Source organism: Salvia hispanica, chromosome 5, assembly GCF_029641045.1.
Source record: "Salvia hispanica isolate PSC_SH4W2 chromosome 5, Shi_PSC_v1, whole genome shotgun sequence".
NCBI lineage: Eukaryota > Viridiplantae > Streptophyta > Magnoliopsida > Lamiales > Lamiaceae > Salvia > Salvia hispanica.
Genome location: NC_142696.1, coordinates 25580785 through 25641732, shown reverse-complemented (window position 1 = coordinate 25641732; position 60948 = coordinate 25580785). Strand labels below are relative to the sequence as shown.

General features: G+C 38.1%; 9 protein-coding genes and 1 pseudogene across 14 annotated transcripts; 5 read left to right on the top strand and 5 right to left on the bottom strand.

Moving 5' to 3' along the window:
- The first annotated feature begins 8723 nt into the window (after positions 1 to 8723).
- On the top strand, positions 8724 to 11521 carry LOC125186662 (protein-L-isoaspartate O-methyltransferase 1-like). Its single transcript, XM_048083078.2, has 4 exons — positions 8724 to 8884; positions 9767 to 10037; positions 10677 to 10841; positions 11125 to 11521. The coding sequence occupies exons 1-4, from the start codon at positions 8879 to 8881 to the stop codon at positions 11373 to 11375; spliced, it is 693 nt and encodes a 230-aa protein (XP_047939035.1). The 5' UTR covers positions 8724 to 8878; the 3' UTR covers positions 11376 to 11521.
- Positions 11522 to 11907: 386 nt separating this feature from the next.
- On the top strand, positions 11908 to 13988 carry LOC125189209 (large ribosomal subunit protein uL18c-like). The gene is made up of 3 exons (XM_048086489.2): positions 11908 to 12140; positions 12812 to 12973; positions 13643 to 13988. Exons 1-3 carry the CDS (start codon positions 11955 to 11957, stop codon positions 13790 to 13792), a joined length of 498 nt encoding a protein of 165 aa, XP_047942446.1. The 5' UTR covers positions 11908 to 11954; the 3' UTR covers positions 13793 to 13988.
- A 258-nt stretch (positions 13989 to 14246) lies between these two features.
- LOC125189208 (31 kDa ribonucleoprotein, chloroplastic-like) lies at positions 14247 to 16246 on the bottom strand. The gene is made up of 4 exons (XM_048086488.2): positions 15758 to 16246; positions 15276 to 15377; positions 14563 to 14838; positions 14247 to 14430 (listed from the first exon to the last, which is right to left on the bottom strand). Exons 1-4 carry the CDS (start codon positions 16115 to 16117, stop codon positions 14365 to 14367), a joined length of 804 nt encoding a protein of 267 aa, XP_047942445.2. The 5' UTR covers positions 16118 to 16246; the 3' UTR covers positions 14247 to 14364.
- A 1623-nt stretch (positions 16247 to 17869) lies between these two features.
- Positions 17870 to 22298, bottom strand: LOC125188580 (phosphomethylpyrimidine synthase, chloroplastic). 3 transcript variants are annotated; one of them, XR_007170757.2, is made up of 7 exons: positions 22063 to 22141; positions 21084 to 21402; positions 20865 to 20992; positions 19861 to 20687; positions 19060 to 19742; positions 18471 to 18598; positions 17870 to 18289 (listed from the first exon to the last, which is right to left on the bottom strand). XR_007170757.2 is itself a non-coding variant. In XM_048085517.2 (6 exons), the coding sequence occupies exons 2-5, from the start codon at positions 21389 to 21391 to the stop codon at positions 19062 to 19064; spliced, it is 1944 nt and encodes a 647-aa protein (XP_047941474.1). In that variant the 5' UTR covers positions 21392 to 21402; positions 22155 to 22298; the 3' UTR covers positions 18358 to 18598; positions 19060 to 19061. The 3 variants fall into 3 exon arrangements, 2 of the variants coding, with proteins under 2 accessions (XP_047941474.1, XP_047941472.1); XM_048085517.2 differs by lacking the exons at positions 17870 to 18289; positions 22063 to 22141 and adding an exon at positions 22155 to 22298 and having other exon boundaries at positions 18358 to 18598; XM_048085515.2 differs by lacking the exon at positions 17870 to 18289 and having other exon boundaries at positions 18358 to 18598.
- Positions 22299 to 26828: 4530 nt separating this feature from the next.
- On the top strand, positions 26829 to 30339 carry LOC125190892 (putative galactinol--sucrose galactosyltransferase 2). Its single transcript, XM_048088310.2, has 12 exons — positions 26829 to 26974; positions 27123 to 27351; positions 27427 to 27689; positions 27769 to 27859; positions 27941 to 27989; positions 28078 to 28169; positions 28261 to 28368; positions 28444 to 28563; positions 28642 to 29194; positions 29286 to 29353; positions 29435 to 29873; positions 29974 to 30339. Exons 2-12 carry the CDS (start codon positions 27173 to 27175, stop codon positions 30238 to 30240), a joined length of 2229 nt encoding a protein of 742 aa, XP_047944267.1. The 5' UTR covers positions 26829 to 26974; positions 27123 to 27172; the 3' UTR covers positions 30241 to 30339.
- Positions 30340 to 30454: 115 nt separating this feature from the next.
- Positions 30455 to 33707, bottom strand: LOC125190893 (indole-3-glycerol phosphate synthase, chloroplastic-like; annotated as a pseudogene). Its single transcript, XR_016130823.1, has 10 exons — positions 33404 to 33707; positions 32679 to 32945; positions 32410 to 32586; positions 32119 to 32193; positions 31977 to 32021; positions 31723 to 31885; positions 31500 to 31578; positions 31300 to 31382; positions 31134 to 31202; positions 30455 to 30779 (listed from the first exon to the last, which is right to left on the bottom strand). The product of XR_016130823.1 is annotated as an indole-3-glycerol phosphate synthase, chloroplastic-like (transcript).
- A 1067-nt stretch (positions 33708 to 34774) lies between these two features.
- LOC125186345 (E3 ubiquitin-protein ligase RGLG2-like) lies at positions 34775 to 38925 on the bottom strand. 3 transcript variants are annotated; one of them, XM_048082696.2, is made up of 11 exons: positions 38786 to 38925; positions 37436 to 37672; positions 37003 to 37087; positions 36792 to 36932; positions 36493 to 36704; positions 36288 to 36367; positions 36065 to 36170; positions 35839 to 35966; positions 35561 to 35744; positions 35167 to 35223; positions 34775 to 35073 (listed from the first exon to the last, which is right to left on the bottom strand). In XM_048082696.2, the coding sequence occupies exons 2-11, from the start codon at positions 37658 to 37660 to the stop codon at positions 34993 to 34995; spliced, it is 1299 nt and encodes a 432-aa protein (XP_047938653.1). In that variant the 5' UTR covers positions 37661 to 37672; positions 38786 to 38925; the 3' UTR covers positions 34775 to 34992. The 3 variants fall into 3 exon arrangements, with proteins under 3 accessions (XP_047938653.1, XP_047938652.1, XP_047938654.1); XM_048082695.2 differs by lacking the exon at positions 38786 to 38925 and adding an exon at positions 38531 to 38686; XM_048082697.2 differs by lacking the exon at positions 38786 to 38925 and adding an exon at positions 38359 to 38489.
- Positions 38926 to 44272: 5347 nt separating this feature from the next.
- Positions 44273 to 46055, top strand: LOC125190944 (cytochrome P450 736A117-like). The gene is made up of 2 exons (XM_048088369.2): positions 44273 to 45230; positions 45339 to 46055. Exons 1-2 carry the CDS (start codon positions 44352 to 44354, stop codon positions 45948 to 45950), a joined length of 1491 nt encoding a protein of 496 aa, XP_047944326.1. The 5' UTR covers positions 44273 to 44351; the 3' UTR covers positions 45951 to 46055.
- Positions 46056 to 47089: 1034 nt separating this feature from the next.
- On the top strand, positions 47090 to 48971 carry LOC125186228 (cytochrome P450 736A117-like). Its single transcript, XM_048082580.2, has 2 exons — positions 47090 to 48006; positions 48363 to 48971. The coding sequence occupies exons 1-2, from the start codon at positions 47131 to 47133 to the stop codon at positions 48969 to 48971; spliced, it is 1485 nt and encodes a 494-aa protein (XP_047938537.2). The 5' UTR covers positions 47090 to 47130.
- Positions 48972 to 49801: 830 nt separating this feature from the next.
- Positions 49802 to 50815, bottom strand: LOC148926537 (epi-neemfruitin B 7-O-acetyltransferse L7AT-like). The gene has a single exon (XM_089059160.1). The coding sequence runs from the start codon at positions 50813 to 50815 to the stop codon at positions 49802 to 49804; it is 1014 nt and encodes a 337-aa protein (XP_088915286.1).
- Between the last annotated feature and the right edge of the window lie 10133 nt (positions 50816 to 60948).

The following is a 60948-nucleotide window of genomic DNA, read 5'->3' as shown; positions in this document are numbered from 1 at the left end:
TGTTATGAGTAAACAACGTAATACAAAAAATATTATTTTATGTTTTAAAAAGCATGATCATAGTGAAAGTATAAATATGGTCATCTATTAATAAAGATATACTAAGAGTAGCTACTAAGAGCATCCACTAGAGGTGAATACACTTTTAGTGGACAATTTTTTTTTTTCTATAGTCACTTTTTATTTGTCCACAGCCACAAAAAAAAGTGTCCGCAGCAATAGTGGACATTTTTTTTTAGCCACATTTCACTTTATTTTATTTGTTGTATATTTTAATTCAATTACAATTAAAATTATCGGACTAAAAATAATTAGAGAAAAACGGCTCCGACATGGTCTCGTGAGATTGTCCGACAATGACGAATCTCACGAGGGATCGCCGCCGCCGCCGCCTCGTCGGCCTCCCTCTGCACCTCTTGAATCAAAGAATATCATGCTTGATTCCACAAATCATCCATAATTGAAAAGTTTTTAGAGATAGAAAATTTGGATAGAAAGTGAAATGGGTGTGAAGATGTGTGTGGAGAGAAATGAAAATGGGAGGAATATTTATAAAAAAACCATTACAAATTCGAAATTTAAAAAAAAAAAAAAAAATTTAAACCGGCGACCGCCGCGCCGGTTTCACCGCACAATAGATAGGCGCGGCGGCCGCCGCGCGTCTCTCTCCTCCGGCCCGTCCTCGTCGCAATCGCGGCGAATGCCCGTCCGCCTCCGGGGCGGACGCCTCCTCCGCTATAGCCCGCCGCGGCTAAGCCGCAAACGGGGCGGCCGGCGCGCCGCCCCTATAGTGGATGCCCTAACTATACTAATTTGCTTACAAGATAATTACGGCCATTTTTATTCAAACCATTATGTTGTGAAGTACTCCCTCCGTTCCACATTAGTAGAATCATTTCATTTTCTGCACTCATTTTGAAAAAATAATAATAAATAGTTAAAGTGGAGAAAAAGTAAAGTAAAAGAGAGAATAATATAGAGAAGAGTCTTATCAACAATATTCTCTTTTACTTTACTTTTTCTCCACTTTATCTATTTATAATTATTTTTTTAAAATGAATACGTAAAATGAAATGACTCTACTACTATGGAACGAAGGGGAAGTAGTATTCAAGTGGATGAATAACTAAGATTGAATAATTTTATGAATGTTGTTCGATTTTGTGTATAGTATAGTGCATAGGAGTATTTGATACTTGGTCTAATATAAATACTACTATCATATAGTGTTAGTTCTACCTTATTAATCTGATTCCTTCGTAACAAAATATGAAAATTTCAGACAACACACCCATATAATGATATAAACAATAGTAAGCGCAAATCTCAAGATGGACCTACTTGAAACCATCCTTTTAAATATAGAGATAAAATAAAGGGGTATATATGGGAAGAAATAAAGATAGTTGGAAAAATCGAATCTAGGGAAGACTAAGAAATTTCGGGTCAGCTTCCTTGAGGAAAATATGAATAGGAAAAATAAATAAAAATGAGATAACAAACGAAAGACTTGACTTTGATATTTGATTTAAATAAGTAATAAATTTAATTTAATAACGTTTTCCACACTCCCTATTGAACCACAAATTGGACTTAGACAAGAATAGATTATTCAATTCAGATCGCCGGCTACATGAATGCCATGCTAATTAGATTTGACGTAGATAATTTGATAACATTTTGAAATACCTAGTATATTTTTATTTTAGCTCAAGTTTGGTATTAAATTAGTACTAAGTGGTAGCTTGTTTTGTTCTCTATCCGGGTTAAATTTTATTGAAGAATAATTGTAATAGGATTATATAATACTCTTTCGGTCTCACAGAATAGTCAACACGTATAGTTTTAATAAATTAAACACTCGCATGATGTATTTTGTGAGCGAAAAAAGAGCTTTGGTTTATTATATTTTTATGTTAGTTAATATAGATATTGTTTTTAAAAATAAATATAATGCTTCATTTGTTTTATAATACAATACATTTATATTTATCGTAGATTGTAGATACCACCGGCGGTGATGATATGTGATTCATATGATTATGAGATTTTGGCGAAGTATATCCAAAACTAACTCGATCTGAAATAATAATGAAAAATCAGTATTTGGTTCGGCTTTTTGTAATATTTTTATTGGATTCAGTTGTCTCACACCCCAAATATCACACTCCAGTCTGAAAATTAAATAAGAGTACTATAGTCCACAAATAAAAAATACTAATAAAAGCTTTTCTATTTCTTCAGTCAACTGAGTCATCTACTGCAATTTTATCCCTTTGGTGAGAAAAAACGCAATAAATAAACTTATTAAAAATTAATTATTTTACCAACTTCATGAGATGATGAGATATCATCTTTGTTTGCGTCACTGTGTTACCAAGGATTAGGATATATTTGGCACAAAAAACTCCACATGTACGTGACGGCACATTGATTCCTCTATCACAACATACTCCAATATGTTACTTTAATTGTTTTGAAATAAATATTTGCATATATGAGATTGTATATGATGATCAACATTGTTCTTACGTCATTGTTAAATTCAAACTTAGGAAAAATCGTCTGAGTACCATATTTTTGGCCTCCTATAAAAACGAGTAATTTACCATACAACACTTCTGATGGAGAACGATAAGCAAATATACTTTTTCTATTTTTGAAAATGTATAATGTCCATAAATTCATTTTTACATATTTTTTTTTTCTTAAAATCGACTTCAGAACAACGGAATATTAAACTTTTCTTTAAAAGATTAATTTATCAATCCGAAAGGTTAAGGTGGAACTACTACCGTGAGATTGGTAATATATATGGAGTTTTGCGACCTTCATGAACCTGTGTTCAGATGGTTGAACCCCAACTCCACCTCGCTCCGTATTGCGTGTGCTATTATTGTTAATCCATAATGTAAATGCTTTAATCTTTTTTACATGGAACTAAAGCTATATATATATCCACTACCCAGAAATTCTTGGCAGTTTCACTTTGGAAAAAGACGATTATTGTCCCATCATGCGTCCCAAACTTTACTCCAGAAAATGAAATGTCGATTGTTCATTTCCCCCCCACTACATTATTGCTGCAACGACCAATTCAAAATTTTAGTATATGCTAATTATTTTTCAAACTAATTTTAGTGTAGATAGCCACCCAACTAATTTTAGTGCAGATCGTCACTGATCGGTGCACTAGAATTACTTGTTCACGCTCATGGTGCAATAGGTAACTCAAATTTGTCTATATTCACTTAATGAAACATCTTACCAATTAAATTATGTTTCGTCGTTATTTTTCTTAATACTCTATCGACTTTCACCTTGGACTTTCATTATTTTGTATGTTTATATCATATTACTATGGGCGTGCATTCTCTTTTAAGGAAAATTTGTAAAAAAAATATATTTTCATATAAGGCCAATTGCATAAAATATTATTAACTTGAAACTTTTAAAATAATCAAATACTATATCATAACTTTGATATTTTTCTCAATTACATATGTTTGGAAGAAATTGTGTAAAACGTTGGAAGCAAATTCATAATTTGTATGCAAAGTTATATATCACTCACAAAAGCCATTAATATTAGTATTAAAAAAATAGTATGATAAGATTAGGCTAAATATTTTGGATTTCAAATCATACTTATTTTTCTCCACATCTATTTCACTGTCATAATTGAGAAAAATGACAAAATTATATGATTGGCTATTTTTGAAGTGTGCCATTAATCACAATCTAACCATACTTCATAAATTTTATACTTCTTCCGTCCCTAAATATTTGTTTTTTCCATAAAAATTAATCTCTTTCTTCTTTTTAATAAATCACAATTTTTTCTCTGTATATCATTGATTCAACTTCAGTTAAAAATACTTTAATATTTTTTTCTTATATATACTATTTTCATTTTAATATTAATGTTGTTAATTGTAAAACTATTAATAAAAGACAATGTAGTACTCCAAGAGCCAATCCAAACAGAAGGCCCAAGTTAAGATATTGGGCCAGATATAAGTAAAGAAACGTCCAACCCAATATATATTGGTAATCAAATTGAAATTGATATCATGAATTTTAAGTGATTTTTATAATTGAGTAAAGGCCAAAATAGTTACTGAACACCATTTAATGATTTTGGTCTTTATCATTGTCTTTTGAATTTTTTGGTCCTGTACATATAAGAATTTGATCATTTTGGTCATCCGTCAACATTTTCGTTAGAAACTAAAGGTCAACGGATTTAAACCCGATTTTGACCAAAATTAACATTTTAATTCTGATTTTCTCTTTAATTAATTCACTAACTATTATTATAAATATTCTTTTACAATTAGAAAATTATAATTAAATATTATGAAGAAACTTGGGGGATTGTTGAGAAGGTCAGCACCGTCGCCGGAGAAGTGCTGGAGCTCCGGGTGGTGGTGGTCGGCGATGCTGAACAGTGGCGAGGCAACGGCGGAGGTGTAGGGGTTCGCCGGCAGGTGCATTTGCGCTCACCTCTGCTTCGACTCCGGTGAAGTCAATTTGGACGGCTCTGGCGTCTGGTCCAAGAAGGAGTGGGTCTTCCCCGGCATCGACAACTCCGACATCGGCTCCGGCGTCTGGTCCAAGAAGGAGTGGGTCCTCCCCGGCATCGACAACTCCGACATCGTCTCCGCCTTCGAAGGCAACTCCAACCTCTTCTGGGCTGAGCGCTTCTGCAAACAATTCCTCCACATGAACGACCTCTGGGTCAAGCACAGCGGCATCTCCCACACCGGCAGCTTCAAGGATTTAGGCATGACCGTTTTGGTAAGCCAGGTCAATGCGCCTCCACCGGCGACACCTCCGCCGCCCTCTCCGCCTACAGCGCCTCCGCCGGGATCCCCTCCATCGTCTTCCTCCCCACCAACAAGATCTACATGGCGCAGCTCGTCCAGCCAATCGCAAACGGCGCCTTCGTCCTCAGCATCGACACCGATTTCGACGGCTGCATGAAATTGATCAAGCAAATCACGGCGGAGCTTCCGATCTATCTAGCCAATTCGCTGAATAGCCTCCGATTGGAAGGGCAGAAGACGGCGGCGATCGAAATTCTGCAGCAAATCGACTGGGAGGTCCCCGATTGGGTGATGGTCTCGGGCGGGAATTTGGGGAATATTTACGCATTCTACAAAGGATTCAAATCGCCGCTGCCGTCCAAATTGACTTCACCGGAGTCGAAGCAGAGGTGAGCGCAAATGCACCTGCCGGCGAACCCCTACACCTCTGCCGTCGCCTTGCCGCTGTTCAGCATCGCCGACCACCACCACCCGAAGCTCCAGCACTTCTCCGGCGGCGGTGCTGGACCTTCTCAACAATCCCCCAAGTTTTTTCATAATATTTAATTCTAATTTTCTAATTTTAAAAGAATATTTATAATAATAGTTAGTGAATTAATTAAGGAGAAAATCAGAATTAAAATGTTAATTTTGGTCAAAATCGGGTTTAAACCCGTTGACCGTTAGTTTCTAACGGAAATATTGACGGATGACCAAAATGATCAAATTCTCATATATACAGGATCAAAAAATTCAAAAGATAATGTTTAGGACCAAAATCGTTAAATGGTCATATGTTCAGGACCTATTTTGGCCTTTACTCTTTATAATTTCATCTTAGATTTTTAGGCGGATCCAAAGGGAATACTTTTATAATTTCATTTTAGATCAAAAGCAAGAACTAGTTGAACTGATATTACTACATACAAATAGTGAGTGGAGGAAAGTCTATGCACATAGATAGTGTAGGAAAGTGTATTGTATCTTAAATAAAGGCTGAAGGCAGACTGCAAAACCATTCTTCAAATCAGTTTAGTCGGATTCCAAATCATTCTTTAATTTATTTGAGAAGAGAATCTAGTGAGTCACCACTTTACCTCTAAAAAATGTGAATAATTGTTTGACAATAATTCTCACAAGATGAATATGATCTTGTTTTTCAATGATTTTGCATTCTTCATTTTGCACTTTTAATTAAGAGCCGAATATGATCATTTTCTAGTATTACAAATAAACACCTTCTTCTTCTTTCAAGTCGAGCTTCTTCCTAGAAAATAAGCTCTTCTTCATAGTTAATAGAGTAACAACATTAAAGGCACGAATAGTGTTTTCCCAATTATTTCCTTTTTCTAAAGGGTTATAAAACATGAAAGTTTTACAGGGAAAAATATGATAGAATAATTAGGGTGATTGAGCATCTTGTATAATGTTATCAGAATTAGGCCAGTCAAAATGGATATAGGAGTATTGGGTATCCGATATCCAAACCCGAAAAAGTTGGGTAATTGGATACCCGATAGGGTTTCGATATCCGATCGGGTATACCCGAATTACCCGATTTTTTTATTTATTTTATACATATTTTTTTATAATTTTATAAATTATCTATTCAATTAAAACACTAATGAATGAGGGTCCGCAGTTCCAATTCTCCAAACTCAAACTGACTTACACAATGCGCCTCTCACCTCTGTTCTTCCTCCGTCTCGGCTCTCCCTCTCCCTCTACCTCTACCTCTCGGCGCTCTATCCGCCGCCGTCCACCGCCGCTATCGCCCATTGCAGCGTAGAAGTTCCCGCCCCACCCTCTCCCTCTCAGCCCGATTGTGTGAATATGGACAGTTTGGGATCCTTATTCTTTAGATGAATTTATTTTTTTTCTCCGTTCCTCATGATTTAGGCACGTTTATGAGCATAGTGAGACTCAAGTTGGGAGAGAACTTCAATGACAGCATTCCTAATACCTTAATCTACCCGCCTCAACTTAACTTTCTTGAGCTGCAAAACAATATGCTCTCTAGTAATTTGTCGGAGAACACCGACTCCTCATCCAAGAATCAAACTAAACTTGGACAGATGAATATCTCAAACAGTCAGCAATCCTAGTACATTAAAATCAGGACTGGATACCCGAGTCGGGTATCCAGGTACCCAGGATCGGGTATCAGGTATGTGATTTTGGGGTTTTCAGGGTCGGGTATCCAAAATTTTCGAATCGGATATCCACGGATACTCGAATTGACAGCCCTAATCAGAATGGTGACTTTCCCCAGTATCCTCTCTCTAGTGCTAAAATAAATGTACTTGTATTTGTACAGGATCAAAATAGGAGGTATGAAAACAAGAACTAAATGACTTTATAAAATACTAATCCATATGAATTATTACAAACAATGACTGGAGGAAAGTCTCAGTACATGAGAATGATAATGTAGGAAAGTCTAGACCATTCTTCAAAACAATTTAGCCGGATTCCAAACCATTCTCAATTTAATTGAGAAGATAATCAGGCGAGTGACCACTTTATCTTCTTAAAGCATTAGCAATGGAAGGGTCTTCCCATAGGGCCCTCCCATTCCACATCAGCATTTAGCCAAATGGCCTATCTTTCCACAATGGAAGGGCCCTCCCATAGGGCCTTCCCATTCCATTTCATTTCCACATCATCACTATTTTATTTTAATTTTTTATTAGAAAAAAAAATATTAATACGAAATTTTCGTTGGTTTGCTTCTTCACGACGTCGTGCTGCCCCGGCAAGCACGCGCTACACCGCTCGATTTATGACTTCGTCGTCGGAATCGCTACCGGAAGACATTTAATAACGCACTAGAGAGAGAAAGTGTATTGAGATAAAATGAGAGAAGATAAGATGTTGGTGTGAGAAATGTAAATAATTGGATATGGTATTTTTTATAGTAGAAAATATGGAATAAAAAAATATTAAAAAAAAAGGAGGGCCGTCGAGAGGCCCTTGCTCCACAATGGAGGGCCGATCGACGAGCCCTCGTCGACGGCCAAGGCCGATACATCGGCCCATTTGGAGAGAGAGAGGGGAGCCGTCGAAAGGCCCTTCCGCCGCAATGGTGGGGCTATGGAGGCCGATGGGGAAGGCTCTCCCATCGGCCCTCCATTGCTAATGCTCTTAAAAGATAAATATTGTCTGGCAATATTTCCTTACAAGAATAACTCATGCAACCATAATAAGTGTGAGGTACCTGCATTCTTCTTTTGCGCTTTGCGCTTTTAATTCAAAACAAACAAAAGTGAATATGTTCTTTTTCTAGTGTTACAGATAAACATCTGTTTCTTTCAAGTCGAGTTTCTTCCTAGTAAATAAGTTTTTTTTCATAGTTAGTAATAAAATAATTAAGGGCACGAATATCGTTTCCCTAATTAACTTTTTCCTTTTATTTAAAGGATTACTAAACATGAAAATTTTATGGGAAAACCAATAGAATAATAAGGTGATTGGACATGTTGCATAATGTATTAATGTAATCAGAATGATGATTTTGATGCATAGGAGGTGTGGTGGGTGTTCCTCTCCACTATGGAGCCTAAGATAAGTGAGAAAAAATATGAATAAAGTAAAAACAATTCATTTCTAATATGAAACTAATTTTAATGAAAGATCGAAAATGGAATATTAAGAAAAAAAAAATTTATACACAGAGAGAATGGAGTATTAATTATGTGTACTATCTAAATTTTTTTATATAAATAGTCGAAGATGATTATTTGTATATAAAAATTTAATTTTAGTTTTAGAATAATTATTTAAAATGATTGATCAAATACAAATTTAAAGTATTGGGATAAAATAAGTAATTTCAAAAACCAAAATTTCAAAATATGTAGTATAAAAATTGATAAGGATGAGATGATTATTTATAGATTAACCATTCAACGCTTTATGTCGATATCATACGCTCAAGGCGTAGTTTTTCAGCTACCGTGCGCCTCCAGTTTGATCCTTGATCACTTCACTCCTCGCAGCCACCGCCACCGTGAAACGATCATACCTTCTCTCTTCGGCGCTGGAGCATCCTCAGCCTTCTTTTCTACCGCATGGAGGTATCCTTACTCTATTTCATTACCACTCGCGATCATAAGCTCACGCACGCAGACGCAGTCTGTGTGCATTTGCATTGTGAAACGAGATTGAAATCTGGAAGTATTGGAGTCTCTTTACTCAAAGATTGTTTATTTCACGTTTTGATTAGTATTTGAATCTGAGAGCTCGTTGTTGGAATTTGTCAGTAACGATTCTGTCGAGCTGAATTTGCAATCATAGATTTGTTGTTTTTGTGTGGATTAGGAGTACTAATTACAGCTTTTGACTGAGGGAAATTAATTAATGCTAGATATCGACCTGATTGAGTCTAATTGAAGCTAAATACTAATCTGATTAGGGCTTTTCTGTTTAATTGGAGCTTGATTTAGGCTTTTTCTAAGATTATGTCTGGAAATTCTTAGTATGTCCAGTGTTTTCCTTTAAATTTAGCTATTATAAATGGCAAAGATAAATGAATCCATCGATTTAGTTCACATAAAAACAGAACTACTAGAATTGCAGAATGAAGAAGGCAGAATGCTAGTACTATTTTGTGATGAGTGATTTATAAGATCTGACGCGTTCTTTGCTTATGTTGGATACCTAAGTTAACCCACAGTAGGAGCTGGATGTGATAGTCTGATAGAGATGATTAGGTAGAGCCTTTTATTTTATAAAATGCAGTAAATGACATTATTTGTTGTTTGGGAAGAAATTGTTTTAGCCTTTTTTCCTTAGTAAAAATGTGTTTGAGTGGTGAGTTGTTTGTATTTATTGTTATTTCATAGGCCTATGTGGATATATGATCTTATCATGTGGCTTTCCTGGTGTCTATACTAACTGATCATGAGAGGAACTTTACATCGCATCCAATCTCAAGTTCGTTTTCTCTTCCGTAACAGCAATACTGGAGAGGTAGCAGTATCAATAAGAATGAGGGAATGGTGCAGCACTTGCAGAGTTTTGGGATCATAAAATCAAAGAGAGTTGCAGAAGTGATGCAAACAATTGACAGGGGTTTGTTTGTTCCAGAGGGTACAACCCCATATGTTGATAGTCCTATGCAGATCGGATACAATGCTACTATCTCTGCACCTCACATGCATGCCATGTGCCTCGAGTTGTTGGAGAGCCATCTTAAACCTGGCATGCATGCTTTGGATGTCGGCTCTGGTAAAGATTTACAGTGCATACTTTCTGTTCTGATTTTGTTCTTTAGATGGTTGGTCCATTTTGAGGAACATAATATAGTTGTGCCCAAGATTTTGTAAAACGATTTTACAAATATAACTTCATATGTTGATTATTGTTGTTTATGTGGGACACTGTAAATTTGAGCTTCCGTTCCTGCAAAATTCTTTGCAATTTGAGCTTTTGGGTAAATTATTCTTCTAGGAACAGATTATCTGACTGCTTCCTTTGCTGTTATGGTCGGAGCACAAGTTCTAATACCATTTTGCAAATACTCCTTCCATCCCCAAAAAAATAGTCTTTTTGCCATTTTGGCCTGTCCGTTAAATTAGGTGACTTCTATTTGTAGAAACCTTTTTCACCACACATTACACTAGTAATGATATGAGTCCTACTATCCACTAACACTACTTCAACTACTTTATCTCTTTCTCTCCTACTTTACCAATTTCGCATTAAAACTCGTGCCTCCCCAAAATGTCTATTTTTAGGGGGCGGAGGGAGTATGACTTAGTGCATATGTTGATTAGTGTTGGTTATTTAATTTGGGACACTGTAACCTTAGCTTCCATTCCTGGATAATTCATTACAGTTTGAGCTTTTGTTAAATTTTTTTTGTAGGAACCGGTTATCTGACTGCCTGCTTTGCTGTTATGGTTGGAGCACAAGGCCGAACTGTTGGTGTCGAGCATATTCCTGAATTGGCTGAATTCTCGATCAAGAACATAGAGAAGAGTGCTGCAGCTTCGCTTCTGAAAGAAGGATCATTCTCAATCCATGTTGCTGGTATCTCATACTCATAATTTATCGCATTGCTAGTATCGTTTATGGGGCATTTGTTTTGGGCGATATGATGGACCCTAAAATATAATATTGAGTATTTGAAGAATAAGATGGTCAAACTAGCTCAAAATCAATCAATCACATCAATTAAAATGGTAGATTAGTTTGGATATCACTAGAAGCAAACACCTTTAATCACTTCAATTTATATATTTCTTGTCAGTTTATAAATGTGCTGAAGCTGTCATTTTCCATTCCTTAAATCATCTATGCTGTGTTATTGTAGATGGTAGGCAGGGATGGCCGGAGTTTGCGCCCTACGATGCCATCCACGTCGGTGCTGCTGCACCAGAAATACCCCCAGCCCTCATCGAACAACTGAAACCTGGTGGCAGATTGGTGATCCCCGTTGGGACAATCTCACAGGAACTGAAGGTTGTCGACAAGAACGCAGATGGCACGGTCAACATCCAGAGTGAGACGGGTGTTCGTTACGTGCCACTGACTAGCCGAGAGGCGCAACTCCGGGACCGCTAATTTTACGAGCATGTCTTGTATATATTTATGATAAGGCAACACAGTGTATAACTCTGCGCTGCGTTCATGAAATAAAGCAACTCCGTGCATATGTATTAACTCCGATAATTTACCTTCATATATTGTTTCTTTGCTTTCTAAATTAAGTCACGAGTCATAGTGTTGAATATTGTTTCTTTTTTCCATATTTATTGTTTCATTTTCCCAAATATATTAATCTTGTTCTTTTATATACTACTTGATTTTTTGGAATATGGGAGTAAACATGATTCTTTATATTGGAATAGATTTTGTTGGAATACTTTATAGCATCAGTATCACCATAATTTCTAAATCCAATTTTATTTAATAATAACAATATCTACATCTGAAATGTATTATCACCTTAATTTTAACAATTATAAAATCAACCCTAAATATTTATGAAAAGCCGAACACAATCAACCCAATTCTACATAAAAGCCCAATATATTGGCCCAATTTTCCTATCCTTCTCTCTCCTTATCCTCATGCTTGCATTCTAGCTAGCTGCTTCATCAACAGAGTTACACAGAGAGAGACTCAGTGAGAGAGAGAGAGATGTGGTGCAATTCCACTTCCATTTCGCTATCGTTTCTTCAGACAACAATCCAACACGGCCAGCTCTCTAATGGAGTTTGCCCCAATTCCGTGCAAATAGCTCCCCACCGCCGCCTCGTCGTCGAAGCCGCCGCCACCACCCGGAGAGAGGACCGAACTGCTCGTCACATTCGCATTCGCAAGAAGGTAACTGTTAATTTCAAGTTTAAGACGCATAGAAGAACATCAATCACCAAGTGCTAATTTTAATAAAAATAAAAATAAATCAACCAATCGGGTGACCTTCTAGCAGAAACATGGACTCACTCCGTGTATGTATAAGAATAATCAATCAAAAATAAGAAACATTTTATTGTTGCTTGCTAATCACATTGTGTTTCATAAGACGATCATTCAGTTACTTAGTAGTATAATTTTCTTGTTCCTTGAGTAATTCTATTATTTGTATCAATTGTTGAGTTATATATAACCTATTTATTGCATTGAATACATACAAATTATTCTAGTATTATTGATAAATCTGTAGCGTGTTTTATTCATAGTCTCATAGCTATGAATCTTTTTGAACTATTTAACAATGTAGCTTTATTTTGAGTAAAAGATGACTTGATATTGGTGAGATTATCATAAATATGTACTGTTTGATAGTAAAACTCATTCATGGTCATGTTTGTTCATCTTCATTTTTATGACAAGGTAGATGGATTAAGCTATGAGATTGAGTGCTAAAAATTTGCTATTTCTGAGCTTAGCATTGTTGTCCTGTTTTTCTACTATCTTCGGCTGTATCTCTCTCTCATAGTTACTTTTTTGCAAGACCTATAACGTACACGGTTAGTTAATCCGAGTATTCTCAGGTTGAAGGGACGCCCGAGAGGCCAAGATTGTGTGTTTTCCGCTCCAACAAGCACATCTATGCTCAAGTAATTGATGATACAAAGATGCACACTCTTGCTTCAGCCTCAACGATGCAAAAACCTATCTCAGAGGAGTTTGACTACAGCTCTGGCCCAACTATTGTAAGCTCAACGACGTTTTCACCATCTTCTTTTATGTAGAGGGGCATAATACGCTTGCATTTTTTCTCGCAGATGAATTAAAAAAATTATTGACCTTTAAAAGCTTATGCCCAATAAGTTATCCTTCCTGAATGTAATGGTAGTGAATGAAATCATTAGGAGTATGTAGGAATGAACTAAGGGGTATTTGGCTAAGCGCTTACATAGAGAGATTATAAGCTCTGACAATTCCTTAAAGGGTTTCACAGCCTATGAAACATAATGTCTCAAAAGCTTATAAGTTGTCGGAGTGTTTGAATAAAGGTTATAAGATTATGAAAGAAAGTTAGGATTTAGAAACTTATTTTTGGGAGCTTTGGAACTTAATTTTACAACTTAGAAGTTGTTCAGGAGTTTTTCTTGCCAAACAATTTTCAAGAGCCTCTTAATTAGAAAAATGATGGATTTCTTGCTGAATTGTTAAATGAAAGAGTGATATTAAGTTAAAGAAATGTAATTATTTGGTTTTTGGAAGTTGGCATATCACTAAGAGGCAGGCCTTGTCTAAGATTCCTTATTGCACCTTTTTTTTTCGATGCATAAAAAAGGCTCTAACCAACCTTATTGCTTCTTTATAATTCATAACATTGTTATTAATATTGTCGGAACAAAATTTTTTCTTGCGGATAGGATGTTGCCAAGAGAGTGGGTGAAGCCATAGCTAAAGCTTGTCTGGAGAAAGGGATCGAGAAGGTGGCCTTCGACCGGGGTGGTTACCCCTACCATGGCCGGATCGAGGCATTAGCCAATGCTGCAAGGGAGCATGGCCTGCAGTTTTGAAGTCGAGACAGTTAGGTTACGCATCAAGTTAATGTTGTTCTGCAAATTATTGTTTGTCAAATAGTCATGAAAATATCATTTGGGATTCTCGAAAACTTGTCTTCTTGTCCAATCTGTAATTTCTTGTAACAAAAACTTTAACCACGGCAAGAATTCCTTTGCTCCATCTATTTGAACAAGAAGTTTGTAATGTTAATTGAGTATCCACATCTTCAATAGATTGGCCTACATAAATATGTATGGAGGCTCACATGTGCACCATTCCATCGTGGGACAGTCGCGAATTTTTTAAAAAATCATAATTTGTGATGATACAAATCAAATTTTGACCAAACTTCTGGATCTTCATGAGTTTACAGGCAATCAACCCTAGTTTTTATGATTATGAAATTTAAAAAATAAAACCATTGTATAACTCTATCCAGCATGCATGAAATCTATATAACAAGTCCAGTAAAAACATTGGCATCAAAAGATTAATGAAAACAAAACTGTCACAATAGCACATCGATGGTAATCTACCACAAAAGAATAAAATCTGTCACAATAGCCTGAGACTCATGTTGCACAGCTCAGAGACTGTCTCTTGGTGGTTTATCTGCAGCCACATTCACCCTTATTGTTCTACCCTCCAAATTCTGCACAAAGTCCACAATAGAAGAACATTATTACAATCTAAATATTTTTAGTTTCTACGAATCTTGAATCTGTCACACACGGACACACACACACATATATATAGAGTGAGAGATATGCTCGAGCAGATTTACCGCTCCATTGAGGTTGGCAATGGCATCGTTCATTTGAGCTTCACTTGACATCACTACAAAGCCAAAACCACGAGATTTTCCACTATCTCTATCCGTGATGACACGAGCACTCACAACTGTACCGTACTCACTAAAAATCTGCTCAAGGCTTTCGTCATCCACACTCCAAGGCATGTTACCTACATATATCCTGTAACGAGGTGTAAACACTCGAGCAGGGGGTTTTGTTCCTCTTTTAGCCGCCTTACTAACAGTCAACAATCGGCCATTGAGATCCTGTTCAAACGGATTTGGGGGGATATGAAGCATGCTTTTAAACAAAAGGTCGACAAACAACACACTTTTTACATGAAATGGGATTTTTCTTCACATGAACTAGAATGTAATACTCCTAATATAGCTCCTCCCCACGCATAAAGTTTCGATTTTAAAGAACAAAATCACGGATGCGAGGTTCTTTTTAGTCATCACATCAAGACACCTTCGCAAACCTTATTATATAGCAAGTCCTTGAAGCGATGTTGCTTCCCTCAGAAAAATGATACTATGAAAATACATGTGTCATAGTATTACATTACACCCCTCTTCAAATACTCTTACATAGAAAAACAAACAACAATTTTCACCATATCAATAATTCATCATCATCAACCAAAAAACCAGACAATATAATTATGTAAATATGAACCTCAGCAATTACCAATCAAACTTACATAGCGATTGAACATTTCCACAGCTTTCTCAGCTTCTTCCACACTACTCATCGTCACGAATCCAAACCCTCTACTCTCGTTAGATTCCCTATTGACAATAATCTGCAAATCAACATCAGCCCACAAATCAAAACTCCAAATAAATGCAGCCCATTATACAAAAATTTAACCTTGAACTCAAATATTGACACCCCACTATATTAATTCAAATGCAACTACTACATAAAAATCCAATCTTGAACTCATAAATTGACACCCAAATGGAGTACTCAAACGCATTAAAGTAATTGAAAGATCCTTACATCGATCATCTGCAAATCAACACTAGACCACAAATTGAAACACCAAATAATTGCCCAACCAATGCAACCCACTATATCAAAACTCACTGCTATCTAAAAATTCAATCTTGAAGTCATCAATTGACACCCAAATAAGTAGTAAGTTAATCAAATACATTAAAGTAATTGAAAGGTCCATACATCGACTACTTGGACAGTACCAGCCTCCTCGAAAATCAGAGCCAAATCCCCACCTTCGACGTCGTAGGGCAAATTTCCCACATACAATTTGGCTTCCTCGACGAAGCCATCAGCCTCTCCGTCGAAGAGAACAGGGTTGTCCTCTTCTTGCTGAGCGGCGATGACAGAAACTCTCAGAAGAGGCTCTTTCCTGTTGAGAGAGAGTGGAATTGTGGAAGCGTTGGAGCAAGAAATTTGTAGTTTAATGGATTTGAAAGGGATTGAGAGAGATGGGTGTGAGAGTGAAGCTTTAGAAGGAGGATTGAAGAGTGATTTAACTGAAGCTAGGCAACCATTAGTAGGTTTTGCAGCAAAAGCCATTTTTGAAGAGATTTGTCTCTGTAGGTACTTTAAAGAGTGAGTTTGAACTTTGAAGAGTCTGGAGAAGGGAGACAGAGAGATGCAGCGGCGGACAGAGCGAAGATAGCTAAGTTTGATGAGAATTTGTAATGCTTATTTCTTGGAAAAATTATTATAGTAATATTTGTATTACCCTATTTTTTATGAGGGTGAATAAAGTGCAAACATTACTAATTTCTTAAATAAAGATTATTTCCTTTCACAAAATCAAAAATTGCTTTTAATTTTAGTACATATTGTTAAGAGAATACATTAAAAATTTTAAGGTATGATTACCGTACTATATTATTTACCAATTCAGAATATATTGCTTTATTAAACTTTCTTACTTGGTTAGATTGTAAATTTTAAGAATATTAGATTTGGTTACATTGAATTATACATTTAATATCATTATTTTACTAAGTTATTTAGTCGTTCAAAATACACACTAGATTAATAATTTTCCTACTTGGTTGGATTGTTCATATTAAGAAAATTAAATTGGGTTACTTTGAAGATGAAACTTCGGTTCACATATTCAATTTTTAACATGTTAAAAGGTATGTAGATTTTATAACTACATTTTGAGTTAAAAAATATTTTTCTTGCCAAAACTAAAAAATTGAAGAATCGATCTAATTTTTCAAGAAATATTTGGTTGAAGTGTAATTGGTGATAATACGAAGATGTTGTGAATGCATGAATGGCTCATTTTGCAATAGTCGGATCGATCAAAATGTTCAACTCCGGAGGTGCAATGGAGGTCTTGAGTTTTAGCCACAACGATCCCTCGGTGGGGATATAGTGCGGCCGTTCTGAGACGTACGCTAATGAGAAACCCCACCCATGGAATCACAATATATAGTCTCAATGTAAATAACAAGGCTAAGGAAACAATGATATGTTTGAAGAAAGTCGAGCAACTAAAATTAAACACGAGACCAAAATATACTAACAATACTTCTATTTTGACATTTACCAAAACATTCAAACGAGCGGCCAAACCTAACCTAATGAGGTAAGACTAATTTTAATGTTTCATTTTTAAATAATCATCCAACCCCGTTTTCACGGTTTAGGCTGCTCCCGTTTCACTCGCCGCTACTACGGGAATCGCTCTTGCTTTCTTTTCCTCTAGCTACCAAGATGTTTCAGCTGGCCGCTACTACAGGAATCGCCTAACCTAATGAGGTAAGACTAAGAGCATCTACAAACCATACCCAAACGCAAACCTCTCCGAACAACTCCTATAACCTCTCAGACCTTCACATAGCTCTACCCAAACAACTCTAATTTTAATGTTTCATTTTTAAATAATCATCCACTTTACAAAATTAAATAACACTATGAATAAAAAAAATACTTTATAAAAAATCATAAAAATATGAAATGTGTTGGTATTTTTAGAATTTGAAAATTATGATTACCAAAACATTGCATATTTAAATTTTCTAAAAAATTACACAATTTAAATTTCTAAAAAAAATTATTTTTTTTTATTAAAATAAATAATTTCTTATACATTGTATTTTAAATTAAAAAGTTTTTTTAAAAGAATTGAAATGTCCTGGCTCCTGTGCCGCACCTCTCTTCCCCTCCAGCAAGGCGGGGTGCCAGAGACTGCACGCCTCTGAGCCACCGACAACCCTCCCCTTCCCCGTTACCAATGCCCTAAGCAACTTCTAAAGTTCAACGGCAGATTCAGGAAAAAAGGATTCGTGGGACTGGACATAGTAAAGAAGGTTGTCACCTTACGACACCGACAAAGAACAAAAGTTGAACCTTAACACTGAAGGGTTGGGAGAGTTGCTGTACCACGGGATCAGTGGCAGCTCCAAAAACAAAATTTAGTGGAGTTTACGGGCCCTGATGGGCTGGCAGTGGGTCAGTCGACCCCTTGACCTACCTAGATCTGCCATTGTCTAAGTTTCTAAACCAAAACACACACCACAGGTCATGTTGAAATGCTTGACTCATACAAGCATACATATGAAGGTGCAGGATGGCTGAAACGGGGCAGTCGATCTTCATTCCATCTGCAAACACAAAACACAAAAAAAGCACACTCCCTACGCAGGCATTATCCTGTTCAGGTGCAAAGGGACTTTCTCAGCCCGATCGGGTCCAAGCCCCGAGCCTCAACGGCTGCAACTGGACCCGATACAGACACCCCCGGTGCATTTTCACATCATTCAATGGACTAAAGGAGACATTTAACATCAAAAGAAAAAAAAAAACGTTTTTATTGCAATCCATATAAGCACATGGTGATTGAGATTTTAAAAGGGCGTTCTTCGACACACTTCATAGCTCAAGCTACTATTGTACTCACCTAATGCATCAAGAGGTTTCTCAAACCTCATCATTCTTGAATCTTGACTTAGCTAATCCATGCATCATAGCTCCAAGACTCGGTTCTCGATCGTGCCTAGTTTATTGTGTCTTCTGTGAAAGAAGCCCCTGCAATAGATGTTGGTCAAAAAGACTCCAATTTAAAATGGTAGGATACATAACACTTTTCCTAGTATATGGGTTAATTATAGTTTATAGCTTAAACTTTGATATTAGTTTTTCTTTAGCTCGAACTTCTAGAAAAGTTTAACAAGATTCGTATGGTTGATGTATGGACTTTGTCAGTTATGTCAAGACGAATATTTTCACATAATACTAGGTACTCAACCAAAATTGTCGAGTAATATGCCAAAATCTGTCTTAACATGACCAAAAGCCAATGCATTAATCGAACAAATTTTTGTCATATAACGATCAGAAGCCACTAGCAAACTTACGATTGTTGTTGTTGCTTCCTATAACTAAACAGTTTCTCAAAGTTCATGCTATAATTGAAACTCTTCTCAAATGTGAAGCTATAAACTATAATTAACTTAAGTATTAGTTTCTTGAAGAGGAAAATAAGTTACCTTCAAACTGTCTTAGATTTGACATACTCCACTGGTAAGTAAATTTCACCTCCAACCTCGCCATGTTGCTCTCCACTCACAGTCTTCTTGGCAGCTAAGAACTCCGCACTCATGGCTTCCATGCCGTGCAATACAGCCTCCTCCGCGTCTCCATAGCCGTGCTCCTCTGCATATTTCCTGACGTCCTCGGTTATCTTCATCGAGCAGAACTTAGGCCCGCACATCGAGCAGAAGTGTGCCACTTTAGCACCATCAGCCGGCAGCGTTTCATCGTGGAATGACAAGGCAGTGGTCGGGTCCAATGACAGAGAAAACTGATCCATCCAGCGGAACTCGAATCTCGCCTTGCTCAGTGCATCATCCCAAGCTTGAGCGTGAGGATGCTGCTTTGCCAGATCAGCGGCATGTGCAGCTATCTTGTACGCTATGACTCCGGCTTTCACATCGTCGCGATTAGGCAACCCAAGATGCTCTTTAGGGGTCACGTAGCAGAGTAACGCCGTTCCAAGAGCCCCGATGTTGGCAGCTCCAATGGCAGATGTGATGTGATCGTATCCGGGAGCGATATCGGTTGTTAAAGGGCCAAGTGTGTAGAAAGGTGCTTCATTGCACCATTCCAATTGCTTCTGCATATTCTCCGGGATCTTGTGCATCGGAATGTGTCCAGGCCCTTCGTTCATCACCTGATTGGGTTATGCAGAATGATCACGAAAAGATAATGCTTCAATCTAGATAAGTAATGTCGAACAACTCAACTTGGTAAATGGCCTTAAAAGTAGGAAATTGTGTAGTACTAATTACCTGCACATCCTTCTCCCAAGCTCTACGTGTCAATTCACCTTGAGTCAAGAGCTCAGCAAACTGAGCAGTATCATTGGCATCGTAAATCGATCCAGGCCTCAATCCATCACCAATCGACAAGGCTATGTCGTACTGGTTACAGATGTCTAGTATATCATCCCAGTGTTCATATGCAAAGTTCTCCTTGTGATAAGCGAGGCACCACTTGGCGTGGATGGATCCGCCACGAGAGACAATGCCCGTCATCCTCTTGGCTGTCAATGGGATGTAGCGGAGCAGGACGCCAGCATGGATGGTGAAGTAATCCACACCCTGCTCAGCTTGCTCAATCAGTGTCTCTCTGAAGACTTCCCAAGTGAGATTTTCAGCGATGCCGTCAACCTTCTCCAGCGCTTGGTAGATAGGCACGGTGCCGACAGGCACAGCAGAGTTGCGTAGGATCCACTCACGGGTTTCATGGATGTGGCGGCCCGTTGAGAGGTCCATGATAGTGTCAGCGCCCCACATTGTTGCCCACTGAAGCTTGTGGACTTCTTCCTCGATTGAGCTCACTACAGCAGAGTTGCCGATGTTTGCATTCACCTTCACCAAGAAGTTGCGCCCCACTATCATAGGCTCCAACTCGAGGTGCTTCTTGTTCGAGGGGATGATTGCACGGCCACGAGCAACCTCAGATCTCACGAATTCTGGGTCTAACCTCTCACGAGCAGCACAGAACACCATCTCCTCGGTGATGATTCCCTGCTTAGCATAGTACATCTGCGTAAACCGTGGCCCACCAACCTTTTCTCTTCTGTCAATCCACTCCTTCCTCACCTTCGGGAGCCCTGTTGAGATACATATGAAGCACATGTAACTAACTATCGGAATATAACATAATTGAAAAGAAAATGGCATTACCAATTTTAAATAGTTATCTCAATGATATGAAATCTCAATGTAGAGAAGAATAACTTCAACATTCACCAAAAATACAAGAAGACAGAATGTTAGTAAGGATATACCAACGCGTGGGCTGATGTTCTGTGGACCGCTGGTGTCATAGGTGTCGAAATGTGGTTCGCCACCCGAAAGGTGGACGCGCCTAAAGGGGACGTGAAGCACGGTCCCGGACTGCTCGTGGACAACTTCCCTGAAAAAAAAACTTAACAGTATTACACGACGACATCTATGCATATGACCAATATCAAGATTAGGCACAATGTTATAGCAAATCTACGCACGTGTATTCTTTGGTGCTTTTAGGGAAGCAATCCTCGAAGGCTGGAAGCGGGAGAAAGTCAGGAGCATTCGGATCAACTGTGTGCTTCCGTGTCTTAACTTTTTCTTGGTTGGTAGTAGAGGAATCAAAAGTTAATGTAGCTTTGGGGCCTGAAAAGAAAGCAGGGGAGACTTCCTTTCGCCTTATGCTTGCAACCTGCCCATTCATGTTAGTTCCATGGAGGAAGGAGCTGTTGAGGTATTTCGACAAAGCAGAGGAGTTTCGGTTGTTGCACACAGCTGATGCCAAGCTAGTTTGCATGGAGGCCATGTTTGGTATACCTATCCCAGTAAAAGGAAATGAATCATTTGCAATTTAGCAACACATCAAATCCAAAAATACATGAACAAAAACACTAGATTTAGAAGACAATAAACATCATCATTTGAAATGTAAAAACAAAAAATACAATTAAAACAGGGAAAAAAAATTAGATGCTTTTAAGCATGGGATTAGTTTTCACAAAATTAATAAAAGAACCAAAATGTAATCTTGAGGTTAAAATATGAACTAAAGAAGTTTTCAAGAACTGTTTGACTGAAATTATTCCATATATTGAATCTATTCAAACAAGGAAGTGTAGGCATAATCATCCAAACATTCTATGCAAAATTTAAATTAGAACAATAAACAAATTAATTAAGACATCTGCCACTCAAAATAAACAAATAAAATTGACCAAAATTATGTAATTACACTGAAAAAAAAAGATGCAGATTTGAAGTATCAAATCATTTCCAAAACATTATATGTAGAGAAACTATAGATTGATACATGCAACACACAATAAATTATTATCAAATTTGTGAACTTTAACAACAAAATGGTTGAGTTTCTTTCAAATACAAGCCAAAGCATACACATTTACTCACAAAAAAACTAAAACTTGTGCGGAAAAACATCAATTCTCTTGAATTAAAATAAATGGGCTCTCCCACAACCTGAATTGCCTGACACAGTGAGCATGCAGAAGATGAACAAATGCTATCGAAATAACAAGATAAAGTAGAAAAGAAACAAGAAGAAGCTGTACCTCAAATCTGAAGAGATATTTTTTGCACTGAGTGAAAGGAAAATGAAAGGCGTCTGATTAGATTTTTGTGCAGAGACAGAGATAGTGTGGTGGGATTTTTTATATCTGAAGGAGACGACAGCAATGAATGCGCTCAAGACTGATTCATCTCCCGCATACTGACAAAACAATAATTGTGATTAGGCCCATCACTGTTTTATTGTTCACAACTTGGTCCCCAAGGTTTAAGTGAATCGAATTATTTTTTAATAGTAATAATAAACAACCAAATTTTGTACAACCAAAACAAGATTATATTAATAATTTTGATGTGTTAATTAAATATTAAAATAATAAATATAGTTAGTTAGCAAATTAAAAACACTTTATTAATTCTTGGCCTCATTTTCAATTTTTTATTTTTATATTTGAATTATTTTTCTATTATTTTTTAAATTTGAATTAAATATGCATTAATTATATTTTATGATTCAAAAAAATTTAAAAAATTATACACAAATACCATAATATTATGAACGTTCTATATACTATATATATGCCTATACTTTTTAATTAAATGTATAAATAAATTACATTTTTTCTCAAATAAACCAATTTTTTGGTTATACAAAATTTGGTTGCATAGTTTTATTGTTTTTAATATGCCAAATTAATTGAGTTATTTCATTTTCGATAAATATCATTTTTTTAAAAGAATAAATATTTTTACTCGTAATTTTTTTTTATTTTTAATTAACTCGTTAAACCCTACTTATGGATTGGGCTTGCATCATTTCTTTTTTGTTTTTTTTTTCACTCATATTGTATTTTCTTTTGGGCTTGTCTTTTATATAGGAAAACAATGGATTGGGCTTGCTATCATTACTTTTGTTTTGTTCCTTGGGAAGATTTTAGGGTGGAATATGTTTCAAATTTCAAATGAATGCAAAGGACAGTAATATTAAACACCTCATATCTGAATTATCAATAATTTTGCAAAACACTCGAGTTGGATAAGGACAGAATTAATGCAAACAAATTAGCTGATTTTTTTTTCGCTAACACTCTTATCCGCATTTATTTTCATCGTCCTTATCCTATTTAATGAAATCATACCTTGGATACAAAGCACGCCCTTAAAATATATAGTGGTCAACTATGCTTTTGTATGTTGTTGATTTGGTCTTGAATATTTGCAATGTGAGTAAATGAAATCAGAGTCAGGATTGTTCCTAATTTGGCAGAAAATATTAGCATCAATTGAAGAGAAATTGAAATTAAGAAAAATAAATATTGTGAACTTATGGTGAGAAAGAATTTAGATAGGGTGAAGCTTTTCACCCTTAAGCGAAATTAAAGCCAAGATTTTTACATTTATTAAGGAATAAATGTTCGTTCTTAAACGAATTTAGTTGAGAAGATGTTTCCAGTATATAAAATTTTTGGTTTAGAGTTCGATAAATAATTATATAAGGACCAAGAGGGGGCCGACATAATAGTTGATGTCGTGTCATCATCGAGGAGCTGCCGATGGAAAGTGGAACATTGTCTTTCTTTATCTTTTGTTCCTTATTTCATTTCTCTCACACTTGGTTCGAGATGCAGGAGCGAACGCAGAAAATTGTCATTGTAGGAGACAATAATTTTCTTATACTTTATCATTTTGATAGAAACTTTTGCATATTAATTCACATTAAATAATAATAAAATTACAAAATAATTTGCGAAGGGCTTAAGCCCTCCCTCATGCCTATGTGTCCGTCAATGTCGAGATGAATTGAACTTCTATAATAAACGAGTATAAATTTTCGGCCCACTACTACATGTCCATCAAATAAAAGGTTCTTAATATTAATCAATAGGCTCAACATTGATAGGCCCAATTAACCGATTTTTCTTACAAGACCAGTGCCTAATGTTGCCAGCCCACTAAAATCTGAAAATATGTACTGTATAAATAAACCCATGCTTTGTTGGAATCTGATGTATGTGCTCATCAAACCACAAGTGTCAAATAAATCAAAATTTTGATAAAGTTTAATTAGCACTTTTTGTTGGAATTAATTGTCTCTGGGCAGAAATGAATTTAATTAAGGTCAAACCTGACTTGTGGACTCAAAAATCAGCAACTTGGAAAACATTTTTTTTTTATATTCAAACGTGGCGGAGTCAAAGTTGGGCAAGAAAATACTTTAATTTCAATGTGTTTTGCATGGCATATATTAATTTGTGTTTATATTAATATTATCAAAGTTAATGCATTCTTTTTTTGTTTGGCAGTTGAAAAATCGAATTGTTCACCAAAATATCGTCGTTCTAAATTGCACACAACTAAAATATAAGTGCAAAATGAGACTCGAACCCGATGTCTTCAGCTAAATCAAGTGAAATTAGAAGTTAACTAATTGTCAGATCAGGTTTACATTAGTTTGTAAGATCAAAATTCGATGAAATTAAAGAGTAATAATTACTTATTCTCTCATTTTAAATTATCAAAACAAATTAATTCATACTCTCCCCGTAAATTCAAAATTTTAAGTTATAAATTCAAAATTTATCAATTGTTTTAATTTTAATTGCATTAATATTTTCCACGCCTATGCAGGAGAACCATTTATTACTCTTCGGCCAACCCTACTCTAAAATTGGTGGCTCGTCAAATACTCTTATTACTCAAGTCATGTTCCTGACCACATAAATTAATTTATTGCAGAAAATAAATTAATAATGAGCAATAATGCCAATAAACAAACAAAATGAAAAGGTAACACTTCACCAGGTTGATGAAGACGGCCATGCTCCCATATGGCCAATCATTTTGATGATTCTCAATACAACGAATTTAAATTAATATTTGAAAATATCACACACCACTATTATTAATTTTCAATTACTTCTTTAATTAGATCTAAGGTTATATGTCACTTTAATAATTGCAATGAACAAGAATGGCCATGATGCCACATGACCAATCATAGATAGAAACAAATAAATCTTTTAGTGTCACAATTAAGATTCATTGTTTTACTTGATTGGATCTACAGTGAATTATTCATATCAAATTTTTTTTAATGGATGGATTCAGATTTCAGAGTGTATATATTGGGTCTATTTAATTTAGTGCGTTAAAAGAGTAATTTTTTTTTTGTAAATATTAGGGGTGAGCAAAATAACCGAAAACCAAATATCCGAACCGAACCACACCGAAATTTTGAAATTCAGTTCGGTTTTTCGGTTCGGTTCGGTTTGGGCGAAAAAAAACCCCGAAAAACTGAAAAACCGAATTATATTTTAAATATATTATTATATATTTTTATCCTATTAATTTAGTATATTATATCATATATATAATATATATTCTTCTAATATATTTTTATATAATAAATATTATATATATTATATTAATTTTATATTATATATATTTATATTCTATTAATAAAATAAATAAGATATATTAAAATATAATATTTTTTTTCGGTTTTACGGTTTTATTTTGAAATTTCAGTTTTTTCTGTTTGGTTCGGTTTTTTAAGTTCGGTTTTCGGTTTTTCGTTTTTTCGGTTCGGTTCGGTTTCAAATTTAGCCTAAATTCAGTTTTTCGGGTTCGGTTCGGTTTGGGAGAAAAACCGAACCGAAACCCGAATGCACACCCCTAGTAAATATTATTAAATTTTCGTTAAATTTTGATTTTGCATATCAGTTTAAACTATTTCTATAAATTATTGAACTATTAATTCATTATGATTTTGTAATTAAACTATCGATTTGTTCTATATTTGCAAAAAATCAAGATTCTCACCCTCACATAGCTTGACAATTAACTTCATATTGATAATCCATAACCAAAACGACATTTTAGGCATTTTAGGCAGTCGAACGTCGTCGTATGCTAACTGAACTCATTTTCATTTGTTAAGTTAGGCTTTTTTATATTAGTACATAATGGGATGAAAGGAAAACTACGAGAAATAAAAAAAAGTACAAAACCTGTTTCGCTGCGTTGTTTTGGTAGATGCAAGATAGTGTTACTAAGTAAGTTATCAAGCCATATCCATGCCGAAATCTGATTGGTTGGAAAATCAGAATAAATCAATAGGTTAATCAATTACATGCACATTCGAAATTTGGTATGCAAAACCTGAATTAAGCAAATGTTTAGCAATTTATAGGCAAATATACATATGGAAATTTATATCCTATTATTATTGTGATTGTTCGTACGATTAGGTGTCTCACTATCACTTTCATTTTTGGTTTGTTTCCTTTAAAGAAAAAAAGTGAATTATTATTAATACATTCATCTAACTTTTATCTCTCTTTATTAATATTCGATTATTTTTCTCTCTTCATTAATACAATCAACTAGTATCTTATAAGCGTGACATCTTCATTAATAATCGAAATAGTGGGAGTATTAATTATTGACCAAGTGAAAATACAAGAAATAGTGGCCTCCGATGTTTTTTCCTGCGTCCGCCACTAGTTTTGCTACTATGGCTTTTCTAAGCTGTGGTCAGGTTGTCTTGCCTCCAATAACAGTGGACAGTTTTACATATCATTAATGTCCACGAATGCTCGTTGCTGACTCATCTCCTTGTCAATATTACTTGTATTCATCTTAATTAATGAAATAATTATCTCAACTACCAATTTCTGAGCAATCTTAAATCTCACTAATCAGACACTTATTGTGGGCTGATGCACTGTTGCTGTCTCCCTTCTGTTCACTTCACCTATTTAAACCCAATTTTTGAATCACATTTCCTCACCTTTGATTCATATCCTTCTCTTTATTTTCTCATTTTCTTTAAGAATCTTGATCATCTACATTGTTACATTGGGTAAGAATCTTGATCATCTCTCACTTTTTCTAGTTTGCTTTTCTTTAAAATATAGACTTAAGTAAAAAGCCTCTTGTTTTTTGCCACTTTTCTTGTTCTTGCTTCATGCTTCATGAGTTCATGTCTAGTTTTGGCTCAATTCTTGCAGTTTAAAGTCCGAAAAACGAGTCCGAAAACTGCAGTGAAACAGAAGAAAAAATGACTATCACAGCTGTGCCAGTGATCAAGAATGGCTGCCTCATGGTTCGTGGCAAGGTTGTCTTAACCGGAGTTCCAAACAACGTTGTCATCACTCCATCGAGCTCGGGGTCAGCCTTCGTTGGAGCCACCTCGACCAGCCCGAGCTCACGCCATGTCTTCAATCTTGGAACTCTTGAGTAAGTGCAAAAGTCACACTTTCTGTTATTTCTGTTATTTTCAGTTCTAACATGTTTTTGCACAAAACTTGGCAGGAACTACAGATTCATGTGCCTTTTCATCGCGAAGATCTGGTGGATGATACCGCGTGTTGGGAGATCAGCTAGTGAGATTCCCATGGAGACTCAGATGCTTCTGTTGGAAGCTGAGGAGGAGTCTGCTTTAGAGTTGCTAGACGAGGAGAGTGACACGAGTGGGAACAAGTTCTACGTGCTCGTGTTGCCTGTGTTGGATGGAGCGTTCAGGACAACGCTGCAAGGGACTAAGTCGAACGAGCTCCACTTCTGCAGTGAAAGTGGTAGGTACAGTCTTGTTTACTCTTTTCGTTGGTATTCCATCGAAACTGATCCCGTGTTTGTGCTTGTGTTCGTGTTCAGGTGATCCCAACGTGCAAACTTCTCAAGCATTGGAGGGTGTTTTTGTCAATTCGGGGGACAACCCTTTTGAGCTTCTCAAGGAATCAATCAAGTATGTTTTGTTACATTGTTAAAATCAGATTCAACTTTAGTAATCAGATTTTGATTCTTGAAGTTTTTTTTGCTTCTGTAGGATATTGGCAAAGCTCAAGGGCACATTTAGTCACCTGGAAAGCAAAAAGGTGACAATAGTTGAAGCATGATCCCCAAAACACACACTTAATGTGTGAAATTTTCTTGAAAATTGAATGCATTATTGCTTTGAAACAGTCTGCTGCTCACATAGACTGGTTTGGATGGTGCACTTGGGATGCTTTCTACACAGATGTTACTCCAAATGGAATCAAAGAGGGTCTAAAAAGGTATGGCAAAAAAAAACTTTTTTTTTAAGAAATAAACAATGATCAAATTTGTTTTTTTTCCTGATTTGAATGAAGTTCTTGAATTATACAGCTTCAAAGAGGGTGGCATCTCTCCCAAGTATCTGATCATAGACGACGGGTGGCAAGAAACGGAGAACGAATTCAAGAAGGAAGGAGAGCCTATCATTGAAGGAACACAGTAAGTCATTGCATCAAATGATCTTTTTCAATGAATTGATGTTTATACTCATCATTTTTATGTTTTTGGCTACAGATTTGCTACTAGATTAACAGACATCAAGGAAAACAGCAAGTTCAAGATCTCAGAATCAGATGGTTCATCCACAAATCTCAAAGAGTTGATCCATCAAATCAAGGAAAACTATGGCTTGAAGTAAGATTTTTGAAAAAAGGCCTTAATTTTCTGTCTGATTATCATAAAAGGCCTAATTTTTTTTTACTTACGTTGCAGGTATGTCTACATGTGGCATGCTCTAGCCGGCTACTGGGGTGGCGTGCAGCCTGCGTCAGAGGCGCTCAAGAAGTACAACCCGAAGCTGCAATATCCGGTGCAGTCACCTGGGAATGTCGGGAACATCACAGACATAGCCATGGACAGCCTAGAGAAGTATGGAGTTGGAGTGGTTGATCCTGAAAAGGTCTTCGATTTCTACAACGATATGCACAGCTATCTTTCCAGCAGCGGCGTGGATGGTGTCAAGGTCGATGTGCAGAACTTGATCGAGACTCTAGGAGCCGGGCACGGTGGCAGAGTTTCCATCACCAAACAGTATCATGAAGCTCTTGATGAGTCAATTGAGAAGAACTTCATTGACAACAACTTGATCTGCTGCATGTGTCACAACTCAGACTCGATTTTCAGCTCAAAGAAGAGCGCGACTGCTAGGGCCTCCGAGGATTTCATGCCTAATGAGCCCACGTTCCAGACGCTGCACATTGCTTCTGTGTCCTTCAACAGCCTTCTGCTAGGTGAAGTTGTGGTACCAGATTGGGACATGTTCCATGTGAGTAGCCTCGTCTTACACGCTTCTTTCTTCGTTAGATTCATTAACGTTTAATGTGATCTGATGCTAAAATATTCCATCAATGCTGCAGAGCAATCACAACACTGCAGAGTTCCATGGTGCAGCAAGAGCAATAGGAGGCTGTCCAGTCTATGTGAGGTAAAAACATTTAGCCCCGAATCCTTCAAAAATCATCGTTTCCATTACTGTGATCAACTCAACTCGACTTCACTCTTGTAGTGACAAGCCAGGAAAACACGACTTCACGATCCTCAAGAAGCTCGTGCTGCACGATGGGTCAATCTTGAGGGCTAGATATGCTGGAAGGCCTACACGTGACTGCCTGTTTGTTGATCCAGTCATGGACGGCAAGAGCTTGCTCAAGATATGGAACTTGAACAAGATAACCGGAGTGGTTGGAGTTTTCAACTGCCAAGGAGCTGGAACTTGGCCGATGAAAGAAACACCTGAATCCACTCAAAACACCGGCCCCATCTCAGGCCGTTTTAGCCCCCTTGATGTGGAATATCTAGAAGACATTGCAGGAGAAACCTGGACTGAGGAATGCGCTGTATACGCCTTCAACGCAGGGACCCTTTCAAGAGTGCCTAAAAACAGAGGCGTTGGAGTGTCACTAGGCGTGTTAGAGTGTGAAATATTCACCATTTCTCCAATAAAAGTAAGCACAGTTGAAAAAAAGAACATAACTCTTGATTTTTTCATGTTCTTGTTATGCTTGATGACTAACATGGACTACTTTTATGTGATGTGATCAACAGATGCTTAATGAGGACATTGAATTCGCACCTATTGGCCTGATCGAGATGTACAACTCCGGTGGAGCAGTGGAGGATTGTACATTTGGTGAAACTGTAACAATCAAGGCAAGAGGCAGGGGATTGTTTGGAGCATATTCGAGTAAGAAACCGCGTTTCTGCAAGGTGGAGAAGAAAGATGAGGACTTCACATACAGTTCAGAGAGTGGACTGCTCACAGTAAATCTTCAAAGTGACAGCAGCTTTAAAGAGATTGAGATTGTATATTGAATTATTGCAGATTTTCCCAGAGCAAAATTGTAGGGTAAAATTGTTCATAAATTTTCATCATGAAGATCAGTACAACAGAGGGAAAATATATGATGTTTATGTTTCTGTTGTTTATTTCATATACTTTTTATGTAAAGCTAGAAGTCAAGTTAATCATGAAAGAGGAAATTTTTATTATATGCTTACCCCATTCACAAAATTATGAAAAGGCATATTATGAAACAAAATATGTATTTTGTTTTTGTTGAATAAAGTCAAACAAAATGTCAAGAAAAGACAAATCTCTTATTGAAAAGTATAAAATTTGTTCCTTTCAACTACAGAGCTGTTGTGCATCAAATTTGCCACTAACTGTTGCATCGTTTACTAGACTTTCAAACTTAGTAAGCAGACAATGCTGCTAAGAGTCGTCACCATGCTCAACGAGCTGCAGAAATTGTGGAGGTCGATGAACATCACAAAGATATGTCTTTACCAAAAAGCTGAGCTATTCCAGCACTAGGATCTTCCTGCTTAACAAGCGACTCACCCACCAGCACCTAACCATAAGATGCACAGTGTGCAGTAGTTAGTAGAGCTGAAATTGAGCCGAGCAACAATTTTGCGCTCAAGAACAATATGTAGTGCCCACAAAGACACAGAAGAGACCATTATATGGTTAAATATAATTTATAGCATGAACCTTCAACCTTTTCAGTTCGTAGACTCGAATTAAGAAATTTCTCAATGTTCAGGACATACAAAAAAACAGTCGAAGTTGAGGCTACAAACTAAAAAAAGGCTGAAAGGTATCATAAACTATCATAGAACTTATCATTTTTGGTGGTAAAATTAGATGCAATAACAAAAAGATTTACAAATAGGTGCATCATTTAATAGTAGTTTAATCTTACTGCTTTGACACCAGCTTCTTGGACATAAGCAATATCTGCAGGAGTGAAAAGACCAGACTCTCCAACAACCTGAGAAATTCATGAAGAAAGGATTCAATGATATCAACATGAATAACATAAAATAAGGAGAATAGAAGGATTTTAAGCTAGTTAAGGGTCTTCTTACCATGATTCCTTTCTCATGTATCTTTTGTCCACGCTCACCTTCAAGAAGCTTTTTCGTATTGGCAATGTCGAGCTCAAATGTTTCTGAAGGTGCAAACAATGAACGGTCTCAATATTTATGTACTCTGTGTGTGTGAAGGGTGGAGGTAAGATGTATCTTTGCACAGTTTTGTTGTTGCTAGTGGAAAGAGATGTAAATACCTAGGTCACGATTATTTATGCCGATAAGTTGGATCCCCTCAATCTCTATGACACGATCGAATTCTCTCTCATCATGCACCTAGAAGATGGGAGATCGACTGGGTGAGAGAATGAGCATTGAGATGAAAGAAAATATCAAATCACTGAATAGATATCAAATCATAGTTCGTGCATCGTAAAGCATTTTGTAGAAATTTGTGGCAGAAAAGTGAAAACTCCGAACCTCAACTAATGCTGGCATCCCAAACAGTTTGCAAATCTTAACCATGTACTTGATATCCAGGTCAGGCAAGACTGCGGCAATCAACAGAACTGCATCTGCACCTTATCCGAGCATAGTAGATCTGCCACGCATCTACCACAAATTCTTTACACAAGAGAGGGCACTGGGTTCGAGTTTGCACAAGTCAGTTAACATGCTATGAAAAAGAAGCATTGAACTACACATATGGAGATACCGATAGAAGAATAACAAACCTGCACTCCGGAATTTCTAATGGCCTCTAAATTCTCAAAGCTTCCCTTATTTGTCAGAAAAAGAACAAAAAAAAAAAAAAAGATTAGCCAACCATGTAAGGTGTATCAAAGTTAAGAAAAAGTAAAACATATAAACTCATACTTGGAAGTACTTCTCGTCGGTCAGAACACTAAGGCAAGCTGCTCCACCTTTTTCATAAGCTTTAGCAATCTGAACCTGTAAAAAGATATCCACAAGATTCACACGTTCGCCATTTTTCTATATTTCACTTAAATAGAGAAAGGGGTTCAATTCTTTCATATGGGAAATAAATAAATGAGAAGCAAACAAAGCATAAACCGTTACAATTTGTTACGCCATTTCACAATGTCAAACGGGGTATGGATAAAAGGCAGTAGCATAAGACACGACCGATACTAAATCTAAACTTACAGGATCAAAATTCTCTCTCAGAACTCCTCTGCTCGGAGAAGCCTTCTTCACTTCAGCAATTAAGCCAGGAAAACCAGTCCGCGAGTTCGCCTTTTCCAGAGCTCCAATGAAATCTCTAGCTGGTGGAGCTTTATCAAGCAGTGTCTTCAGCACCTCGTACGAATTCTTCTCTTTCCTCTACCATTCAAATCCAACAACACATTTATTAAACTCACAATCAACAAAAAGAATCCCATACACAAGCTAATTAGCAAATATCAGAAAAACACCTGAGTGACTTCAACGTCCTTACTCCATATGATTGCTTCAAGAATATTACGGGGAGTATTGCCTTCATTCTGCAGGTGAAACTCAAAAGGACCAACATAATGTGGCGGCGGTCCAGTTGCTGGCCGCCTCCTAATCTTAATACCTTGACCCGCAGCAACTTCTTCTTGGTACATCCCAACTTCCCACTCCTTGGCTTTAAGAGCATCTACTTCAGGCATGCTAGTTTGAGTTTCTGATGCAGCTGTCGAGCCATCTTTCACTTCGAACTACATACAAAAGACATGAACACTCGATCAAACCAACAAAACTACAATCACTCTCATATCCAATCCAAATATAGTAATCCTAAAAAGTTTCAACCATTTCCATTTCTCTGTTTCTCAATCTAGCAATGAGAACACAGATCAACTTAGGCAGTGTTTACTTTTTATGATTGTACTAGGATTTCTCCAATCCAATATCTAGCTCAACTGCTCAAACAATACTATAACTTATTAAGAAGCTTCAAACATCAAACTCATAAAATTAAAGCTCAACAGCATTGAATTTTTAAGAAAAGCAAAAGGGATTAATCTAAGTTAGAACTAGAACAGACTAATTCTTCAAATCCCATAAAAAAGAGTCCATCTTGGGACAAATCAAACAGTAGAAAAACATCAAAACCAACCAAAATCAAATAACAGCCCACACCACGCAAACTAAAATGCTGAGCAAGTCTGCTTACCTGTTGAGATTTAATGGCGGGAAAAGGCATTTGCCCCGAAAATGACTGATGCTTCATGTGGGGCTGCCTGAAAAATGCAGAATTTTGGGGGATGGCATTGAGTGATCGCTGGAAAGAGAGCCCTGCCGTTGCTCTCACTGAAATCAAATTCATGCTCTCCATGGATGGACTTGAATGTATGTATTATGTAGAGATGTATCTGTCTATATATGTATATATGTGAATACGTAAACTGAAGCAGAATCAAATTCTAGCTGAATTTTTTTGTATGATGCTATTAATGATTCTTGGTTGGCGAAATGGACTTTTGGCTTTGGGATTTCAACTTGTGAAAAATGTAATAAATGAAAAAGTCCCAAATAATCCCAAAGCTAATATGTTTTCTACTCATTCTCTTTTATCCTAAACCCTTTATCTTTCATATGTTCTTAACTGATAATGAAATAAATGATAATTTCCCAAATAATGCAAAATCAATTTTAGCAAATACTCCCTCCGTCCCAGATAATTCGGGACACTTTGACCCGGCACGAGTTTTAAGAAATCTAATGGAAAGTGAGTTGAAAAAGTTGGTGGGATGTGGGTCCTACTTTTAAATAATTAGTTTTGTAATAAAATGTGAGTAGAAATGAGTTAGTGGAATGTGGGGTCCACTACCAAAAATGGTAAAAGTGAAGTGTGACAAATTATGTGGGACGATCTGAAATGGAATACTGGATCGAATTATCTGGGACGGAGGGAGTACGAGTAGTTACCCCTTCAAATTCAAAAGAGGTGGTTTGACTAAGTGCTAATCAAAATTGATTATTTATTTACATCTCAAAAATTTCATGTAAAAAGCACATCTGTATTAATGTAATTTCATGTATTTACGTGACTGTAAAAAAAAAGAAGCAAATGTGTGCAATTAATTGTTAGCATTATTTTTCAGTTTATTTTTCTCCCTTTTCTTTTCTCCATCCTTATCTGAGTTGGTATGAATTTCAAAACTTTGTTTCTTTCCCAAAGGATTGAAAAAAACTTAAAAAGTACTTGATCCATATTCAATAAAAACTATAGAGTATAAATTTATATGTTATCATTGGGTATTGGTGGTTGACAATTGGTTAGTGGAGTTTTGATTCCGCAAAAAGTAAAGTTAATTGGATTTTTTGTATTGTTATTTTGAACAAACGGAAATGGTAATCAGACCACACCTTTGGTGAATAAAACTTTTATTCAGAATACGTATAAGAATTGTTCCTTTTATTCAATTTAAAAAAAAATAAATAAATATTGCCACATTTATCTGTAACAACGATTTAATTAACTCTTTTAGACACATGAATTAAGAAAAAAAAATATACTTAGTTAAATTAGAAGATAAAGAGAGAATAAAAGAGAAAAGTGTTATTTCATCATCATAGAATTACTCCAAAGGAGACAAAGCACGATTCTTTTGCATGAAAAAATAACAATAGAATGAGGAAATGCATATACACAAAAATTAATACTGAAGAAATCATTTTTATATATCTAATCTGTAATAAGCTATAGGTTTCAGTTTCACACTGTCTATCCATTGCATATTTCTGCTAGCGAGCGATCGTCTAGTAGAGCTTTATCCTCGTCTGAATCGTCACCCGACAAATCGGGCACAACGAGAGGCCTTGACCGCATTCACAGCATGTCTGTCCAACACCACAGAAACATGCACAATAGAATTAATCAAGGATGATATCTCATTTCGCATAAAGTAGCGAAAAAAACGAGCAGCGTTGTACCTGGTGTCCGCAACCGAATGCCATGTTCTTTGTGTCAGTGATGCAAATTGGACAAAGCTGCAAATATGAAGAATGGAAGTTTACATCCTATTCAAACAATCTACTCAAGAAGAACAGAGGTGATTACAGCTGAATACATGAATTTTTCGCCAAATTCTGATTTTGCACATGAACTAAAACATTTGCCTCTAAATACACGAACTTTCAATATTTCTGAATTTCCACACGGTTGCAAATTGCCCTAAACAATGTTAGAACGCAGTTGGATATCTAAGGCATTTCAACTAGCCACGATAACATTAATTCGTGTATGAGGAGGCATAATTTTTAGTTCATGTGCGAATCAGGTAAAAGTTCGTGTATTTAAGTGCAATTACCAATATAGATTTCTTACATTGCTTTCAGAAGAAGATAGGCTTCCGGATTGGCTGGTTCTAACAACTGGAACCCGCCCACTAGAAGAAGGCGCGCTAGGCTGAAAACTATTGGACCGGGAAGGTTTTGGCGTGGAAAAAGAAGCTGCGCTGTACAGAGGAGGAGGGAGAGGAACCCGATCTATACCTCTTCCTCTTGAAGCACTGGCCATGTTTTGATTATGGTAAGAGATTGCAATGAAATCCGACAAAGGAATCGAAAATTATCTAAACAGAACTCTTAAGGACGAGGACAAACCCAAGAAGATTAAGCTCCAGAGTTGCCTTGTATTGAGAAGGTATTTCCATCAAAGCTGAAAGTGCAAACTCGGCCTCTTTCCGAGAAGGATTCATGTTTTTCGACATAATTTCTGTGAAGTTTACAAACTACATGTACAGTACAGAAAAAAGTAAGTATTAGATTTCAACTTCAACACTATTTTCTTCTTAAAAAATTGCCATCAAGGAAGAGTTGCATAATCCACCTGAAAATTGTCGAAGGCACGAGCAGGAATATTGTCGTCAAATTCCCTCATCATATCCCAAGGGCCGTCTCCGACTCCCACTAATATTATTGACAATGGGTACTCACTGTAGAATAAATAATAGAGCAGGAAAAAACTGAAGAATTTAGAGTTCAAATCTTTATTGATTTCTATACGTCGTTTAGAACACTATACCATAACTATGTAGTGCTAGTAAAAGTACCTCGCTTTGACGATTGCATCAACCGTTTTCTTCTCTTGGGGACTTAAGTAGCCACGATCAGTATCAACGCTTCTTGTGACCTATTATCATGAAATAGCATCATAAACAACGATCGAAACTTTTATGGGGAAACTATCAATTTCTACCACTTCTCATGGACATCAACGAGGGCACAGTAATATATTTTTTTATGCAGAATATTTACCTGCCCATCAGCTATGATGACTAAAACATGGTACTGACCACCGCTTTGTTCCACAATCGTGATAGCCATTTCGATGACAGGAGCAAATGATGTCGGTCCTGCAAGTCGCAATTGGGGAACTAGTTCTCTATATCGAGACATGACTTCCTCAAAGCCCTCACAAAATCTCCCGTTGGGAAAAAAGCTGAAGACTTCTTGGTCATGTGTTGAAGCTGTCAAATATTTTAATGATAATAATAAGATCAGGACCGATTTTAATGGTGAGAGTGTTTAAATCAATCAGACTCTCGAGGATATACCATCTCCAAATCCGAAGCAAGGGATCAAATTGTCTTCGTCAAATTTGGATAGTGTTCGTCCGATGATTGATATGGCTTGTTCGTAGGGATTTTGCTCATCACCAATGTCGTGCAAACTTCTCCTATGAAATGACCTGGCACCTGAGACCAAAAGAAATTGCACTAAACCAACTAATTTACTTCGGAAGCATTAGTTTCCAGGGAGAATTACCAGTCCACTCATTGCTCTTTGTGAAATCAATACCAACGATTAAATTTGATGATTCCAGACCAGCACGTGCAAGGGCATCGGTGACCTACAGCAACCGAGAGTTCATTGAGCATAGTCATTCTAAAAATTACTTCTAGGTACCATTCAGAAAGCACATAAACCAACGGAACAAAATTATTTACAAAATAGTAAATATATCCAAATTACTGAAGCTTTGACATGCATAAGTTTCCTAAACTTTGGTACATTACACGCAACAGGACAATATTGACAGGTTACAAAGTGTGTTAGACATATCAAGACAATATGTAAATTCAGGGTTCGTCGTAAGTAATTCAATATAGCCATATGTGTAAAAAGTCTTTCCCTTTCTTCTTCCTTATTTCAGGCAACTCTTAACTCAACACTCAGATATGTGCAAGAATAGTTGTACCTGATCTATGTTACTGTAATTGTCATCTATCCTCGAGTACTTCCTCTCCAACCTTCTCTTCGATTCTGGGGGTGGATTACTGTAGCTTGGAGTTGGAGGAGCATAGCTGCGACTTGGCTGAGGATACGAAGACTGTGGATAGGCATTTTGGCTCCATGAACTCGAGCTGGATCCATAAGATGAGTACCGACCTGAGATTGACCTTTTCGAATTCTTGGCACCCATGAGCTCTTGAACCTAAAAACAGATACTCTTTCATTTAACAAAAATGGACTCGAACAGAAAACCACCAATACAACACAAGCATGTATCATAATTCCCTGATCAAACTAACATTAGGCATTTACGTAGACATGTTAGATACTCGGAGAGTGTCTCTGTGTAAGTTTCATTTTCACACTTTCATCCAACAAGGCAACGATGCAACTACACTCGGCTCAATCGTCTAGCTCTATAAAATGAATTTATCTATATGTGAGAGATTCAGATGGAGTCAATTTCACATAGATCAGATAATTAAAAAATCAACTCTAAACATAAGAGAGTTAGAGAACCGATACAAATAAGACACTCTCCTCAAAATCATTATCAAGTTATGACTACAAAAAGTCTTCACTCATATACTGTAAATAAAAGGTAAACAAAATTCAGTAGTAATCCAGCCTAAATCTTTACAAATCCCAAATTTACCAGCATATAAACACACACATGATTCCAGTAAAATTAGAAGGAATCAATCCCCACACAAAAAAGCCAATTGATTGGAAAGCAACCAATAATTCATAAAATTGAACTAACTTGCATACCTAAAAAAGCTTACTCCAAGATTGAGTTTTTAAAGCTATTAATTGAACATATAAACAAACATATCAGAAATTATTGTCATACAGCTTTTCAAATTAAGATAAACAAGGAAAACTCACCAAACATGAAAAGGGATACAAATTGAAACAAGAATTTCCCAAATATATTACACAAAAAACAAACCATCTGGATTAATTAGCATAAGATTCAGAATTGACAGAAAAAAAATCAAAAAGAAAGAAAAGCTATGAACTTTTATATGCGTTCCATTCTATTAGAGATCTTCCTCACCTCTTTACTGCATTTTCAGCATTGGCTGTATCTGAGAAGATTGGATACAAATACAACACTCTAAAACTCTTTCCATTTTTGAAGAGAGAGAGCAACAGTTGTTTGGATTGTGAAAGTTTTTTTGTCGTATAAAGTCACATGTGATATTTAATCGACATTTTGCTTAATTGAATAAAATAATCCCAATTTACAGTTTGTATGATTGAATGATAAATACTGCACACAAGGATGAAAATATTAATCGATTGAATCAACCTTTTTTGCAGAATCTTCTCTTGTTTGTGGAATTTCTCTCTGATTGCTTAGTGTAGAACATAGATTGTGTGTATTGATTGTGAATCATATTTTCGCCCCCAGATTATATTTGTTGGGACTGGGTAACAGATTCCATTCAAAGTAGGATTAGAACTGGGACTGAGCCTTAATCAAATTCCATAAATATTTGTAATTGCTTCTATTATACTGTATTAATTAATAATTAAATATTCTTTCCTAATTAAACTATTTGTCATGTTTAAGATTTCTCATATTTTGCTAGTTTTAGTTGAGTATTTTGACCAATAATTATTTAATTTCTTTTACTGAAATGTTGCAGTCAAAATTTTATTTATTATATTGAAGATTAATTCAACAAATTAACTAGTTTTGCATGATAAGACATTTTTGAATTCGTCTTAGAGATATTTATCAGTTTAAATGCTCTTATACATGATTTTATAAAATAGTAATACTAACTCTTTTTGTAGACTAATTAGTAAGTACCACAAACTTGTTCAGTAAAGATACTTATTTCTAATCCAACTCAACAAAGAAGATTTCAAAAGTAGGTCATTTTCAATATGTCGCGGTCGAACTATTATGATTAATACATTTATCATTTTCATCATGTTTTTTTAATGATACGTATATAATTGATTCTATTTCTCTTTCCATATCTTTTTGGATTAGTATAAGCTTTATTTATTTTAATTTTGGACGATAGTACTTTTATTAATTAATTTCAGTCTCTTTCCATATCTTTATGGATTAGGATAAGCCCAACCCGACCCGTTACAAGAAACTGTTTATTAATGACAGTCACTTAATTATATAAATTACTAGCTTTTTTGTAGTGATTGTTACTTTTATTTGAATTTCTGAATAATTTTTATTGAATAATTATAATTAACTAGTTAAAACTAATTGTCACACCAATTATCTTTTGCGAAATTTCTATTCTTAATTAGAAATTCCTACCTAACTGTTGGGCCCATCTTCGCTTTTCCAAAGTTAAACAGTGATGTTATCCCAAATTGTATATAGTAGGAGTATATAATTGCGAAACTTATTAGAATCTGAACTTTAAATACTAAATGGAGTATTTTTTTGGCCAACAAATTTTCTACTTAAGTTCAACTTTTTAATTGATTATCAACGACCCTTTCTATTACTCCCTCCGTCCCGGCTAAGATGACACATTGTTTAGCCGGCACGGGGTTTTAGGAGTTATTGGTTAAAGTGTTTAATTGGAGAGAGAGAAGGTGGGTGTAAGTATTAAAGTAGAGAGATAAAGAAAGATGAATATTTTAATATGAGTGAGAAAAAGTGGTTGGGTGTATTAATTGGAGAGAGAAAGTTACCAAAAAAGAAAATGTGTCATCTTAGTTGGGACAAACTAAGAGCATCCGCAGCGGTAGGGAAAACCGCGTCCGTCCGTCCGTGCCGCTGGACAAAGCTCGTCCGTCCGCCGCTGGAGGTCGCCCGTCCGTGCCAGCGGCACGGCGCTGCTCTTAGCTAAGAGCACGTCTGTGCCGCTGAGCACAATTACGTGGCAGCTTCTGATTGGCCAACGGCATAGCCGTTGGCAATTTCGTTTTTTTTATTTTTTATTTTTAAAATTCAAAATTTATTTTAAAAAATGTTTTTAAATAAAAAAAAATTATTTTCCCACTTCCCAAAAAAATATATCCGTTTTCTACCCACTTTTAATTTATTTTTTAATTTTTTTTCCCCAAAATTCACATTTTCATCTATAAATACCCCAACTCCAACACAAAAAAAAATCACATTCTCATCTATTATCTATTCTATCATCATCTACATTCTCATCTTTTTTCCTCATACTCATCTCATCTAAATTCTCACCACACTACACAATGTCCGGCTCCGGCAATCACCCTTCCGGCAATCGCGGTTGGAACCACGATTGGTTCGACTCCGAGGCCGGATATAGTCCGGAAACCCAATTTACGGCCCCTCCTCAAACCCAAGGTTCGCAAGCTCCGGGTGGCTACCGTCCTTACCCGTTGCACAACCTAAACGCCCCCGGGTTCGGGTGGGCACCCGAACCCGGATCGGGAGGGAGCAACAGCTCTACTCCTACTCCTACTTCTGTTCCTACTCCTCCTGTTCGTGGCACCCGCACCCCGTACACTCCGGGTGAGATGATGGCGATGTTCAAAGCCTACTTGGCAGTCTCCGAAGATCCGGACGTCGGCACGAACCAAACCGGGGATACGTATTGGTGGCGCATCACTCGCCTCTACAATGAAACCCGGCCGGCGGGAACCATCTATCGCAATGATAGTATGGTTCGCAATTGCATCTACAGATGCAACGAGGCAATCAGGAAGTTCCAGGGGATTTACTTCCAGGAAGAGCGGTCGGCGGGGAGCGGCACGAACGAGCTCGACATCGTCACTGCCGCCTTGGCGGCATACCAACGGGAGGAGTTCAAACCGTTCAAGTACCTCGATTGTTGGCAGGAGGGGCGCCAACATCCGAAGTATAGGGGCGGCATAGCAGCATCCTCCTCCAGCTCCTCCAGCAAACGGTCCAGGTCGGTTGCCCTATCCGACGGCGTCTCCGATGATATGGCTACCCAGCTTGCCGGAGCTAACTTGGGTAGCCCCGACGCTAGCCCGAGCAGTTCCCGCCCGCAAGGAAGGATGAAGGCGGCGGCCAATCGCCCCCGCCGTCGCGTCTCGACTCCATCCGCCCCCACCCCGGCCCCCGCCCCCGCCGGCCCCACTCCCTTTGTGCCTCCTCCACCCCCGAACAACACGTTGTGGGCCATCTTGAGTCAACTCTATATGAACGATACATCTCGGATGACTCCGGATCAACTTGCAACACATGAGCAAATGATCCGAGGTCTCAAGAGGCAATTGGGGATAGAGGACTAGTCTTCCACGTGTGTAATTTTTAATTTGTAGGATTTTAATTATATATTTTTTATTTTCTAGGATTTTAATTATGTATTTTTATTTATTAGTATTTTAATTATGTAATTTTTATTTTTTAGGATTTTAATTATGTAATTTTTATTTTTTAATGTATTTTTATAATGTAGAAATATTTTTAATAATTGGAGTATTTAAATTGAATAATAGAATAGTGGGACCCTTGAACTTGTCCTTAGCTAAGAGCACGGATGTGGGTGTTGTGCTCTTAGCTAAGGACAAGGAGTAAAAGTGGGTCTGGGCCCACCTCCGTGCTCTTAGCTAAGAGCACGGATGGGGATGCTCTAAAAAGGAAAACGTGTCATCTTAGGCGGGACGGAGGGAGTAGTTCGGTAAGGAGTTGGAACCCAAGCCTGTCCACGTCGTCTACAGCACTAGCCACATCAAAAAGCAGCCCAGTCACGTCCTCATCAAGCCCAGACCCATCAGCTAGCGGCTATTGTGCTCCGGCACGAGTCGAGAAGAACAAAATAGAAAATTGAACTATTTGTACTGTTGAGATATTATTAGTGGAAAATAAGGCTCACTTCATTAGATCGATAAAAATTATTAAAAATAAAAATAAACTATTTGTAATGTAATGTTGTCACCGGTACTTGGCTGTTTCTCCATGTCGCACTCACGAGGGAAGAACTTGTTGATGAATTCAAAATTAGGGTTTCGAAGAAAATCTTTCATTAGGGATTTCATCTTGGCGACGCAGAATGGAAGGCCTTGATCACTGCAATCGGCAGAGAGGGCATCTCTGATAACTCCGGCAAAGGGATAGATAGAAGGTTACCAGAGTTTGAGAAAGTGATTCCTTTAGATGTTGTATTATGTCATCGTTGTTGTTGTTTTTGCTGTTATTGCTGCAAATTATAAAACTAAGGGGATGTAGACACAAGGATTCATCTGATCTAGCTGGGAAATGTTGTACTTCCTCCGTTCCGGCTAAGATGACACATTGCTTAGCCAGCATGAGATTTTAGGAGTTATTGGTTAAAGTGTTTAATTGAAGAGAGAGAAGGTGGGTGTAAGTATTAAAGTAGAGAGATAAAGAAAGATGAATATTTTATTAAGAGTGAGAAAAAGTGATTGAGACAAACTAAAAAGGAAAACGTGTCATCTTAAGTGGGACGGAGGGAGTAGTAAATTTGAAGGTGATCGGGTGTTGGTGAAGATGGCTTTATTTTCTCAATGCTAATTTCCATTTTGATTTTTGGCTTTTTACTACTACTTTTTTGTCACTGATCGGCTTGATCTTTAATCCCCTTTTTGTAGAGTCTGTAATGTAATGTCTGTATACTAGGTCAATTGATTAATTAATTCATATATAGTGTGTGTCCGTAAGAATAGGGGCAACTAATTATTTAATATTCATATTTTCAAGCGCTATTGAGATTTAAGTTACGGCTATGTGCTTATTAGTTATTAGGTTCAATACAAATGCGGAGATTTAATTCGATATTATGCTAGGTCCGCTAAAAAAAATAATAATGACACATGAATTTCATTAAAAGTACCTATATATATGTAGGCTAATAAAAACATAGATACACTACTTAGTAAATGGTACCAATTTTAACGGAGCTACAAATACTAACTAATTACATTTGTATATTCCATGTCATATACAGCTGCCGCTAGCGCACTAACCCTTTCTACCTTGACGGCTTATGCTATTAGAAAAATACGCTAGGCAATTAGAGTTAGGTGCGGGGAATATAGGTAAATGATCCCTATAAAAATTGATCTCAGTATAAAATTCTTTATCAAATGCTGACTATAAGATTTAACAATCTAATGGTTAATAATTAAATAAAAACGCGCAGGATTATTATAAAGAAGTTTTAGGTCATATTATAAGATTCAGGTTTGAGGTTTGAGGTCAAGGATTATTATAAAGAAGTTTTAGGTCATATTATAAGATTCAGGTTTGAGGTTTGAGGTCATGTTAAGATCATTTTATGTCAACCTTACTATAATGACGTAAAAATAAGCTTACGGTGAACTAAATATGACCTTCGTATGCTTGGTTCTGCGTTTTTGTATTAAAAATGGATTATGCATAGATCAAAACCCAATATAATATATATGTGTATCGGTTATTAGGTTTATCCGTATTTGACTTGATACCTTCCTCAACAATATAGTTGGCATTTTAAAGTTTATAATAAGATATAATTAGCATACAAAATAAAATAACTTTAAGGCTATATTTTCAATGAATAAAGAGAATTTTAGCTTCAGAAAAGTTAACACGTTTTTCATTTTTAGTTTTTTTTATTAGTTATCAATATATGTAAAGAGGTCGAATATTTAGATACTCGATTCGTCATTGGTTTGGATACCTGATAAATATATTGGATCGGGTATAGAGAGTTCACTTTTGACGATTTTCGGGTTCATGTACCCGATTTTTTTTTTTGGGTCGGATACCTATGGATACCCGAATTCCCATCCCTATAAATATGAAACTTATCTAACTATATAACTGTTCATATCACTCGTTTTAAATAAAAATTAGGATATTTGACTAAAGCTCACAATATTTTTCCCTCTTATAAATAGAGAGCATCTTACATACAATATCTATCATCAAAAACTTGTAAGATAAAATGGAGGATTTGAATTTCTACCCAATCTCCCTCTCCCTTGTTGCTCTAATCTACGCATGCTTCTTCATCAGAAGACTGAGCTCAAGCAAGTCACCATCGCCGCCATCTCCGCCTTCTCTCCCGATCATCGGAAACATCCACCAACTCGGCAAGCTCCCTCACCGCTCCCTCTCGAAGCTATCCCAAAAACACGGCCCGCTCATGCTCCTCCGCTTCGGCCCGAAGCCCGTCCTCGTGGTCTCGTCCGCCGACATGGCGAGGCAGATCCTCAAAACCCACGATCGCGCGTTCGCCGACAAGCCCGTGATGGAATTCCTCAACAGACTCTTCTACGGCGGGAACGACGTCATCAACTTGCCGTACGGCGACACGTGGCGGAAGCTCCGGAACATCATCCTCCACGAGCTGCTCAACAGCTCGAGAGTGAGGTCGTTCGGGTCCATCAGAGAAGAAGAGACGTCGCTTTTGATGGCAAGGATCGAAGAGCTGAGTGCCGCTTCTCAGCCTGTGAACTTGTCGGGGATGCTGGTGGCGGCGGTGAGTGATTTGATCACTCGCGCCGCCTTTGGGAAGAAGTATAGTGAGACTGAGCGTGGGAGGATGTTTCTGGAATTTGTGGAGGAAGCTTCTGGAATGTTCGAATTCACGCTGCGGGATTCTTTTCCGTTGCTTCGTTGGATCGATCGTTGGAACGGCCGCGGCGCGGCCGTTGATAGGCTTATGGAGAAGAGGGATGCGAGTCTTGATTCAATTATTCAAGATCACTTGCAAAGTTCGGATGCAAGTAGAGATAATATTATGGGGATTTTGCTTGGGATTTACAATGGTGACATTCCTGGTGTCTCAATTGACCTCATGTCGGTCAAAGGTGTGATTTTGGTGAGTCAATTTCAATTTTAGTTACTACTATAATTTTACCAATAAAAATGAAGTAGACCAAGTAACATATTTCATGACTATTTTAGATACATTGTTGTAAATTAACAGGATATATTCGTTGGTGGAACTGAAACTACAACAACTGCATTAATATGGCTAATGACAGAGCTGATGAGGCACCCGGCGGTGATGAAGAAACTGCAAGATGAGATACGGGGTACAGTGAAAGGAAAAAATCATGTGACCGATGAGGACTTGCAGGAAATGCCCTATATGAAAGCCGTCATCAAGGAATTGATACGTTTGCACCCTCCACTTCCGATTTTCTCACGTGTTGCAAGGGAACACGTAAATCTAATGGGGTATGAAGTCGCTCCCAAGACGTTGGTTTTGATCAACGCATGGGCTATTGGGCAGGACCCTAACTATTGGGAAGAGCCGGAGAAGTTTATGCCCGAGAGATTCTTGGATTCATCCATTGACTTCAAGGGACATGATTTCCACTTGATTCCATTTGGTTCTGGGCGAAGAATCTGTCCAGGCTATGGATTTGCGACCGCTGCCATTGGGCATACGGTCGCAAATCTCATGCTTAGGTTTGATTGGGCATTGCCCAATGGAGCCCAAGGAGAGGACTTGGATGTGACCGAGCGACCAGGATTTGCAATTGGGAAGGATATTCCACTCATTGTTGTTGCAACAATTAATCCCAACATCTAGCAAGTGCAAGTTGCATGCAACTGCTGTACTAAATAATGAAGTGCAAGATGATCTTTTTAGAGTTTTATTACTCAAATAAAATTTGCACAAAATTTGAAATTAAAATTAATGATATTATATAATAAATTTATAATACATTTAAAATTATCAAATAAAAATGATCAATAAAAATGAAGTTAACTCGTGTTGTGTTAAAAGTTGAAATAACGGGTATAATTTTGTAAAACTTAGTTGCTTTATCAAATTGAATCCTCCAGATTAAATGGCGTGCGTGAAACAAAATTTCATAATGATGTGAAAAAAATCCAGACCATAAATGAATGGATTTTTCATTTGTGAATGTACCGTTTTTTTAAAATAACAACTATTTCCATTTTGAACCATTCCTTAAAAATAAAAACTTTAGAATTTTTTTATTTTAGGACATGGACCCCACAATCCACTAACTCTATTTTCACTACTTTTTCTCTTAATCTCTTATTTTACTTATTTTTCTTTTCCTCTCTCTTATTTTATCAAATTTTCTCATTTACTTTACTAATTGTGCATTAAAATCTATACCGTTTTAAATGTTTCTATTTTTTGAATACGTATAAAACATTATCAACGGGCTGGATTCAAGGTGCGTTATTTATTTGAGCAAGGAATGCGAATCCAACTAATGCATACAATTTCGTTAAATATCATTTATTATCCTAATAAATTTATTTTATACTCACTCCGTCCAAAAAAAATAGAACACATTTATCATTTCTGGCCATTCACAAAAAATAGAGTTCATGGAAAGTTTTCAATAAATAATGACCCTACACATCATTCTACTAATTCACTTACTTTTACTCCTTCTCTCTTGCTTTTTCTCCTTTTCTCTTACTTTATCAATTCTAAATTAAAACTTGTGTCATACACTAATTGCTCTAATTTTTTTTGGATGGAGGGAGTACTTAATATGAAATGGAGGGAGTACAAAATTAATAAAGTAGTCAACTTTTGATACCTGAGTATACAAATTATCCGCGTCTCTATCTCTTTATCTATTCTTGAAGTTGGTGCCATGAGCTTAACCTTGAAGAGATAAAATAGAGGGTTTTTTTGGCCCTCTTTTTAGTCATGCATGAAACAACCAATATTAATTCATAATTGATGTTTACCTAAAACCCTCTCAAGAAACACCAAGAAAATGGTGGACCTCAACTTCTACACACTTTCCCTCACTCTTCTTTCTCTACTCTTCACACTGTTCTTCATCAGAAGGCTGATCTCACGCGGCGGAGGGACCTCACCACCGTCACTCCCCATCATCGGAAACCTCCACCAGCTCGGCCATCTACCTCACAGATCCCTCTCAAATCTATCCCGAAAACACGGCCCGCTAATGCTCCTCCACTTCGGCCCAAAGCCCGTGCTCGTGGTCTCGTCGGCCGACGTGGGGAATCAGATACTCAAATCCCACGACCTCGCATTCTCAGACAAGCCCTTGACACGCGACCTCAAGAAGGTCTTCTACAACGGGAACGACTTGTTCAACTCACCCTACGGCGACAGGTGGCGGAAGCTCAGACGCATCGCGGTCCACGAGCTGCTGAGCCGCTCGAGGGTGAAGTCGTTCGGCTCCATTAGAGAGGAAGAAACATCCCTTTTGATGAGGAAGATTGAAGAGCTGAGTTCTGCTTCTCAGCCTGTGAATTTGACGAGGATGTTTGCGGCGTTCTTGAATGATGTGATCGTGCGTGCTGCTTTGGGGAAGAAGTACAGTGGGACTGAAGACGGGGAGAGGTTTCTAGAAGCTTTGGAGGAAGGTTCTAGATTGTTGGGGAGTCTCAGACTAGGAGATTTTGTTCCGTGGCTTTCTTGCATCAGTTGTCTGAACGGTCGAGATGCTGCCATTGATAGAGTTGTGGAGAAAAGGGATGCATTTCTTGATAAAGTTATTCAAGAACACTTGCGAAGTTCAAATGCAAGTAAAGAAAACATCATGAGCATTTTGGTCGGAATTTACAAGGGTGATGTTCCTGGTGTCTCCATTGATTTCGTCTTTGTCAAAGGTGTGATTTTGGTAAGTCCATTTGATTTATTTCAAATTATGTTTCGTCTTCTTGTATAAATTTAAAAAATCCGACTATAAGCGAACCAATGAAATTATCAATTCATAGTCCAACCGAGTTTCAAATACTTAGGAAACATAGTACAAATATATAGCTTTCATTATAGATTAATAATGTTAATAATAAATTTTGAGGTATTAAAGTAAAAATAAATGTATAAAATGAAATGAATAAGTCTTGAATCTTAATAAGAATTACAATCAGTCAAGTTTACAATTATATTTAAATATTTAAATAAAAAACAATATGGAGTAGTATATTTTATCAAGATATTGTAAACATAACAAAAATCTTCACTCTTAAATAGGATATATTTGCTGCTGGAACTGAAACAACAACGACACCTCTAATATGGCTTATGACGGAGTTGTTAAGGCACCCAACCGTAATGAAGAAACTGCAAGACGAAATACGAGGTACTATGAATGGGAAACATCACATAACAGAGGATGAATTGCTAAAAATGCCATATCTGAGAGCCGTTATCAAGGAAATATTTTGTTTGCACCCTCCACTCCCCGTTTTTGTCCGCGTCACAAGGGACCATATAAACCTAATGGGGTACGAAGTTGCTCCAAAGACGATGGTCGTGATCAACGCGTGGGCTATCGGGCATGACCCTTCATGTTGGGACGAGCCAGAAAAATTTATGCCCGAGAGATTTTTGAACTTGTCTAGAGATTTTAAAGGACTTGATTTTCATTTGATCCCCTTTGGGTTCGGGCGAAGAGTTTGCCTGGGGCTTGGATTTGCGACTGCTGTAGTGGACCATGCAGTCGCAAATCTAATGCTTAAGTTTGACTGGGCATTGCCCGACGGAGCGACAAGGGAAGACTTGGATGTGACCGAGCGACTAGGTCTCACTAATGCGAAGGATACTCCACTAGTTGTTTTTGCATCTATTAGATCTGACTGATGCAAATATATTTATTTATTTTATGCTTGAAGCGAGCTAATAATCTTAATATTATTTAGCATATCTTTATAATATATCTCCATAATGATTAAGATTCTATTTATATCCTTTAGTAATCACTCTGTCCATGAAAAATGGTACTTCCTCCGTCCCATAATACGTGAGGCGCTTCATAGTTAAAGTAGAAAAAACAAAAAGTAAGAGAGAATAAAATAGAGAAGACTGATTTAGAACTTAATTAATGATTAACCTAGCATGATAAACTAAAGTACTGATATAAGTCTTGAATCTTAATAGTAAGAATTACAATCCGTCAGCTTTACAATTATTTAAATATTAAAATAAAAAAGCAATATAAGTATGTTTTATCAAAATATTGTAAACATAATAAGGAAACATCTTCAATCTCAAATAGGATATACTTGCTGCTGGAACTGAAACAACAACTCTAATATGGATTATGACAGAGTTGTGAAGGCACCCAACCGTAATGAAGAAACTGCAAGATGAAATACGAGGTACTATGAATGGTAAACATCATATAACAGAAGACAAATTGCTAAAAATGCCATATTTGAGAGCCGTCATGAAGGAACAATTTGTTTGCACCCTCCACGCCCTGTTTTCGACATCTTCTTTGGAACTCAGTGCATCTGATTCACAAGTCGTAGGCATGCAAGGATTATTATCTACATATCCAACAAACAAAGAAGATAAAAAGTGGATGAAACAAAAACATCAACATTATTTTTCCACTATTGGAATTACAATCTCACAAAAGTCACATCAACTCGAGAACTTATTCCACACATAGTAACAGTATAGACGATTCAAGTCACACTAGGGTTTACGCGAGCATAATTACGAATCAGGTCATTTTTTTCAAACCCTGCAACGTATTTTTGATCAAGAACAGTCAACGCTTCAATTCCTCCGTCTCTACTATCCATCAACAACACACAATTACAGGAAACCACGGTTTCCAATTCCGAGTGTTGCATAGTAAAGCCTGACAGCCACACAGGTTTCCCCCACCCAAAATCAACCTCATAAAGACGCATATTAACCCAACTACTAAAGCAAAGCCAATTAGCTTGTTTTGGCATCTCATTCCTAAACCCCTCCAAATATTCATTCAAACCATCATCCCCCAAACGTCTCACAAACTCACCATCAATATTTGCTATCCCTCTTTTCACCTCCTTCACCAAATCTCCTAACTCCTTTTCTTGTGGTCTGCTGCAAACAATCTTTGGCAACCACAACATATTACCAAAGGTATCCTCCGGAAACTGGGGCGCAGCCCGTTTCCGGAGGTTGACTACTTGAGTCATCAAGAATGGTTTCCCGTCTTTCCCGGAGGTCTCTTCCACCACTGCCGCCATGAAGCATTTCCACACCAAGGCCGTTACCACATCCACACGCGATGCAGCCGAGCTACTGAGTTGGGCCTTGAGAAAGGATAGAGCAGAGGCATCGAATAAGTATCTTCTCGTCACATACTTACCACCGCTCGAGTATTTAAGAAAATTGTTGAAAGGGATTAAGTTACTTGGGAGTGAGGGATTTTGTGGAAAGGAAGTTTGTGCAGTACAAAGTAAGGGTGAAAGTTGAGAGCTAAACCCTAATCCCCGTGCATTGGCAGCCCAGCATTGGAGATATGTGGAGACCGAAGCCATGTCTGCAATTAAATGAGCAAAGGTAATAGACATGGCACTGCCTCCGCAGTCCAAACAGTTCAACTGAATCAGCATTGCATTGTCACCGGGGAATGGCAGTTTTTCTATGTTGTACTCACGAGGGAATAACTTGTTGATGAATTGAAAATGAAGAAAATCTTTCATTTGGGATTACACCTTGGCGACATAGAATGGAAGGCCTTGATCGCTACAATCCACAGAGAGGGCATCTCTAATAACTCCGGCAAAGTGATAGAAGGTCACCAGAGTTTGAGAAAGTGATTCCTTTAGATGTTGTATTCTCTCATCATTGTTGTTGTAACGACCCGCCCATCTAGGGTATAATAAATGCGGCGATCGTTAACTAAGCGGACTTAAATGCATCAAAGGTCATAGGCTAGGGTTCCATTTAAAAAGGGATTTAACCAAAGCATTAAATGAACAAAAGAAATAATGCCTTAGCAATGAAATCCAACAAAAGGCTATCGCAATAAATGCTCATCAGAGTTTCCAAAATAGTTCCAACTGTTTCATATCCAAAACATTCCCACGAAATAAAAGTATTCATCCCAACCAAAAGATAACAAGTTTTCATAAAAATAGCGGAAGCGACCAAGAAGGAAGTGAGGCTATGTATTAGGACACAACGACACCTTAAGTACCAACAGATCATCTTATTATTTCCTACTCAACACCGCCGCCCGCTCGCCACCGCTCAACCTGCACATAAGGAAAACACATGCAGGGCTGAGTACGATAATCATACTCAATGGGCTCATTGCCGAAAACAGTTTTATCACAAATATAGTTATTATCATCATGCCATTTTCAAGTGTCCATCGGGGTTTTAACTTTAGAAAGACCCGAGGCACCAAAATATCTTCTTTCTCAAATATCACGGTCGCGCAACCATTTTTTCTCATAGACGTTTACCATATCCTCATTCTACATGACAAGGAATGCGGCCGCAATCCAGGTCACTAGACCGGCCGACCCGTACGCCAGCACTCGGTCTAACATTGGTGTACACTAACCCAAGTAGAGTTTGCGGCTCTACAAGGATCCGAATTCGATTATAACAATAGTGGCATAACCACGAGGGATAGGCACGACAAAACAAATCAAGGCATGATAACACATCTTTCATTCTCATCAATATCAGTTTAGGACAATGTCCTTATTTTAAAAGAAAGCCCACCTCGTCGGCTTATCTCGCAAGTATTCTCTTCTCCTCGTTTATCACGCTGAGAGCGCGAAGTATCACCTTTAAATTAGGCGTATCACAAATCAGTTTCAATCATGGATTTCAAATCATGCATGATCTCACGTTTCCCTTTTTCCCATCGATTATTTTCAAAATCATCAATCAAAATCAATGTATGATTAGCATATCATTTTTATTCAAATAACAACTCCAAATTCACCATTAAATCGTGTCACGCATGAGTGTTCCACACACACAACATACGCACACGATCATCACACTTGTGCACGCCGACCGAGGCGTGCACACACACACACACACACGGTCAAAAACACACACACATCCATGCATCCCAAATTTCATCACTTTATTTCCCCTTCACTCATCTAAATGCATGTGGACTCAAGAATACCGATTAATCGGTAGAAGAAGAGGAGATCAATAATTAAAGTACCTTTTCCAAAAGAACGAACGGTAGAAACAAGGAATTAGTCTTGATTCTTCAATAATCTCTTGAATTTCACTTGAATTCTTCTCAATTGATGAAGAAATCTTGAAGAAAACTTGAAGAAAACTTGGAGAGAGAGGGGAGAAGATTTTCGAAACTTATGGGGAAGTGGCCGCCGGTTTTGTGATCTCTAGGGTTAGGGTTTCTCATGTATTTATAGAGTCACCTAATAATAATATTCAATAATTAATTAAATAAAGATTTGGGAGAGATATGGAGAGATTTGAGGAGTAGTTGGCGTTGAATTGGTTGAGAATCATGGGGATTTCGAAAATTATAGGCTTTTAATTAGCCTATAATTTAAATTCAAATATTTCACGGAGTAGAATAATATATCACGGAGCAAGAAAATAATAATCAAATCTCCCAAGTATAGCCAAAAGTGGCGTGTAAAAATCAAATCTTCCAAGGGATTTGAATTTCAAATCCTAATTTAATTAGGATATGCAATATCTTCTTAGATTTGGCAAGATATGCTAGGATATTTTAGCATATTTATATTTATTCATGGAAGAGAATAAATAAGGGATCAAATAAATAAATAATTCCCTCTTCTCCAAAATATGAGATTTTCGAAAATCTCATGGGAATAATCAAAGGTGGAGTTCGAAAATTCCATGTAGAAATTATAGAGTATTTGGACTTTGGATTTAATTTGGATAATTATCCCAACAAATAATTAAATCCAAGAATAATATTATTTCTCCCCCAAATAATAATAATGGCCGAAAATTCCACATGAATTAAGAAATGCTCCTATTATTTTTCTCACTCATCCCTTAGCAAAATAAATAATAATTCCCCCACAATTATATTTCTCCGCATCAAATATTCACATATTCAGATCAATCATCTCTTCACTTCCACTCCCTTTTCTCAACGTATTGACCTTTCAACGGCCACATCATTTTTCCACATCTTTGACTATTCAATAGCCACGTCAACATTTCAACAAGTTGACTATTCAACTCAATCAAAATTCTCATACGCAATTAGGTCACATAGACACTATGCAATTAATCACTCATCAATTAATTCACATATCATAGCATTTAAGGCATTTAATGCAAAATTTTATAACCCGAAAATTAGGGTTTGAAAAAGTGGGGCGTTACATTCCACCACCCTTAAAAGAAATTTCGTCCCGAAATTTGGTACCTCATGGAAAAAGTTCCGGGTACAGTTCCTTCATCTTGTCCTCAAGCTCCCATGTGGCTTCTTCATAATCGTGGTTCCTCCATAGCACTTTCACGCTAGCAATGGATTTATTTCTCAAATTCTGAACCTTCCGGTCCAAGATCATTTGGGGTCTCTCTTCATAGCTCAAGTCGGAATTCAACGCGACTTCTTCGTAGTGAATCACATGCTTTGGATCAAACACATACTTTCGCAACTGCGATACGTGAAAGACGTTGTGCACGTTTGCAAGACTTGGCGGTAGCGCCAATCCATAGGCCACGGGTCCTATTCCTTCTAGAATTTCGTAAGGCCCGATAAAACGTGGTTTTAATTTTCCTTTAACACCAAAACGTGTTATCCCTTTCGACGGGGACACTTTGAGAAAGACTTTATCACCGGCTTGGAATTGTAAGTCGGTCCGTCGGACGTCAGCGTATGACTTTTGTCTGTCCTAAGCTTCCTTTATTCTCGCACGAATTTGTCGAACGACTTCAATCATTTCCTCGACTGCATCGGGTCCTAGCACCCGTCGCTCGCCAACTTCATCCCAATAGAGCGGCGATCTACATTTTCTTCCGTATAAGGCTTCATAAGGCGCCATGTTGATTGTTGCTTGGAAGCTGTTATTGTATGCAAATTCAATTAGCGGTAGTACGGTCTCCCAACTTGCCTCGGTCGAGCACTACGGCTCGTAGCATATCCTCGAGAGTTTGGATCGTCCTCTCGGATTGCCCATCAGATTGTGGGTGAAATGCCATGCTGAAATTCAGTTGCGTTCCCAACTCGCGCTGTAGACTAATCCAAAATTTCGATGTGAACTTCGGGTCACGATCGGACGTAATTGTCACTGGGACTCCGTGCAATCGCACGATCTCTTTTATGTAGATCCGAGCTAGCTTGCTCGATCCATGGGTTACCGGAATCGGTATGAAATGCGCACTCTTGGTAAGGCGATCTATAATCACCCAAATTGCGGTGTTCCCACTTAGGGTCTTTGGCAAGGCCGTCACAAAATCCATGGCGATGTGCTCCCATTTCCACTCGGGTATCTCCAATGGTTGTAATTTCCCATGCGGTCGTTGATGTAATGCCTTCACCTGTTGGCAGGCTAAACAACGTTCTACAAATGCCGCGATATCTTTCTTCATGCCATTCCACCAAAAGGACTTTTTCAAGTCTTGGTACATCTTCGTACTTCCAGGGTGAGCAGTGTATGGAGTTTCATGAGCTTCGCTCATGATCTCGTTCTTAAGTTCTTCGTTGTTTGGCATGCACAACCTTCCTTCAAAGGTGAGGGCGTTGTCGGACTCCTCACTAAATTTTCCGGATTCACCGGTTCTCACTTCAACTCGGATTTCCTCTAGTTCCTTATCCATTCGTTGCGCTGCAACGATTCTCGTTTTCAGATCTGGTTTAACCACCAAAGTGGCAATTCTCCCTTCCACTGTCTCGGGTGCTCTTATCACTTCTAATCGCATTTTGCTAAACTCTTGTATCAAGCTCTCCTCTTCCGTTAGGAAAGTAGCTATTTGCGAATGATCTCTGCGGCTCAAAGCATCTGCCACTACATTTGCTTTGCCGGGGTGGTAGTTGATACCACAATCATAATCTTTCACTAGTTCGAGCCATCTTCGCTGTCGCATATTCAAGTCTCTCTGCTCGAAGAAATACTTTAAGCTCTTGTGGTCCGTAAAGATTTCACATCTCACTCCGTAGAGATGATGCCTCCAAATCTTTAGGGCATGTACCACTGCTGCTAACTCCAAATCGTGTGTTGGGTAGTTCAACTCGTGTGGTCTTAATTGTCGTGACGCGTAGGCGATCACCTTGTTGTTTTGCATCAACACGCATCCTAGTCCAACCTTCGAAGCATCGGTGTAGACTACGTAGTTCACTCCAGATTCGGGTACAGCTAACACTGGCGCGGTTGTCAACTTTTCCTTCAAGAGATGAAAGCTTGCTTCACACTCTGGGGTCCAATTCACTTTGACTCCTTTCTTGAGTTGTTGCGTCATTGGTCTCGCTATCTTGGAGAATCCTTCAATGAATCTTCGGTAGTATCCTGCCAATCCTAGGAAACTCCGAATTTCGTTTGGTGTTGAAGGCGATTTCCATCGCTGTACCGCCTCAACCTTGGCGGGGTCCACTCGAATTCCTTCTGCCGACACAATGTGTCCTAGAAAATTCACTTCCTTTAGCCAGAATTCACACTTGCTGAATTTGGCGTACAACTTCTCGGTCCTCAACGTCTCCAACGTGATTCGTAGGTGCTCTTCATGCTCCTTCTCGTTCTTTGAGTAGACTAGAACGTCATCGATGAAGACTAACACGAAGTTATCCAAATACGGATGGAACACTCGATTCATCAAGTCCATGAATACTGCTGGGGCATTCGTTAGTCCAAACGGCATCACCACAAACTCGTAGTGGCCATATCTTGTGCGAAACGCAGTCTTGGGTATATCCTCCCTTCGAACTCGTAATTGGTGATATCCGGACCTCAAGTCCATCTTTGAAAAGACTCCTGCTCCTCGCAGTTGATCAAACAAGTCATCTATCCTCGGCAGTGGATACTTGTTCTTTAGAGTCAACTTGTTTAACTCCCTATAGTCGATGCACATTCTCATCGATCCGTCCTTCTTCTTCACGAATAGCACTGGTGCGCCCCATGGCGAGACATTAGGTCTAATGAAGCCTAAGTCCATAAGCTCCTGGAGTTGTATCTTTAACTCCTCCAACTCCTTTGGCGCCATTCTATATGGTGCCTTGGATACGGGTGCAGCTCCCGGTTCAAGGTCAATCGTGAACTCCAATTGCCTATCTGGCGGTGGTCCAGGTAACACTTCGGGAAAAACGTCGGGAAATTCTTTCACAACAGCAACATCTTCCATCCTCTCCTCGTTCTTCTCCTCTCCATGGAGGTAGACAAGATAGGCAGTTCGCCCTTTTTTCATCATTGCAGTCGCCTGAAGCGCGGATATGATGGCGGTTCGCCGGTTCATCGCGATTCCGTGGTATATGGTGGGTTCTCTTCCCGGAGCTTGTAGAGATATCTGCCTCTCCTTACAACGAATCGTCGCAAAGTTCGTTGTCAGCCAGTCCATTCCCAAGATTATATCGATATCCTCCATTTTTATGACTCGTAAGTCATGAGCAACTATCTTAAGTTCTCCCATAATAATTTCTATGTTCGAGCACGTTCTAGATATTTCTATCATTCCTCCTACTGGTGAGGACACCATCATTCTACGTTCAGATTCGCTTGTAGGCAAGCTCAAAGTATGCACACATAGTTCAGATTAAACGAGTGCGACGCGCCCGTATCAAACAACACAACAACAGGGGTGTTGAGAATTTCGCCCATACCTGTCAAATTCCCTTTTTCACGATCCTCTTGCTCTTTCTTCGGCTTCTTTTGTTCCAGCGCGAATGCTCTAGCTTGGGGAGGAAGTCTGGGGCGTTGAGGTTGTGGTTGTCGCGATGATGAGTCGCGATTCCCTCCAGATTCATTCTGCGGTGCCCTAGTTGGCTGACGGGATCCCTGATCGTTTTACCTTGATCCCGATCCTCTTTTGTTATTTGGACACTCCCTAGAGAAGTGACCGTTTCCTCCGCAAGTGTAGCACTTGATCACGTTCTGGTATCGGCATTCTCCGAAATGATACTTAGAGCACACATTGCATTGTGGTGCCCTAGGTCGGTAGTCTCCTCTCTGGCTAGACGTATGCTGCCCTCCTCCGTGCTGGGATCGATGCTGACTCGACTGGTGTCGCTTTCCATCGTGCGAATTCCTCTGCTCATCCCACTTCCGTTTCTCTCTGGAGTAGTGCGGTGGGGGTAACGACGAAGTAGTGATCTCCTTAGCTTTCTCCTTAGGCATTGCTGCCTCAATATCCAACGCGAGTGCCAAAGCTTTAGCGTATGTGAGTCTCCCTCGACTGGCCAACGACATCTTTATCTCGGACCTTAGTCCCTCGCGGAACTTGTCCGACAGCTTCTCGTCTGTGTCGACTTGATCAGGGGCGTATCGGGTCATGCTGTTGAGCGCTCGATCATACTCTGTCACTGTCATGCGTCCTTGCGTCAGATTGTTGAACTCGGATGCCTTCGCCTTCCGGTAGCTTTTCGGCACATACTTGTTGTATAGCTCGGTCTTGAAATCGTCCCACGTCATTGCTTCCACTTGGCCTTGTGTCAAGGTCTTTATTCTTGTATCCCACCAAAAGTCGGCTGTCTCGGTTAGTTGATGAGTCACGCAACTCATCCCTTCCCTATCATTGCATCCCAAGATTGCGAAGATACGTTCTATCGCGCGGATCCAAGATTCGGCCTTGGCCGGTTCTCCAAGTCCATCGAACACGGGCGGTTTCTGCTCCAAGAACAGCTTCACTACTTCCCTATCAACCGGGGGTGGGGGAGGCGGCGGTGTCGGAATCGACTGTGTCACACTCTCCTCACTTGAAGGTGGAGGTGTCGGTTGACGGTTATGGCGTCTTGGCGGCATTCTGATTTATCAACACAAGAATTATTCCCATGATTCTAACAATGGTCACATGGTATAGTTGAATAACAAGGTTCATGGGTCAATTGTTTTGGAATATATGGCCAAACACAAGATATCAAAAGTTCGTCACGTAGACGGATTGCAAAGAATAGCGTCAATCAACATTGTTACTAACAATCGGCTGCGTCAAGGTTATCAAAGATCAATGTTTCCATATCATCAAGGCAATTGCACTTAAGAAGCAGTTGTACAATTTCAAGTGGCGATTACAAGGCGCCATAAGGTATTCAAAAATGGTGGTGCGACAAGAGGCATGATGTGATGGCATGATAACATAGTGATAGGTAATTTGTACCATGTACGAAAAGCAATCCATTGAATCAAAATAAATATCTCCCCATGGCATATATAAAAAAAACGCTGCCTCAAAGAGGTCTTAGTATCAAGTGCAGAAAACGAAAGAGTAGCAAAAACATAAGGTAGAAAACCAAGCCAATCAATCCAAAAACATGGGGGAAGCCAAAACAATTATTCCACGACTATCAATCTTAATCGATGTCGTTCATATCCTCCTCGGGGTCATCGTCCTCATCCATCTCCAAAGCAGGTCCTTCCTCGTCCGGTCCCTCATTCTCGCCATATTCACCAACATCCGGGGGCGGCGGAGTGATCGCACGCATGTCCTCCACATTTCCATGGATAACCAAAGGGTGAGCCACATTAGCCTTAAGCCTTGGCCTATTAGGGACACGATCAACATGCGGCTCCTTATCGCGACGATACCTCCATCGGCGAGCTTGGCCTGGCGGATACTTGTGCGCTGGGGGACTAAGCGGCGGTCCATCCCTCGCAACTGCCATGGCTGGGAGTAGCACTCCTATTAGGCCGATTATATCGCCTCGAGGCTTATACTCCGGCGGACTGAACCACGTATATGGCAATGCAGCTTGGGCAGTCCATTCGCTCCAAGGACTCGGCAGAGTGTGGATCAATCTCGAGATCCCCGCGTGATGGGTAACTCCTCCATACGCGTATACATCCATCCAACGATCGTAGAATTCGGTGACGTAGGTTAGGAGAAAGGACTTTCCATCCCACTCAAACTCTTGATAGGTTTCGACAGGGAAAACCTTGTTCTTCGCGTAATGATCGCGCATCGGTGCGTAATAATGATTAAGCATCTATAAAAGAAATCTCAGCATCAGAACAAGGATCGAAGAAATTATCAATAGTATATAAGATTTCAACTGATGCTGAGAGTACGATAGATATATATATTTATGTGTATGCGTCGAACGACGGAGGTGTGAAGATAATATCATATCAAGAAATAACGGAATTTCCTTCCGTGCCAAAAGGTGTGTATATATATATATTTTCACGTTTCAACGCTTCGCAATCCGTTCTCATAAGCCGCTCGCCTCGTATTCGGCGTTTGGTGCCTCCAAGTTCGATATTATCACAAAATTTTTCATTCACGACACGACTTACAACTATGTATAGCAGCATGCTCAAGTTCATTCTCATAGATGTCGTTCATCATATATCACGAAAATCACAATTCATATAGAATTTCATAGAGTTTTATTCGTTCAACTCATAACAGTCTCAACATATAATCACTTGCATAACAACATTTATTTTGCATAATCACATTTTGCAAGTTCACATGCAAGCATAATCATCACAATTTTCCAAATATCACAACAATCTCCCATTCGCTTCAACTTCCAATATTTCATAATTCAAATCAATATTCAAGAGATACTCGTTACCTCATTCATCGTGGTTGAGCGGAGACGAGTTACGGTGTTGAGCCTTCGACGATTATCAATTAATCAATTTACACAAATTTCAGATTTCAATTCAACAAGACTCTTGGGTCCAGAGCGGAAAGAACGATCGCTCTGATACCAACTGTAACGACCCGCCCATCTAGGGTATAATAAATGCGGCGATCGTTAACTAAGCGGACTTAAATGCATCAAAGGTCATAGGCTAGGGTTCCATTTAAAAAGGGATTTAACCAAAGCATTAAATGAACAAAAGAAATAATGCCTTAGCAATGAAATCCAACAAAAGGCTATCGCAATAAATGCTCATCAGAGTTTCCAAAATAGTTCCAACTGTTTCATATCCAAAACATTCCCACGAAATAAAAGTATTCATCCCAACCAAAAGATAACAAGTTTTCATAAAAATAGCGGAAGCGACCAAGAAGGAAGTGAGGCTATGTATGAGGACACAACGACACCTTAAGTACCAACAGATCATCTTATTATTTCCTACTCAACACCGCCGCCCGCTCGCCACCGCTCAACCTGCACATAAGGAAAACACATGCAGGGCTGAGTACGATAATCATACTCAATGGGCTCATTGCCGAAAACAGTTTTATCACAAATATAGTTATTATCATCATGCCATTTTCAAGTGTCCATCGGGGTTTTAACTTTAGAAAGACCCGAGGCACCAAAATATCTTCTTTCTCAAATATCACGGTCGCGCAACCATTTTTTCTCATAGACGTTTACCATATCCTCATTCTACATGACAAGGAATGCGGCCGCAATCCAGGTCACTAGACCGGCCGACCCGTACGCCAGCACTCGGTCTAACATTGGTGTACACTAACCCAAGTAGAGTTTGCGGCTCTACAAGGATCCGAATTCGATTATAACAATAGTGGCATAGCCACGAGGGATAGGCACGACAAAACAAATCAAGGCATGATAACACATCTTTCATTCTCATCAATATCAGTTTAGGACAATGTCCTTATTTTAAAAGAAAGCCCACCTCGTCGGCTTATCTCGCAAGTATTCTCTTCTCCTCGTTTATCACGCTAAGAGCGCGAAGTATCACCTTTAAATTAGGCGTATCACAAATCAGTTTCAATCATG

What these genes read in the sequence shown, in the direction of transcription:
- LOC125189209 (XM_048086489.2), top strand. Translation starts at nt 11,955, where the DNA reads ATGTGGTGCAATTCCACTTCCATTTCGCTATCGTTTCTTCAGACAACA. An exon ending in ACATTCGCATTCGCAAGAAG is followed by an intron (nt 12,141 to 12,811) that starts GTAACTGTTAAT and finishes GAGTATTCTCAG; the next exon opens with GTTGAAGGGACGCCCGAGAG. An exon ending in ACAGCTCTGGCCCAACTATT is followed by an intron (nt 12,974 to 13,642) that starts GTAAGCTCAACG and finishes TCTTGCGGATAG; the next exon opens with GATGTTGCCAAGAGAGTGGG.
- LOC125186228 (XM_048082580.2), top strand. Translation starts at nt 47,131, where the DNA reads ATGGTGGACCTCAACTTCTACACACTTTCCCTCACTCTTCTTTCTCTA. An exon ending in TTGTCAAAGGTGTGATTTTG is followed by an intron (nt 48,007 to 48,362) that starts GTAAGTCCATTT and finishes ACTCTTAAATAG; the next exon opens with GATATATTTGCTGCTGGAAC.
- LOC125186662 (XM_048083078.2), top strand. An exon ending in TGCTTTGGATGTCGGCTCTG is followed by an intron (nt 10,038 to 10,676) that starts GTAAAGATTTAC and finishes TTTTTTTTGTAG; the next exon opens with GAACCGGTTATCTGACTGCC. An exon ending in ATTCTCAATCCATGTTGCTG is followed by an intron (nt 10,842 to 11,124) that starts GTATCTCATACT and finishes GTGTTATTGTAG; the next exon opens with ATGGTAGGCAGGGATGGCCG.
- LOC125188580 (XM_048085515.2), bottom strand. Translation starts at nt 22,087, where the DNA reads ATGCTCACTGTGTCAGGCAATTCAG. An exon ending in AAAAGCACCAAAGAATACAC is followed by an intron (nt 20,993 to 21,083) that starts GTGCGTAGATTT and finishes TTTTTTTTTCAG; the next exon opens with GGAAGTTGTCCACGAGCAGT. An exon ending in GAACATCAGCCCACGCGTTG is followed by an intron (nt 20,688 to 20,864) that starts GTATATCCTTAC and finishes GTATCTCAACAG; the next exon opens with GGCTCCCGAAGGTGAGGAAG.
- LOC148926537 (XM_089059160.1), bottom strand. Translation starts at nt 50,815, where the DNA reads ATGAAAGATTTTCTTCATTTTCAATTCATCAACAAGTTATTCCCTCGT.
- LOC125186345 (XM_048082696.2), bottom strand. Translation starts at nt 37,660, where the DNA reads ATGGGTGCCAAGAATTCGAAAAGGTCAATCTCAGGTCGGTACTCATCT. An exon ending in GATGCAATCGTCAAAGCGAG is followed by an intron (nt 36,171 to 36,287) that starts GTACTTTTACTA and finishes TTTATTCTACAG; the next exon opens with TGAGTACCCATTGTCAATAA. An exon ending in GTGCCTTCGACAATTTTCAG is followed by an intron (nt 35,967 to 36,064) that starts GTGGATTATGCA and finishes CTGTACATGTAG; the next exon opens with TTTGTAAACTTCACAGAAAT.
- LOC125190892 (XM_048088310.2), top strand. Translation starts at nt 27,173, where the DNA reads ATGACTATCACAGCTGTGCCAGTGATCAAGAATGGCTGCCTCATGGTT. An exon ending in CCACTTCTGCAGTGAAAGTG is followed by an intron (nt 27,690 to 27,768) that starts GTAGGTACAGTC and finishes GTTCGTGTTCAG; the next exon opens with GTGATCCCAACGTGCAAACT. An exon ending in GGCTGTCCAGTCTATGTGAG is followed by an intron (nt 29,354 to 29,434) that starts GTAAAAACATTT and finishes TCACTCTTGTAG; the next exon opens with TGACAAGCCAGGAAAACACG.
- LOC125189208 (XM_048086488.2), bottom strand. Translation starts at nt 16,117, where the DNA reads ATGGCTTTTGCTGCAAAACCTACTAATGGTTGCCTAGCTTCAGTTAAA. An exon ending in TGGAAATGTTCAATCGCTAT is followed by an intron (nt 14,839 to 15,275) that starts GTAAGTTTGATT and finishes CCGTTTGAACAG; the next exon opens with GATCTCAATGGCCGATTGTT. An exon ending in TTGCCAACCTCAATGGAGCG is followed by an intron (nt 14,431 to 14,562) that starts GTAAATCTGCTC and finishes GACTTTGTGCAG; the next exon opens with AATTTGGAGGGTAGAACAAT.
- LOC125190944 (XM_048088369.2), top strand. Translation starts at nt 44,352, where the DNA reads ATGGAGGATTTGAATTTCTACCCAATCTCCCTCTCCCTTGTTGCTCTA. An exon ending in CGGTCAAAGGTGTGATTTTG is followed by an intron (nt 45,231 to 45,338) that starts GTGAGTCAATTT and finishes GTAAATTAACAG; the next exon opens with GATATATTCGTTGGTGGAAC.